This window comes from Ursus arctos, unplaced genomic scaffold (genome assembly GCF_023065955.2).
Source record: "Ursus arctos isolate Adak ecotype North America unplaced genomic scaffold, UrsArc2.0 scaffold_1, whole genome shotgun sequence".
In the NCBI taxonomy this organism is placed as follows: domain Eukaryota; kingdom Metazoa; phylum Chordata; class Mammalia; order Carnivora; family Ursidae; genus Ursus; species Ursus arctos.
Genome location: NW_026622763.1, coordinates 97,178,258 through 97,232,321, shown reverse-complemented (window position 1 = coordinate 97,232,321; position 54,064 = coordinate 97,178,258). Strand labels below are relative to the sequence as shown.

The following is a 54,064-nucleotide window of genomic DNA, read 5'->3' as shown; positions in this document are numbered from 1 at the left end:
GCCCACTGTCTCTTTACAACAGCTCACTTCCCCAGTCCACATTTTGTATTTAATAGTTTATGATACTCTCTAGTCATAGGAAAATTTGCTTCCACTTTTATGGGAGGGAAGAGGTTGAGTGTCATTCCTTTTTGAGCTGGAACCTCTTGATTCTGTAATTTCAAGGCATCACCTTTTGTTGTGTCTTTCAATTTTCCCCAGAGTGGTAAAATTGTCAAGATGGTAGAAAAATGTAATTGTTCCTTCATGAAAATACAAAAAAAGAACTGATATGAATATTTGCTTCTCTTTCCCTGTGAAATAAAGCAACAAAAATGTATTGGGCTTCTCTTCTAGTCCCGAATGGTCATTTGTGTCCAGGATAGTTGAAGTGTTAACCACTTGCCACAGTGCTTCTGCCCACAAGATGGAGAAAAGTCCTATCAATTTTGAAGGTGTAGCTTGAGTTATGGTTGTTGTACTGTTCTTGAAAGACCTGTATCTTTACCACACTTGTAAAAACGAAAGAAAATAAACAAACCTATAGACCCAACTTTTTGGAAAATGGGTTGGTGAAGTCATCGACATGTAACAGAGTTTGAAGGATTCTAGAAGAATCTGATTCCTGACTCCCTTCCCCAAACACTCTCCACCCCTCCCTATTGAGAGCCAAGTCTACATGCTGGGTTAATTGTCTATTTCCTCCACTTCAGTTACAATTTTTTTTAAGCGAGCAAGAGACAGAGAGAGAGACAGAGTGAGAGAGACTGGACAGAGGGGAAGAGGGAGAGGGAGAAAGTATTTTAAACAGTTTCCATGCCCAGCATGAAACCTGATGCGGAGCTCCATCTCATGACCCTGAGATCATGACCCGAACCAAAACCAAGAGTTGGTCACTTAACCATTGAGCCACCCAGGAGCCCCTGGAGTTACAGCTTTCTAATTTATAGTCTTAAATTCTATTAAAATGTAAGAGCATCATTTATTGTTGTTGTTTTGTAAGAAAACGATGCATTTACTTTGCAGAGGTAGCACTAGGGTTGCTGCAGAGCGTGAACATGATTAATGCCACCTTCAACTGTTGCTTGGCCCAGGTTTGCTTGCATAGGATGTAACTTCATTAACGTGGAATCCCATTCACCTTCCAAATGAAGAATCTGGAAGAAGGCTTTGATAAAGCAATAAGCGCTTTGGGGGTGAATTTAAGTACCCCAAGTGCAGGCAGTGTGCCAGTGAACGGGTGAGAGGGCACAGAAGGAGGAGAGAAACACTGACCACACACAAACCTGCCTGCTTTACAATTTTGCTCAAAACAGCTTTGAGAGAAGCCTCATTTATTTTCACCCAACTTGTTTACAGTTTTCAACCCACATTTTAACCTCACCTCAACCTTCAGACTGCAGCTAAGACACATGCTTTTATTTAAATAACACCTAGCATCCAATAACAAGCTGTTGGGTCCTGAGAAGCTAGGGTGACAAATGACAGTCCTGGATTGATACAGTTGTGAATTTCTTTGTTTCAAACCTCATCTTTCATTCAAACTCTGCTTACTGTCTCTTTTGCAGGTATGGCTTTTCCACAGCAGTATCGGAATATAAATTGTTAATGCTTCTATTAAAACAAGCTTCTGGATGAGGCTGAGCTGTTCTCAATTCTTACTCTAAAGAACGACTCTTTTTTCTTCACTTATACCTCATTAACAGTTGGATATTTTAAGCCTAAGTATATAACTTGTCTTTGTACCCACTGAGTAATATATCATATTATTATACATATATATGTAATACACACACATATATACATATACACATATATGTAATTCACATGTACACAAATGTGAAACAGTCTTCTGTTTTCCTTATTAGCTTTAATGACTGGTAACACATAATCTCTTATGAGTCTAAGATTACTAATATTGTTTCTCCTTTGACAGAGAAGTTACCTTGGATAACCTATCCCCACACAGAGTTTTATGGCCTGCTTTCCAAATTATACAAATTACTCAGAAGTGAAAACCACAATGGAAATATTACAGAATCACATTCCTGGCTCTGGAACACAATGCCTTGGTTGTTAGCCAATTTTCTTTTCTTCATCATTCAGAGTAGTTTATAAAAATGTTTTTCTATGCCAATATTGAGTACTGGCACTAATGTCTTTAAATTTATTGCTGGCAGCTACCAGGATAATTTGGAAGGAACATATCAGTTTAAACTGAATAGTACATCTCAACCCAGGAGTTCTCTCATTATCCTTAATAGATCATTAATTTGTATTGTGGAGACTCCATCTGAAATGTATGGACAAAGAGTAAAAGAACGAACCAAGACTTATAGGAACTTGCTGATAGAACAAGATGTTACTGCTAATTGAGGGCCTCACCAGGGTAAATTTTCTGTGTCTCAATAGTTTCATTACCAGTATCATGAAATAACCCTGTAAGAATTTGTGCAATGACCCGGGCATTGAAACAGTGCTAAAGAAACGAGACAATGCAAAGAACGTATATTCTGTGATCCACGTATATAGCAGCTATAATACAGTATTACGTTAAAAAGCATAAAACATGATTATGTAAAATTCATTCAAGAACACAAAAGGGTTTTAATATTAGGAAATCTGCGTATCTACTTATATAGCTCATCATATTAATAGGTTAAAGAAAGGCATGCAACTTACTCAATAGATATTAAAGACATCCGATGAAATTTCATGATGTTCTTGTTGAAAAAGCTTTTGAAATGGTCATGTATATTTTCTTCATACGATAAGAATAATATAACTAGACCAGTGACTCACATCACAGTGGGTGAATTCTCATTAAAATAAAGAACAAGACATAAATGCCACTATTATCATCACTTTCTAGCATTATCCTTTGAGAGCCTGCTTATCCATTAGAAGAAAACAACCAAAAAAAGAGTGTAATAATGAGAAAAAAAAGGCAAAATTGTCAGTATTTGATTTTTTGATTGTCTATCTATAGTCCAAGACAACTAGTTGGATGAAAGGAAGGGTGTTAGCTCAGAGCCATTTAAAAATTAATTTGCAAAACTCTTTTTATTCCATTTTTACAATAATCAGTTAAAATGTAATAGAAACAAAACCAAAGTGTCTAAGAATAGCAAGAAATATGTGATATCTTTATGAATAAAATTGTACAAAAATTTTTTGAATTGTACAAAAATGAGATGTGGACAGTTTTTTTCTGAGGATGTCAATTTTCTTTGAATTGACATATAAATTTAATTCAATTCTGATAAAAATCTTCTTTTTTTCAAGAACATGGTCAAATGATGCTAAGGTTGAGCTGGAAAAGTAAATATTATCAATTATAGGCAAACATCTTCTGAACAGATGAATGTTGAAGAGAATCTTAAAATGCATCAAAAAGCCATGGTCATCAGAAGATTCTGGCACTGAAATAAATATAAAGAAATAGGGGAATTTAATTCAATTGTGTACCACTATGATACTCCCTGAGTATATGTTAAGCAGAAGCATCATTTCCTAGGCATGATTGTTAATTGCTTCGTAGCCACTGTCCTGTAGCTACGTACATAACTGATATTCACTGGAAAATGTACCATTCTTGCTATGGTGTTCAACCAGCTATTTTTCCTGATATGGATGGACAGGTTACATAGATTCAAGCAAACACCACTTTTTAATGTCAAAGGTGTTAATTTTTTATTTCTATTTCCTGTAAAACCCATACATTTCATAACCAATTATATGTTCTATAATTTTAAAATCTTTTTAAAGTAATATGCATATTTAAGTAATACATGTTTAGAGACAAATTAGAAAATATACAACTTTACTCATCCTAGGATATTCTTCTTTATTCATCACTGACAATGTAAGGGCTAAGATTAGTATTTTATTCTTTAAATTTTGTATTTATTACTAGTGAGTTTGAAACATTGCCTTGTGTTTATGAACTATTTGTGTTTTCCTGTGTGGATTGTATGTCTATATTTTTAGACAATTTTTCTTTCCAATTTGAGGTTTTTTGTTTGTTTGTTTTTACAAACTGGTTTCTGAAAATATATCTACATAGTAAGGTTGCTAGACTTTTGTTTTTCAAACATATGGCAAACATTTTCCTATATTGTCCTTTGACTACTTATAATGCATTTCATCGCAGAGAAATTTTAATTTTTATGTAGCCAGATTTATTGATCTTTTCCTTGGGCCTGTCATACTTAATGGGAACTTCCTCATTCTTACATTCATTTATACTTCTCTTGTAAACAGGTGGTTTCATTTTCATATGTAAGTCTTTAATCCATTTAGATTCATTATAATGTTAATTACAAGAAGGAATATAATTTTATTAGTCTGTTTGCTTCTATTATGAAATGTGATCATTATTTGATATGAATCAATATAATTTGATATATATTAATATACACTGTAATACATATCTCAATAGTATATATTTAATATAATTTGATAGATTAATCAACATTAATTTTAAACATAATAATATACACACATGAGTTAAACTCTGAAATATCTTCCTTTCTTCCCTCTTCTTACTACAGTAGACAGAACTGTAACGCTGACGTTAGATGAGAGAAAGCCACATCTACGGAGGCCCAGAGGACCCACCTCAGGGGCACATAGACCTGCTGTATTTCAAACATAAGCAGTCAGCATTTTGAAAGGCGTATCAGAGTGGACCTAGAGGACTTTTATTCCATACACGCTCCAATTCCTCCTGCCCCCTGTATCCCTACTGCTATCATTGTTACCACCATTTGCAGCAAGGCCTCTCCATTATTCCAAGAAGAAATCTCAGGTAGCAATGATGAATGGGTATACACTAAACTGTCCTTCATTGTTATTTCAATATATGCAAAATGTCATTGGTATAATTTTTAGTTAAGGTACTACCTAAAGGACTTTATGTGAATATACACATATTTGCTTAGAGAAATTTTAATTGTCCAGTTTTTTTTTTTCAATACGATTTTATGTCCATTGGAACAGGTTCTTACACCAAAGAGAAACCTGAAAGGTACTACTTTACTCATGTGATCAAAGCCAATATTAACAGTAATGGGACAGATCTAAATTACTGATATGATCTAATGTGAAGAAGCCAGCATCATTTCTGTAATTTTACTGACAGAATGGATATCATGAATCTAATTATGAGACAACATCAAAAATGTCAAGGTTACAAAAGTCAGAGAAGACTGAGAAATAATTCCAAACTGAAGGAGATTGGAAAGATACGTCAATTAATTGGAATGTGTGATTCTGAGCTACGTGTTGTTGGTTTGTTGTTGTTGTTTGTTTTTCTATATGTTTTCTGTTTGTCTTTATTAGTTTAATTGGAAAACCTGAATGGGAGTCTGAAAAATTACATGGTAATGATATACGTGTTCTAATTTCCTGGTTTTTGGAGGTAGTGTTGTGGTTATGAGGAAGAATGTTCTTATTTGTAGAATATGGCAGTAAATATTTAGGGATGATTGGGTTGGATAACTTGGTGGCAACTTACTTTCAAAAAGTAAAAGTTAAGAAAAGTTATTTCTATGGTACCCACAGCTTTTCTGTGAGTGTGAGATTCTTTTAATTGTTTCAAAATAAAATAGAAAAAAGTCATTATGTATAATTTGATAGCAGGCAAACTATTAAGGTGTAGCTATGGATTTCCTACAGTGGTGCTAACATTCTACCATACTCTATTAGTGATCGATGGTCATTATTTAAGATATGCTTGCTACCATTGAAGTATGTACAGTCTACTTGAGTATATCATATAAGAAATATAATTATTTAAGGCTAATGAAGTTCTTAGTGCTCAATAGACATTTAAAGGTTGATTGATGTATGTAGAAATCAAAGAGAGTGCCGTTAGGGGATATTTTGCATGAAACATTCTTTAGGAGATAAGAAGAAACCTCTCTTGCTTGCATCACTGGATTATGGTTAAGCAAGGGGCAAAAAGTGACTGTGATGTTGGGTAGGCGAGAGTGGATGAGGCAGAGGATGGTCAGCCAAGCTACTGGTTGTGCAAATTGGCTCTGGATAGGAGCTTGTGTGTTTAGAGTCAGCAAAATCCAACACTCCACTTCCAAACTGAAATAAGGCACATGGCAGATGTTCATTATTCTTTCTCACATAGAGACTGTTTGGTAAAAGAGGGTTTTACACGTCAACAATTAAGTAATATATAAGGAAAAATTATAGAAAATTAATAAATAAATATATAAGAGAAATAGAACACGTTTTTTCTATTTACATTATTTTTGTAAAGAATAAGTGACTGCTCCCTGGCTTCCTGAAGGCTTTCCAGGATGATCAGCTCTATTATTCTTTCAAACCACATTAAGGTTATTTTCTTCATCCTTTGCCTCAACCACATCACCCTGCTTGAGCTTCCTTTCTGGGCATCACCAGTTACCCATTAGTGATATCCTATCTCCCAGAGGGAATAAAAGAAAAAAGGTATTAGAATATGAAAACAAATATACAAAGCGACTAATCTCAATGAAAATATATGTGTCATTAAAAAATGGGGGGGAAGATATTTCTAATCCACGATCTCTGCTCCAAATGTTGATCAATGGCTCCCTAGGGTTTTGCGGAGGCATCTTCAGCTCTCAGATATACCACCGTTTGAAAGAATATATATGTGTGTGCGTCGGTGGGTGCAAGTCCTGACAGAAGAAACAAAAGCTTTCACACTTCTAAGGGAGTTTCCGTTTTTCCTGTCTGTAGGGCATAAAGGGTTTTAGATGACTTTTGAGGCAGCATTGTGATGAACTATCATGCCCACCTCCTTCAAATCGTGTCTGTAACATAATAAGTAAGTGGTAGCATTGCTATTTTAGATTCATGAGGCTCTTGGGAGAATTTTTTTTTTTTTTTTTTTCAGAAAAGACTAAGATATTTCCAGAGTCTGTATCAGCTGACTGGTCCTGCAAGCTCTCTTGAATCAAGATGGTGCTATCCTTTGATGCGAACCTATTGAGGCCCAGTTAACACATCTTCCTGCCTGGTGTATTTGTACATCAGTTTGAATGTTCTACCCACAAGTAGCCCCTCTTCATTTCATTGCTTGCATCAGAAGGTCCCTAAAGCTTTCAATCACTTTGATCAACACACAATGGTTCCCAATACTTATGACATATTAGAATTATTTGGGAAATGAGAAAAAAAAAAAGGCCTATAGCTGATTCAAAAAGAAAAAAGGTGAATTAATTGCTTTAGAGAAAAATCCAGTTATTGTTACTTTGAAAATCTTCCCTGAGTTCTAAAATACAATCAGAGATGGACATTGGATGGATTAGCTGGTGAAGGCTTCCTAAAAAATGGACTTTTCTTCTCCATCTTGTTGTACTGCTCAGAGGACAACTGATGTGTTAAAATTTTTCTTTCACTGGATGGATGTGGTATCCTCAGATTGTGTGGAAATTCAAAAGTTGCTTTCATGGCAGGAGAAGGAAACTCAATATTGACAAATAAGGTAAGGAGTTACATGCAAAGTGCGCATGGGGATATTCCCTGGACTAGCTTTAAACAATGAGCTCAAATGTGAAGCTACTGAGCACAACATGATATTCATTCTGAATTAACTTATTCGTTAACCCAGTACCTAACATGAGCCTCGTCCTATACTGGACATAGAGGACTGAAAGCTGAAGCCCATTTAGTCTGCGTCTATGGAACACAAAGCATAGTAATGGAGTGCGAGGCAAACACGGGGTAAACATGTTGAAACTGAACATGGGACCATAGCGAAACGCAGTGTAGGAAAAGGAAATTGGTATTCAGTAACAAATAAGGAAGAGCATCATTCTTCCTGAAAAGTTAGATTCATGTATTTTTTTTTTTTTACAATGGTAACTCCCTACAGGTCTTACTTTTATTGCAATACTGCTAGTCTTTACTTACATATTTTTTCTTCTTTGTTTGCTTATTTTTGCTTGCGGAATAACAGAACACCATGATCTGGGAGTCTCACTGTATTTGAATGAAAATGTTTACTTACGAGAACTTAAAAAAATAAATGGGTCAGTTTCAGTTAATTCTCCAGAGGCTGCAGCAATAGTTAATTGTTTCCGTCCTGGGCCGATTATAGCCAGCCTTTCCCAAGACTAGGACTTGGAACGTTTCCTGAGGTGGTTGATAGGCCTAGCTCCAACAGAAGGTTCTAAGTCGAATGAATCTGGGGAATTACGGATTAAGCAAAATTACATACATTTACTTATCTCAGGATTACTTAGAACCTTTAATATACTAGTGTACAAGATGACTCAACAATAAGAGGGTATTTTGTTCAGGGTTTCTCAAACACAAAGAACTCTGAACTTTTTTTCTTTTTTTTCCTCTTTAGGATTGGCAGTAATACAGCCCCCTGGCTCTTCCAGTTACATCTTATAACAGTCTGTATTTCAAATGTCATCCCATCAGAGAGTTCTGCCAACTGCCTTATCTAAATGAACATCAGGCTTACACCAATTTCTACCCTCTCACCTTATTTTCACTTTGTTCTCCTTCCCTGTGTGTTTCTCACTCCCCCTTAGAATTTAAGGTGTCTGCTAGAGTAGAGCCCTGCTTCTCTTCAGTGCTTGCCACAATAAATACTCAAAATATATGTGTTGACTGAGTCTCCATCTTTAGTGTGTGGCTTTTGTTCTCATGGCCCCAGGATTGCTGCTGTATTTTCAGGCATCACGACCATGATCTAGACAGAATTACAGGCAAATGATAAAAGTCACGTGCCTGCTGGTGCTGTGCTTCCCGTCTGGAAGACCACAGTTTTCCAAGTGGGTCCATTCTGTAGACTTCTTATACCTCATTGCTATGACTATGAGCTTCAGGGGATTCTGCAAAGATGAGTATCTCAACCAGGCAAACAGCCATTCTGAACAAAGTCAGATTTCTGTTATTAAGGAAGGAATAAGGCTACATTGGTGTTATGTATGCCATTAACATGCATCTCCACCAGCCCCAGGAGGCTGTGATTGCCACATAGTCGGCTTCACTGGTGTTGCTTCTTTGGCTTCCATAGACATTTGAGTTTGCAGCCTTGAACTAGACATTTTTCTTTTTCTTTTTTTTCTTTTTTTTTTAAAGACTTTATTCATTCATTTGAGAGAGAAGGAAGGAGAATGCAAGTGCAGGGAGAAGCACAGGGAGAGGGAGAGAGAGAATCTCAAGCAGACTCCATGCTGAGCATGGAACCCAACCCAGGGCTCAATTCCATGACCCTGAGATCATGACCTGAGCAGAAATCAAGAGTCAGACCCTTAACCAGTTGAGCCACCCAAGTGCCCCTGAACTAGAAATTTCTTAAAGTCATTCCCAGTCTTTAAATTTTATGCTTTTATGACCTATGCATCTCCAGCAAATGGCTTTGATTTATCTGTACACAGAACTTTTTCACATATTGAATTTAAATTATTAACTTAATGATTATTTAAGGAAAAAAAAAACTTCCTTTTTTTTTCCTATTAAAAAAAAAAAAAACAAAAACCAAACCAAACCAAACCAAACAAACAAAAACCACTTGCAGGTAATGGTCAGCTTTGTTCTGAAGTCATTCTTGGTTGTGTTCACTGAAGTAAAACAAATGCTCTGTCACAAGTGACTGTCCCTCCCCTGGGAAGGTTTGTCATGCAACCATCACTAGTCCTAATCACAGTCAATGGAACAATGATGACGTTGTCACTAGAAGGTCAGGAGAGGAAGCTGAGAGGCTCTCAAGTCTAAGCCAGAGCAAAAGTGACAGAGGATACAGAAAAAAAAGAAAGAAAAGGAAGAAAGAAAAAAAATTCAGACCCACATAAAAGGGAACGAAGACACACGAAGAAAACACTTTGTGAAATGTGTTGAAAATTGGAACATTTGGTTTTATAAAATATCCTGTCACCTTCTAACAATTTTCCATTTTGCTGTTTGATAAGTGACAAGTTTCACATCGCACAGGTGGCCAATTCCACTAAAAATAGTTTCTTGAGCCTTATCAGTGTCATTTATCAGAAGCAGCAGAAAATGTTGCACTGCACTAGAGATCCTCATTCCCGTCCTCGCTACACTGCTGAATGGCTAGTGGATTTCAGGGTGGGCCAAGATGATCCGCTGATATTTACTGAGTGAGTACTAAATGGTAGGCAGTATAGTAGACAGGCTTACATTCACCATACTGTTTATTTCTTGTAAGAACCTTGCTCGTCGATTACAGAGGAGGAAATTGAAGCACACGGTATAACCTTAGGCAAATAACTTGAACTTGCTGATTTTCCATTTTGTCTAATCTTATTAGCATTGGACTGGTCAATACCCTTTTTCATTCGTTCAGTGACGGTGTTTAATAACGTCCATAAAATGGAGTTCCTCATTTGTACAGCAGGATAATAATACCTGCCTTATTGTTGCAGAAAGGAAGAGAGGGAGGGCACAGGGATAGAAAGAAAAACCACATATAAGCTCAGAATTAGATTACCTTTAGATATTTTCTTCTTCTTTTTTTTTTTAAGATTTATTTATTTGTTTTAGAGAGAATAGAGGGAAAGAGAGTCCTAAGCAGATTCTCTGCTGAGCATGGAGCCCTACAGGGGGCTTCATCTCAGGACCCTGAGGTCTCACGACTGTTAGATCACTACCTGAGCCGAAATCAAGAGTGTTACATCAACCTGCTGAGCCACCCAGGCATCCCCAAGAGCAGCACTGGAATTTAAAAAAAAAAAAAAAAAAAATCAAATTTAAAAATACAAAAATGAATAAATAAATAAAACAATCACTTCAAAATCCTGAAGGAGAATTGTTTTTTCCTTGAGTTCTATACCTAGACAAACTATTACAAAGGCATGAGGGCAGAATAGAGATATTTTCAGACATGGAAAATTCACCCAGTCCCACGTGACCCCTCATCTATCATTTCTCTGTCCTCCAAATATAGCTATGTGTACCCTTCTTCCCTTCATAATTATTGCAGCTGTGTTTCACATGCAGCATTCCTTTGTACAATTAAAAATGAATTACTAGAGAAAACAAAATATGGCCCAAGGTATTATTAGATTGAATTTATATAATATAAAAATATAACTGAAATTAAGTTATATTTTAATAAATTTGATGTGAAAAAACTAACATAAGGAAAAAAAGAATTACAAAATCTGTACATGTTTATCATAAAAAGGGAGTGTGTAGATGGTTAAATGGAATGTTTATTACGCTTGAAAATTTTAGTTGTCCACATATGTAATTTAACAGGTGCTATTAGTGACAGAGTGATTCTCTATTTTAGACAGATACATACATAGCTTAACACACCCAGTTTTTATGAATATGTAATGGTTTTAATGTCACAAATGTGCTTACTTTTTGCTTGTTAATTTATCCATTCTAGGCTGCATTGGTCACAATGGTACCTCAGGGTGTAACGTATATCTAAAACATTTCTATCTTTTGTTTCAGTAACTTTTGTAGGAGTAAAACTGATCTCCCAAAATATGTGACAGAAGGATTTCAAAGTAATTTCAACCTGCTCAGGACATTCAGCTATATCTTTTATTTAAAATGAAGGAAATGATAATATATTTTCAACATTTATCTTTAATTTTTCACCCATAAGCTAGTTCTAACAATCTGCCCTGTAAAGTTTTAATTAAGTTTAAATTATCTTTCAGTGGAATAAAAGGATTCTAGATCCATAAATATCCTATTGTCTGAGCCATATATGTGTGTGTGTGTGTGTGTGTGTGTGTGTATGCTAAAAATAAAAATGTTTTATTAAATTTAGGAGGTATTCAGTGATAACTTTCCCAAAGCGCAGTATGAAGATTATCCTCTACTTCACTAATAATCCTGTTAAATTACAAAATATGTCATACCAACCTGCCAAAATTCTTGAAGCTGATCTACCTTTAGAAAGTACGTTGCATTCCTTCTTTACCTGAGAGTATTAAGGTAATTACAAATACCGGTGATATCAAACAAACAAGCAAACCTGACTATCGAATTTATGTCTTCAGAATTTGGAATGTCAACTGTTTTTTGATTTTGCAGGAAAACCAAGAGTTCGATCAGTCTACACAAAACCACTCACCTGAAAACCGATGAACCTCAATATGCATAGAAGCTGCTCGTAGTCAGTTTTCATATTATCCCATAATTAGTGCAAAAAACTAAAATTGAATACATTAGCCTTTGCATAATTCATACCGTATGACCCAGCTCACTTTTTTTTTTTTTTTTCTTTTCAGGACAGCAATTTAGGAGCGGGCATAGAGCACAACCTCCAGATTGGACAGAGACAGGGAACTCAAGGAAGAAACTGCAAGGAAAAAAACCAAACAAACACATACACACAAAAACAGTTGAATTGCTAGGTCCCTGAAGTGCTTGACCACGTGACAAAGAGCATTCGAGAGTCTTTTTTAATTCACTTGGAGAGTTTGAAAGCATTAATGATAATGACAGGAAGTCACAAAAGCAAATAAAAAAGATACACTTATTAGCTGAGAAAAACAAAGTAAATCATGCTTAAATGATCATAATGGAAGTTTGATAAACTGCATTGAAGGATGTACAGAAAGGGGCGCAGGACGTGAAGGCATGTAAGGATGCTTCTCGTTTTCTAGTAGAAAGTTAAGAGGTGATGCCTACAAATTCTAAATCAGGAGGTAGCAGGAAAAGTTTATTATTTAGAACTGTGAAGGTTGGTATCCAAAAAAACTGCTAAAAGTCACTTGTCAGCAGTCACTTGTGGGGGGAGGGGCATGGGACGAAGAATGGAAGTGAAATAGGGGACTTCCGATTTCAGGATAAGGTTTGTGAAACACTTGGACTTGTAAAACTCTGCACGTGCATAAGGTAATTTAATAGAAGATGCTACTCTGATTCAGTATTTTTATTCTTCACTCTGTCAAAATTTTGATCTACTAAAATACCTGTTTCACACAGTGTTTTTTCTAAATATATCTATATGTCAGTCTTTATAAACTGTTAAAAACTTCTCAGTTGCCAGAACTAAACCTAATCTAATATAATTTTGAGCCATTCTTAAAACGTTTAAAATTTTACCTGAAAAATCAACTGAGTCTCATTCCATGGGTCTTTGTGTTTAAAGTTCAAGAATTTTGACCTTTTAAAAGTTCAATAGGGGTTATTGCTTTTTGTGCTTATGACTTTAAGTGGCTCAGAAGACTTCAAATTTTCTTTTTAGAAAGTCACCTCACCTCTGAGCAGAGAAACCCCTGCCCCTTAGAGGGAAAGCTTTTGTACAAATTTCAACCAAGAAGAAATGAGGTTAGAGTGGAAAGTATTTGGCAATGATAAATTTTAGCCCTTGCCAGAATTACAGTAATTGAGCTTCAAGTTGGTAAAATTTCATATTGCTATGCTTCATGAAAAATACAATGATGGTCTTTGGATGCGAAAGTTAAATTTTATATTAAAGCAGGTAAAAGCACAGATAAGCTTGTATTCATTCATCAGCTTGCTCACAAATTCTTTTTTTTAAAAAAAGATTTTATTTATTTATTTGACAGAGATAGAGACAGCCAGTGAGAGAGGGAACACAAGCAGGGGGGGTGGGAGAGGAAGCAGCAGACTCATAGCGGAGGAGCCCGATGTGGGGCTCGATCCCATAACGCCGGGATCACGCCCTGAGCCGAAGGCAGGCGCCCAACCGCTGTGCCACCCAGGCGCCCCTGCTCACAAATTCTGACTGCATCTTTGTTGAGATTACTTTTTCTATGTCTTTTTTTACTATGAAGACCATAAAAGCACAAGGCAAATAGCTTAAACCTGAAACAAATTCCATTCTGTTTAGTGATCTGAAACATTTCCCTGGGAAATTTTTACTTGGGCCACATGATCCTTGCTTGTTCTTTAGTTCTTCATAACTTGAAACCTTTCAGGGATTTCCATCCTCCTAAACGAAAAATTATTCTTTGGATGTAATTTAGAGCCTTTGAAATTCCCACTGGAAATTCTACTTGGGGGTGCCTAGGGGAAGAAAAAAAAAATGAGCAATTGCCTTGAGTTCTTTTGGAGCAGATGACACTTTGTATTTAAAATGAAGAAGGGATTGCTTTCTTGTGCAATACCTACGCTCCGCTCCACGTAAATCATCCCTTCTGACTGAAGATTCACTGTAGGGTTCACATTGACCTGGAAGCAATTCAATCTACAGGGATCAAGGTGAAGGAGAAAGAGAGATATGGCATAAAAGCCAATTCATTATACTAGTCATTCGTTCCCAAAATGAGCGTGCAGTTGCAATCAGGTTAATAGGAACATCAGGGTCACAAAAGGATAAGGAGGCCATGTGAAATTCCAAGGGACAGACTGACCTGCTCTGCTTGGGTCACATCATGGCAGATAGATTTTCATCTTATGCCATTTTGACTGCATATTGCGCCAATGAAGGCTTCTTTTCTACAGGCTACCTTCCCAAGGCCCCTCTGATCCTCTATTTCTAGAGAGTTCTTGAAGGCGCTGGGTTTAGGTCCACCAATGCCATTCCCACACTGTTATTGAGCAGCTAAAAGGGAGCATAGCAAAAGTGATTTTAAAGATCCATCAGATCCTACTTAATTTCCAGTCTCCGAATTACTCCAACCCATACAGTTTGATTTCATTCATTCCCACCCTGCACCCCCCATTGGAGGCTTAATTACCAGAACCAGTTCTGCCCTAAAGATGCAGCATCTGAACCACCTCGAAGTGTGTAAAGGACCACCATCCCTTCTCTCTGGGAATCTCTTCGGTGCAAATGAATTTCAGCCCAGACTCAAGATGATCCCCAGCTCTCCTTGATCTCAGAGTCTACATTTCTGTGACTTGTCCAACACACCAGGCGTGCTAGGTCCAAGAACTTGTCTGGATTTTATCCCTTAGAGACATTAAAAGAAACCTAAAACACAAAATGTTTCAAACTGCAGTCATGATCCTTTCCCCCTCCAAATAGATCTCTTTTTCTGTTCACTTCCATAATTGGTAACATTGTCTTCTGCCTTAATCAACTAAAGCAGAAACAATGGTCTTTTCCCAGAGTCCTATTTCTTCCATGCCTTATTCCCACATCCACTTAATCACCAGCTCTTGATAATTCTAACTCTATCCCATTTCTGCTATTAATTTACACTGTCATCTCCCTCCTATACTGTTTTAAAATCTTCCCTCCTGCTATGCTCACCTAGCCTCCAGCCTTTTTTACTGTTCATTCTGCCAATGTAAATTAAAAATAAGGTGACTGCAATCTTGCAATGGCTCCCTATTGCCTCAGGATAACATTCCTTTTCCTTAGTAAGGCCTGAAAGGCTCTTTTGATCTGACCTTTCTTTGTCCCACCTCTTAAGTTTTGCTCTGCCCAGATGTGCCATTCATTCTAATGCCTTGTAGATGCTTGGGTTTTCTAAGCAAACTTCTTGCGTTTTCTTGTTTTTTTGTTTTTTTAAAGATTTTATTTATTTATTTGAGAGAGAGAGAGACAGAGAAGAGAGAGAGAGAAGGCAGGAGCAGGGGAAGGGGCAGGAGGAGAGGAGGGGGAGGGAGAAGCAGACTCCCCCCTGAGCAGGGAACCCAACTCAGGGCTCATTCCCAAGACCCTGAGATCATGACCTGAGCCCAAACCAAGAGCTGGAGGCTTAACCAACAGCCACCCAGGTGCCCTCTTCTTGTGTTTTCTAATCAAACCAACTTGTCTCATACCTTTATGCTTAATGTTCTTTCTTGTAAAGCCCCTTCAAAGGCTATTTAAGCTTCACCTTCCTGTGGGTCTTCCCAACACACAGTGAGGCTCAAGATAGTCAAATCTTACTGCCCCACGAGGTCATTGTCTTCTGTCTTATTTACTCTCAGCCCACTGTATCCTGGCTTAGCCTGTCAGTATTCCTCTGAACGTGCTTTTGCTAAAACCTAAAATAACCTTCAATCTGCTGGGTCCAATGGACTTTTTTTGCAGTTTAGCATACTTGGCACAAATGTTGCATTGGATACTGTGGATTATGTTCTTGTTTTGGAGTTCTTCCTATACTCCCTTCCTTCCTTCCTTCCTTCCTTCCTTCCTTCCTTCCTTCCTTCCTTCCTTCCTTCCTTCCTCCCTTCCGTCTTTTTCCCCTGACTGGTCCTCTGTCTAATCTTCCTCTGTCTACTCTCTAATTATTGACATTCTTAGCCCACCAGCTTACTTACCACCTCAATTTTATCCACATTCATAAATCTTAACACTTATCTGACAGCCCATTAAACTTCTCCATCCAAAAGTTAGAGAAGAACCTGCCATCCGACACACTCAAAACTGAGCTATCTTTTCCTCTAATATCTGCTTTACTCCTCTACTCCTTTAGTAAGTGAAATCAAAGTCCGTCCAATCATTCAAAATAGAAATCTGAGGTTTTCCTTGATTTCTCATTTTTCCTAAATCCCTAAGCAATCACAAGGTCCTATAGAATTTTCCCCCCAAACATGTGTTGACTTATTGTACCCTCTCTGCCCTGTGTTACTTCTTGTTAGACTACTGGCACACTTGTAACTTCCCTGGGACCTGTATAAGCCCTCCTCCCCAGAACTGCCAGAGACATCTACCCTCAGCATATCACTTCCCACATTACTCCCTTACCCACACTTCCTCAACAGTTCCCTCTTACCTACAAGAGACTGCAGTCCATGCTTATTAACATCTCAGTATAATTTATCCCCATCTTCCTTTCCTACTCAGTCTCTTGCACCACCTACCTTGCACTTAATCAGCATCCACAGCGAGCCACCCTAAATTATCATGCCCAATATGGTGCTCTTTGTGTCTATGCTTTAGTTGACATGAATACCTCTCTCTGAAGACTCAGGAAGTCTCTTCTGTCTCCCACTCTTAATTCCACGCCTCTTGCATTCACCTACAGATTGGATTACTCTGCTCTCTTCCTTGCTTTCTCCCATAAACAATTCATTACTTCTACCCGTGTTCCAGACCCACCCCTCCTTTTCTCCTTTGCAATCTGGCCTCTGAAATTATCCCTTGCTTTTATTCATGGACACGATCTCCAGCTCCACTGCATATTTCCCTTCAGCCTTCACACGTGATTTCCTCTTCCAATGTTTTTAAAAGTCTTCCCTTGATTCTACCTGCTTCTCTTTTCTTTCGTTTATCATCACACGTATTGGAAGAGTGTGACTTCAATTCTTTTACCTTCTGCTTGCTCCTCAGCCCATTGTAATGTCATTTCAAACCACAACACAGAGTTGAAACTGCTTTCTCAACATCCCCAATCATCTACTGATTTTAAACTCAGAGATTGAATTTTTGTCCTTATCCTCTTAAATCCCCCTGAATTAATTGAGATGAATGCATGCTTCTCTTCTCTGATATTCTCTTTCCTGTGGTTAAACTACATCACATCATCCTACTTCTCCTCCTGTATCCACCAGGCCTCCTTCTCCTCCTCTTTCACTTGTTCGACTTTTTCTTGTTCCAGACACAGGAACCCCACTAAGAAAGTATCCTCTCTCCTTCTCGCCTTCTTTTCTTACCCTGGAGCTTCAGCCATCACTTCTTTTCAAATGAAACCCTAACACGTACTTGTTAACCTCTACTTATTTTCCTTATTTTGGATTTCAAATCTGTATTTTTAATCAGCTGTTGAGTATCTCTCAGAATCAGAAGGGATTAAAGGACCTAAATAAGTCTCACATTATTCTTCCCTCAATGATCTTCTCCTGTATCTTCCATATCAACTGTCTTAGAGCCTTACGTTCATCTTTTCTCCACCCTCCACATCCAGGGGATATTCTAGTGCTGTTGGTCCTATGTCCGCACTGCCTCTTACACCCGTTTTCTCCTTTTCATTCCTGTTGTGACATTGGTTCACAGTCTCTCTTTTAAGCTTTTTAAGATTTTATTTATTTATTTATATATTTGAGAGAGAGAGAGAGCACAAGCAGGGAAGGGGCAGAGGGAGAGGGAGAAGCAGACTCCCTGATGAGCAGGGAGCCTGACAGGACATGGGGTGGGGCTCGATCCCAGGATCCTGTGATCATGACCTGAGCTGAAGGCAGCCGCTTCACCAACTGAGGCAACCAGGCTTCTGAAGCATTATATTCTTGTAAGCTTTTTAAAATAGATGCCTCATTGGTATCTCTTTTTGCCAACCTATTCCATATGTTGCCATCATTACCCTTTCCAAAAGTCATGATCTGTTCACATCATTTCCTTGTTTACAGATATGCTTTCTTTTCTTATTGTTAATAAAATCAGATTAAAATATAAAAATTAAAAAAAATCGCTTTAGTTCAAGTTTAACATTGTCATCATCTGGATCAATCTCTTTTACCAGCTTTGATTTTTCCAATTATATCTCAAAGTTATTAGAACACTAATTGTTTCAGAACTTGAGCCTTACATATTGATGTTATTTCTCTATCTAGAAATAATAATTAGGCAGTTGCTCTATGCCAGATCCTATGATGTGTATGGAGAATACATAATAAATGAGACAAAAACTTCCCTTAGTATTTATTGAGATCAGTTCTAGAGCACAAAAAACAAAATAAATAGATAAAAAAGTCAGTAAATAAAGCATGCTGCATGTTATGCTAGAGGAAGTGGAAGATTTTAAATGTGCATAGTAAGTCACCTTACCTCATGGTTTTGGTGGTAGTGACGATGGAATGTTGGGGAGGATAGTTGGTTACAGAAGTAGATACTATTTAAATTGAGTCAATTAAAGAAGGGAAAATGGGTGAGTGGGCTGATTCTGAGCAAGAGAAAATAGCCACACATAATATAACAATTAAAAATGTTCAATATGGTGATTGCAGAGGACATGAAGAGGAGAATGCTAACTCTGGTGAAGCTTGTCAGGTAAGAAAACACTAGATAATGAAGGTACTATCAACCAACACAAGTACCTTGGAACTCGTACAACAAGCAATTGGAACTCCGTTTTAAGCACGGTGTGACAGAATCAAATTTGTATTGGGAAGAATCATTCTGGCTGCGGTGTAAAGGGTGAAATAGAGAGAAAAGACAAGAGGAAGTAGGAGTGCTCAGGAACTGTTGCAGAAATTCTTGGGAACAGCCCCATTGGCCTTAACAGATTCTTTGTTACATGAACACGGAGAGGTGGATTGGTATAGAAAACACAAGGAATAAAAATCAGGATTTGGTGATTGCTTTATTGTTGGGGATATACGATTAAGTAGAACAGAAGATAGTCAGTGGGCAGGGGATATAGAAGTCTGGAACTCAGGAAAGGGATCAATGCTTGAGATGTAGATTTGTAATTCATTAGCATACAGGGTTAGTTAAGCTATGGAAGTCAATGAGATTGACTTTTAAAAGTAGTTGAAAGAAGAGGGCAATGGTGGTTTTAGGAAAGTCAGAGAAGCTGTTTCAATAAAGAAGGAGTCCAATATAGTCAAATACAGTCAAGAGGAGGAATAAGGATCATTTTTTGGGGTTGGGGAGGGAGCATGTGGTGTCAAGGACATCATTAGTAGAAGCACTTTCAGTAGAGAGTTGAGATAGAGGCTACTTTGCTTTGTTCGTTAACATGCCTTCACGTTCCTCTCTTGGATGGGACAGTAGGCAACAGTCCTGGCTGTGTACTTTGTGTTGGTTGTGGGAAGGGGCAATATTACAGGCCAAGTCAATTTTTGACATTTTCATCTTTTGAAATCTCAAGGAGACTATGAATGATGGTGACGGCAAAGCCTCTTTTAAAGTGTGATTATCTTAGACTCTCTGCCATAGCTTGTTGTCCCAGATCCCACCCTCTTCTAAGGCTAGAACTACCTGCCATGTCCTCTTTGTTCAAATTCCATTCATTTTCAAGAAACAGATCAAATATTACTTTTCCCTAAAGACATCCTTGCTTCACAAGAGAATTATTGCTCTTTTTCTGTATTCTCAGAGGATTTTGTGTATAAATTCATTAAGCGTTTAAAACATTCTCCTTCGTTACATAGTTATATATGTAAGTCTGCTTTCCCCTCTTGGATACTGTCTTGTTTATCTTTGCATCCCAGATTTCACCTATTAAATTGAGATATTTAATCCTTGTTCATCAAGTTAAATTGAAATGTTTATATAGCATGGTTTGTCTAATTATAATAAATTCTTTTAAAAGTCCAGACTTAGGAGAAGTACATTTTCATAGAGAAAAAAATAAATAAGAGACAGTTGAAATCATTTTTGCTCCTTTCTCGTACTATGACGGCTACTACCTTCAAGTGTAGTTCTGAATTAGGTAGAGCTCTACTCTTTGTGTCCGAGAAAGGTTTAGCTAATGCTTTCCTGCATTCAGAAGGAAGATACTCAATAAGTAATATTTTGTGACTATAGTCTGTGAGCAGCATTCTGAAAAGTACACAGTAAGCTTGGATCTGTCTCTAAACTGAATTTTCTTTGCATAGGAAGCTTACATCATCTGACAAATACAAGACTTGCTCCTAGAAGTGATGGTCTAATTTATAATCTTCACCTTCAAGAACCTATTGGAGCTGAATTGTGCCCCTATGCAGAGAAATTCTAAGGTAGCTTAAATGAAGTTTATGCTTCCTGCCAATCTTCTGCCTTTAAACATTTTATTTTATTTACATGGTCGCAGACCTAGAGAAGTTATGTTTAGTACTTTAAGCTGATTATTGCCAATACAATGTTGGATCTGTGTCATGGTTTCTCGGTAGTAGGGCAACATTTGAAATCAAATGTCAAATGGATTCTCAGTGGGCACGAATATCATAAAATCTGAATATCAACTAAAAATTTATATAACTTTACAATGTAGTCAATAGGCTTAAAGAAGTTGTGAATTACTAGATTTTTTTTCATTTCTATCCAAAATATTGCCTTTCTGTGAGCAAATTGATACGTGGCAGAAGACTTGTTGAAAATAAGTAGTATTGGAAAGTGCTTAGAAGTCTTGAAATGTGCCCATACTTTAATTGCTATTTGACCCCATTCCTCTTCCCACCAGACAAAGCAGAGAGCAAATGATATGATGGATGTCAAATGCAGATTCATAACTCACCACAGTTAGGAACACTTATAATGGTGCATTTTCAAACTCAATGAAAACGCCGAAGCAGATCAACATCTCATTCAATAGAGTCAGTGCTGATATAATGGAGTGTTTTCTTCAGTATATTCAGTGAAGCAGAGCAAGGGCCAGGCTCCAATTATTTCTTACAGTGATGGAGGTGGGGTTTGTTCATAAAGGCAGATGGGGACATGAATCAAATGTGTGCCCTTTCCTACAGACAGAGAGAGAAGGAGAGAGAGAGAGAGAGGCTGTGTGGGTGTATTTGAGAGAGAAAGAGGGACACAGGGAGGGGATTCTAGAGAAAAAACTACATTTAGGTATTAAAAATGGCTGAGGTTTCCTCAAATGTTACACAAGAAAGAGAGTGTCAATGAAAAACCAAATACGTGTTCGTGTTAGGGTTTCGATAACGTATTTTAACAAATGAGTTCCCTGTCATGAATGCTTTAAGGAGAATATTAAGCAAAAATCTAATAAAGTGGAATCACTTCTTCAAACTAACAACAAAACTTTGCTTATATTTGTTTACCATGGAAACTGGCCATAGGTATTTTAGGCATTTTTAAAAACAGTTCATTGAAAGTTTTCCATGGATAAATTATTTTTTCCCCCTGTGTTTAAATTCACTGCCAAAATATTTGGGACTGGACACCTGGGGCATTTGCTTCCTTCTTGGGCCCAGGCGTCCTTCTCATTTCACATACTGTTGACCCAATCAATTCCATCTGTTATAGTCAGAACCCACATACAGCCAAATTCAAAGAGAACAAATTTGGCATTTGGTGTCCACTTCACTTCCTGCTTCATGCACCCACTGGGTGGGGCCCCTCTAAAGCTCCCAACTTTCAAGGAGGGAGGCATTCTTGATCTTCCTCTGCCCTCTTTCACTAAAGCCTCAAGTAGGTTTCAGTCAGTCAGGGCTCATTGGGAATTTTATCTTATTTTTCCAAAGTCTTTCCATTTTATCCAGACTCTGACTGGGGCCTGAATGGCTCTGCTTCCCATTATAGGCTTTCCAGGCATTGACTCTCATTCCTTGGGCATTCAGCGCCAATTTCTCTCTCCCCGCACCTCTCCCTCCCTCTCTCTCTCTCTTTCTATATATATATATTCTTCAAGCTTTTCTTGGAAAGACTCTCCCCTTCCATTCTATTTTTTCCCATTCAAACGTAGCTGCATTCTATGTGACAAAACAAACCATTAGATCCAACGTGAACCTAATTCCAAGGTCTTTTCTCCTGTTTTTTTTTTTTTTTTTTTAAATATGTGCACACAATTTTTATGGACTTCACCTCTGTTACTATTGGGCACGCAATTGTGCTGAAGCCACAGTTATTTTGCAAGTCAGCGAGGACTTCTCCAGCCCTGGGTTGGAGTTACATTGGTAACTTTGCTCTAAATTCCCTCTTTAATGAAAAAAAACATGGACGGAAGGCGCAGGAGCATAAATCTTGCAAGTTGCTTTTCCGAGACCCGCCAGAACTAGCCCTAAATGAAGACACTGTGCGCTCGCTGCTGGCGGCTGTATTCTTCGCATTTCGATTTCAACAAGTAGTCCCAGCCAGAGAAGCATTAGAAGGTAAAAGGGGATCAACCAGTTGTTAATCCAGTGGTGACTTCGGGTTTGGGTTTGTTTCTTCAAACGGCCAAGTGGTGCGTTGTTCTGTGATTGAGCGCCTTTGTCCTGACAGCGCTTTTCATTTTGTACCTTTCACCATTGTTTTTGGCCACAGATCAAGCCTCACATCTTCTGGTCATGGAATTCCTTTCTGCAGGCTCAGGCCGCCGCGTAACCTGAGACGCCTCAATTTCCCAGCAGACAGCACATTAAAGGGAGGTCTGCCGGCCAGCTGCAGAGACAGGTGTTGTTCTCGCTTCATTTCTACCCGCCCCATTTATTTGTCCTAAGAATTCCTCTCCCAGGGTTCACAAACGCTGAAGGAATCAGGCCGATTTTATAGGCGCTAGAGTGTGGGATTAAAATGCTTCACCTGCTTGGTAGCTTAGCTTGGTGACCAACGCTTCCAGATGTAGCGCGAACTTTCTGTTGTTCTTGCTTGGCCCTCGTTAATGAGCGAGAGGGGCTGCGGGGCCGCTCAGCGGTCCGCCGCACAATGTGTTTACCGACTCGGATTCCATCGCTGCTCTTTGGAGAGGGCTGACTCAGGCTGCTTTCTGAGAAACTGGAGAAGTCAAGAAAATGCTCTGATTATTGTCCTTTTCTCGTCCATATTGCAGAGCCCTGCAAACCTGAGCTGGTTTGGTCCTATCAGATTTAATGTTGGTGGGGCAAATCCAGATCGATTTTTCTAGCAATGTTATCTAAGTGAAAAGGGTCAACTACCATACTGTTTACCGCAGATCCTGCTGTTGATTCAAATGTATCTTTGGAGAGTGTTGTGATTTTCATTGGGCAATGAGCTTATAGGCTGAGTGAGGTGCCCACGTGTGGCCTGTCCGGCATGGATCACCATGTATTTCTCCTCCTGATCTGAGGTTTAGCTGTGAAAATCCCTCTTTGAGCAGCGTCAGCTTTTTTTCACAAGCCACACCCATGTTCCAGCCTCTGGGTCTCCTCTGGGCTTGGGTCACCTGGTTCTTCTCTTCTTTGCAGGATTTGAGGGGAAAAGGAATATTTTCTACAATTAAACTAAGGGCTGTTTAACACAAATTAGTATTTGGCATCATTAACAAAACATAACTACGTTCGTGACTTAGGTAACGAGGATAAGTAGATTCTATGCATCAGGGAGACCATGAGACGGACAATTTGACTGTGACTTACGATACTTCCTTCCTGACACTCAGAATTGTCTCTTTCAGGATATTTGGATGAGACATGGACCACATAGGAGAGAGTGTCCCGTCCCTGTCTTCTGAAACTCCTGGAAGCTGGTCCTTAAGGAAAGTGGCATGTTCTTCGTTTAAAAGCTGTCGGCCTCCTTGGACTCTGCCTTGCTTCCTTGGTGCAGGAAATCAGATCACCCAGGATGGTAGCAAGACTTCGGAAGTGGCCTTCCGCCACCCTGTCACTTGTGGCCTTTTGAAAACACTGTGTCGTTACTATGTTCAGAAACCCCATGCCGCCACAAAATGCCCTGCATTCCAACCACAAGCATTGCTAGGCACACTCCGGGCACACGGAGCCCTTGTGGGCCTTGGTGTCTTTGCTGGGACATTTCTTCTGTCCATGTCGCTTCCTCATGCCCTCTTTTCTCCCTTTTTAGCAGGTTAATTCCTACTTTCCCCGGAGCCCCACATCAAGCCTTCCGACCTTTCCTAAGCAGTGCTAGACACTTCCTTCTCTCTCCTCTCTTTCCCACAACTCCTTTTGTCGTGCATTACATGATTTTTGCTCTGATTGTTGTTGGCTTTGGGTCATTTTTTAATGTCTCCCTGGACCACGCATTCTTCGAGGATCAGGATGATGCTCTGTATTGCATCTTTGTGAGCTTAGGTCATTCTTCACACCCCGACCTAACTCCTGTGCGGCCGCTTGGGAGAGTCCCAGACACACAGTGGGTGCTCCGTTAGCATTGGTTACGTTTACGAATGAAGACACCAGTGTTAAAGCCGTACTTATAATTGAGCTTGAAAGGTTTGGGGGACCAAGGCAGTCTCTAAATCTGTGAAAGGGACAGTGAATGTGGGGCATGGAGAAGGGAGGCTCCTAACTCTAGCTGCCTGTTTTCTGGGACTTTGCACCAACTGATAAAAATAGACTAGGCTTACCCTTTACTCCTTTGTCTTCCTTTCCGTCTATTTATTGCTACTGTGTTCAGGAAGGCACCTGATAAGTGAAACGATGTAGGAAATTCATAGCATGGCATCCTACGTCCCCGAAAAACTGCTATCCATGGTCCATGTTATCTAGTAGTTCACATTTACAAGTAAAAGATTTACCTTTGCTTCAAAATAAAATGAGGATTAATATATTGTTACCGCAGAGATAAATATCAAGGTGCACGGTGTTTCTCATCTCGTGTAGAAAGTAGTTTTGATCCCATGGTGTTCTCGTACTGGTCTGTTTTATCTTTCTTCTCCCTTTGCTCATCTCACAGAGCTACAGGCAAACTGTTCTGGCAACTTCTGAAAATACTCAGAACAATCATAGAGAAAGGGGTGCTGTGAAATCCCAGTTTTACAGGAGAAGAAAGAGAGGCTCAGGGGTCAATAACTCACCCAAAGGGCACAGAGCTGGTCAGTGGCAGAGTCGGAATTCAAGCCCATTTGGACTGAGTCCAGAGCTGGTGCTGTCAACTGTCGCGATAAGCTATCTCTTGTTCAGAAGTGGACTCCACACTGTATGGAGGACAGATTGTTTTTAGGGAAGGAAACTGAGCAGATCACTTAAAGGATCCCTTACAAATGCTCCATAAAAGGGTAAAAAGGAGAGAAAATTAATAATTTCACTTGCAGTTTCAGACCCTGGTAAACTTGTTCATGTTCATGCAATTTGTACCTCAAACCAAGTAACTGAATATTTCCTGCAGTAAGTAACTAGTTCTGTCACTTGGAAAAAATCTCCGACTCCGCTTAACTCCTGCAGAGGGCCGTGGCATAGGGCCTAAATGCCCGGGAGTTTAAGTCAAGAAACATTTACATAGTAAAACTATTCTTTTGTTGTTTTACTCTTTCCTTCCTGCTTGGAAAACTTTTCAAGTGTAAAGCCATCTACAAATTGTAGTTTTTTCCCTAGAAAGCAGAGGTCACAGAGATAAACGTCAGCTGTCAGAAGAGCCGCAGATGAAGGTGATATTCTTTTCTAATGGTTTCTGAGAAGAGAGACCATCAGAGTGAAATCCAGTAATCCCGCATTTCTGATTACACGCCTACTGAGACGCTCAGACTTGAGCTCAGACCTTGGTAAAGGACTGAGCGCTGAAAGGTAGCTCTGTCTCCTGGGGGATCTGGAATGAGATCTGGTAGAAAGTTTCATTCAAGTTGAAGGAAAACATAAAAGAGAGTGTTCTATGGAACTCAGAAGTCTGGCAATGATGGATTTACTCCATGTGTGAAAGACTGGAGTAAGTGTTCTTCCCACGCTTGATTTATTAATTGGTTTATTAAGAAAGTCCTACAAGTTAATATTTCACTACCTTCTTGAATATAGTTATAAATTCCTAAGTAGAGAGTCCACAAAGCAAATATAAAAGGACACTCCAGTACCCATCAAATGATGTTTTCACATTTATCTATATATTTACCTATAATCTAATAATTTCCTAAGAAACAGTAGTGTCCCTAATTTGAGTACAATGGTGCATTTTAACTTAATTTTTAAATTTAGATAGTTCTAAAGATGATCCCGAGTTAGGTTATGGGGAAATTATTATACTCCTTCTTGGAATATGCCTGTCTAAATCTATGGCGTGAAATGCACCCATTTCTGAAAAGATTCCTTTAATAATATTCTCTCATTTTATGAGATTCCATTGCACCATAGCATGACTGAATAAATTATCCTTTGGACATAGCCTAATTTCCCATAGTCCTAATTCTGAAAGATTTTTCAGATTTTTTTTTTCAGTAGGAGAAATGTTGTAAGATTATCAAATTTATTATTTTACCGATGAACAAAATTATAACTGAACTGTCTTAAAAGTGCTTCTTTTCATTAAAAAAAAAAAAAAAAAGCTATAGCAAAGGAAGGACGTCTATTATATAACTCCCTGGAATGGATCGCTCTCCTGTTAACTCAAATTTTCAGGAAGCTTGAATTCCTCCAATTCCGTTTTAATGCTCCCCCCCCCCCCATTCTGTTTCTGTGGCAGTGAAGAACAGCTGGCCACCATCCTCTGTGATAATAACCTTCATATAGTGGAAACCCGAATGGTTTTGGACCTGGTACTCACAAAAACATCTCCTTGGATGATGTAGCTTATTTGGTATTTCCCCCTGTAAATAGCTAGATTCCTTCTAGCCAGCCCTTCCAGCGACTATCAAGTTTTGGCTCTGTTCAGTATAATGCAAGCATTTTCTGCCCCGTCTATTCAGGAATGTCTTCCGAGGAGATTTCACAATAAAATTTATTGTGTTTAATTTATGACATACAATGTAAGAAGAATGGAATGCTTTTCTGTTAGGATTTGCATTGATAATGAAAGGTTACCATAGTGCCGGTCCGCTTTTACCAAATTTGCCAAATTCTGAAGGGAATGCCAATTAGAAGGCAGTAATGTTTCTCACTGCAACAGATTGAGACCAATACCTGGTGGCGAGGACCCGTCGCTGTTGGCTGGACCCGACTTCTAATTGGGAAAGAAGGCAAATGCTAGATCAAGCAGTGTTTGTGAGGTGATATCAATCATTCCAAGTAATAGCCACACCCCAAGAAAGCCGAGGAAGTGATTCAATCTTTCTGAGGTCATCTTTTCTATTAGTATCAGAGTAGCCAAAAGTCTGAAAACGCTCATATTTTGCTCTCTTTAGGAAAAAACAACATTGATTTTAGAGGCTTTTGTTATGGAGGCCAGGGGGATTTTCCCACTGCAGCAAAGAGGAAGCTGGGTTTGGATCGGGAAGCCAGACATTTCTTGGCCTGAGTTTCTCACTTGAATGGGATTCTAGTTTGCCCCCTCCTCACCTCGCCAACCCCCAAGCAGCGAGAAGCCCCACCTCCTCCCTTGGACCATATGGGGAAGCTGGCTCAGTGGCTGTTATTCTACTGACTCCAAGTTCACGCAGCTGTTCATTCCCTGCTTAATGTACCGGTAATTACAGCAATGTGCTCTTCTCTTTTTCCAATCATGTAACTTTTTTCTAATGGAAAATGATTTGTTTTTAACAACTTCCATGCATTTTGTTCTTTAATAAGAAAGGGTGTCTCGTGGTACTGAGGGATTGAATTCTCTATAAAAAGCAAAATTCTCTATATCAGTTTCCAGCTCCATAGGAGGGATCCATGGGACTAGCCAAAATTGGGGGGGGGGGGACTTAAGTGGGTGTAACTAACTTGATATGAATAGGTCAGCTGGGAAACAAAGCAAGCTCATCGCCTTCTGCACATGGAGGTGGTGAAAGAACATTTTTTAAAAATATGAAGCTGGGAAAAATCAAAAGTACAAATTGAGCTCTTCTTTCATGATCCAAATTCAATGTGCTCTCAAAGGATTTTTAAAACAAATATCTGAAGAGCTTTTCACTTACCGGAGTTTTATCTTTTGGAGCACGTACATTTTCTGCTTTGATGGTTGGGTTTGGGTGGAGGACTCAAATGATAGCGAGGGATGCATCTTTCCCTTCAGCCATGCCGCGCTCTGGGGCACAGATCAAACGTGTGCTTGTTCACATTATCATTTCATTTGTGGATAAAATATATCACCCTTGGAATCCCCGCCCTCGTATCTCCCTAAATGGCATTGGGAGTCATTGCAAGGGGATCATTTCTAAAGTAAAACTTTTCCAACTCGTTAGGATATTTCCTTTCGGAGCTTTTATTTAAAATATATATATTATATATAACATATATATATAATATATTAGTTAAGCAAAATATATATATTATATATACATATAATTATATATACATATAATTAAACAACCGTTGTAGTAAAGAAAACCAAATCAAATCCCTGTGGGTAGATAGAACTGCTAGTTCTATACAACACGTAAAGCTAATTTGACCAGAAGGATGATAGCAAAATGAATGTTTCTTTTTATATGAAAATTCAAAATTCAAGGAAGTTGAGAGCATGATAGACTATGCGTGCAAATCGAATATGCCTCGTTTGACATTTTAGGGATTCATAGAATTTAAGATTTAGCTGAAGTTATAAAACAGATATTCAGAGCCCCAAATCCTTCGTTGCTAAAATGTATCCATATCTTCGAGGGGCATTAATTGTATTACTTGCGTGTTTCCTTTACGCTAATAATTGTGAGTAACAACATGATTTGTCGGAAACCACCTATTTCTTATCTAGCTCCCCGTCCAGAAATCTTTTGGTTTTTCTTAGAAGTCCCTTCAGAAATTTTATGACACCAAAGTGAGGAAATTTAAAATACTCATTGTGGAACTTGGAAGTAAATGACTTCTAAATTTATAATAATGTTGGCAAAACAGTTGCTTTCCTTAAGAACCACCAGAGGCCCAGCAGCCATGAGGAGACACTTTTGTTCCTCCGAAATCTTCAGGTAGAGGCTGCACGTGTGGCCGACCACAGCGAAGGGGGTCTGTGCTTCCTCCTCATGAATCCAGAGCATGAGTTCATTGATTTTACCCTCTAGGAAATCATTGTTTCCAGCCCTGTGAAAAGTAAAATTTCTGCTTAATGTATTTCAGCGAGCTTTGAGAATTAAGATCTGCAGAATTAGGGGCGCCTGGGTGGCTCAGTCGTTAAGCATCTGCCTTTGGCTCAGGGCGTGATCCCAGAGTCCTGGGATCGAGCCCCACATCAGGCTCCTCGGCTGGGAGCCTGCTTCTTCCTCTCCCACTCCCCCTGCTTGTGTTCCCTCTCTTGCTGGCTGTCTCTCTCTCTGTCAAATAAATAAATAAATAAAATCTTAAAAAAAAGTAAATAGTTTCATTCTGATTCTGAATCTTTTTTTTTTTTTTTAAAGATTTTATTTATTTATTTGACAGAGAGAGAGACAGCCAGCGAGAGAGGGAACACAAGCAGGGGGAGTGGGAGAGGAAGAAGCAGGCTCCCAGCCGAGGAGCCTGATGTGGGGCTCGATCCCATAACGCCGGGATCACGCCCTGAGCCGAAGGCAGACGCTTAACCGCTGTGCCACCCAGGCGCCCCTCTGATTCTGAATCTTAACCTTTAAAAAAAAAAAGATCTGCAGAATTAGTAGCAAGACTCTAATCCAGGTGTCTATCTTACCTCATATTTTATTTCTTCCGATGATTGCATCAGTTGCTTTGAGAAGATTTTATCTGTGAAGCTTTACGTTATTTTGATATCCATTAGATCATTAAAACTTTAAGAATGATCTGATGAATGTCAAAATAAGTAGTTGTATGATAAATAATTGTCCTCGTTCCTACTTATTCAGTCAGCAAAATTTTTTTTTAAATTTTTTCTAGCTTTATTGAGGAATAACTGACAAATCTGTATATATTTAAAGTGTACAATGTGATGATTTCATATATAGTCCATATTGTTTTCCATACTGGCTGCACCAATTTACATTCCCACAGACAGGCACAGGGTGCCCTTTTCTCCACATCCACGTCAGCCTTTGTTATGTCTTTTTGATGATAGACATCCTAATAGAGGTGACGTAATATCTCGTTGTGGCTTTTATTTGCATTTCCCTGATGGTAAGTGACGTCGAGCACCTTTTCATGTAATTGTTGGCCATTTGTATGTCTATGGAAAAATGTCTATTCAGGTCTTTTGCCCATTGGGGGGAAAAAAGATTTATTTATTTATTTGAGGGGGAGCAGAAAGGGAAAGAGTCTCAAACGGAATCCCTATTGAGCAGAGATCAGTGACCTGAGCCAACACCGAGTCAGATGCTTAACTGACTTGTCACCCAGGTGCCCCTCTTTTGCCCATTTTTAATCAGATTTATTTTGTTTTATTTTATTTTATTTGCTATTTAATTGTGTGAGTTCCTTATATATTTAGATATTAATCCCTTACCAGATATATTGTTTGCAAATATTGTTCCCGTTCCATTAGCTGCCTTTTCATTTTGTCGATTGTTTCCTTCTTTTGTTGAACATCTCATACGTACCAGTCATTTTTTAGGAACCAAGAATTCAGCAGTGAACAAAACAGACAAAATCTCTGCCTTAAGTAGGCTACAGTTTAGTAAGAGAGAACAGACAAATTATATCATTAAAAACAGCTTAAATAACAATAAGAGTCAAGGGGGAAAATACTGTAAAAAAAGACAAAAAGTGATGGGTTACAATTTTGCATGAGGTAGCAGAGAAGACTTCACTAACAGTGACTTGTAGGATGTATTTGAAGAAAGTGAGGTATATGCTATATGGATATCCGAAAGAACTGTCCAGGCAAAGGGGATAGTAAGTGCAAATGTCCTGTGGAATTATGGATTTAGTGTGTTCAAAGAGTAGCAAGGAGGCCAGTGCACCCGGAGTCAAAGTACAATGGGGCAGGTGTTTAGGAAATTAGATCAGAAAAGTAGGAGGGAGCCAAAGCCAGAGTTTATTATAAGGACTTTAGCTTTTACTTTGAGATATGGGAAGCCACTGGAGATTTTTAAACCAAAAGGTGACAGAGTCCAACATATCTTTTAACAAGATCATTCCCACTGTTATGTTAAAAGTTGATTCAAGGACAGCAATGAAGGGAGCAGAGACTAGTCAAGAAGCTGTTATTGTAAGCTGGGTAAGAGGCCAAGGTGGAAAAGCAGAGATAGTGGGTATTAAGGGAGTTCCCACTATGTACTAGGCACTCTTCTGGGACTTGTGGATATGGCAGGGGAAAACTGAGGCTCTACTTCCATGGGATTTACATTCTTCTGAGAGGAACCAGACGATCAACAAATTAACCAATGTATTTATATGAGGTGGTGGTAAATTCTATTGAGAGGAACTCTAGAACATGTTCCCCAGGAACAACCCAGCTTATGATGACAAATACCTACAAATAAATGAATGCCTGTGAAGAAGGGATTAGAAAAGCAAGTTGTGGCATATTCAATCGGGGAATATTATGCAGCAATGAAAATGAACACTATAACTCTGCAACATCACAGGTGGATCTTAGCAATGTCAATATCAGTGAAAATAAGCTTATAGATATTAAAAACATCTGCTGCATTTTTCATGAAGTCAAACACATACAACCAAAACATATACTTTTAAGGTGATACACATCGATGTGTTTAATATTATAAAATAACTTTTAAAGTTGTCAATACAAGATTTGGGATAGTAATTATCTTGGATGAGGAGAGAGCTTTCATGTTGGATGTTGGAGTCATAATTTTAATTATATTACTTTGAAGGAAAAAATGAAGGAAGAAAGGAAAGAAGGAAGAAACGAAAGAAGGGAAGGAGGAATCAATGTAGGGAGGGAGGTAAGGAGAGAGGGCTTCTTATGAGCAAATGCTGAGTGTATGTCATGAACTAAGGATTATGATTAATCTGATTTTATGCCCCTGAGGTAGAGGGTTGGGGAGAGTTATGGGGTTGTTGTTTGCAGTTTGCTTACTTGTTTTTTTGATAGCATTGTTAAGGAAGTCCTCTGTAAGGATATGACATTTGAGAAGAGACATGGATGGAGAGAGAAGTCAAAAGAACAGGGACAGTGCTACGGCTGGGGAGAAGTAAGAGAGAAGACCAGCAGCAGGAGGTGAGTCAGGGAGGCAGCAGGAGTAGGTCCCCTTGGGCATTATAGGCCATGAAAAACACTTTGAAGTTTACTCCAAGGGAAACTGGAAACCACTGAAAAGTTCTGAGCAGGAGTAACACTATCTGTTATATATTTTAAAAGGAGCATTCCTGTTACGGTGTGGGAATGGATATACCAGGATTTTTCCGGAATAATTGACATCTTGGGCTGGATAATTCTCTGCTGTGGAGGGTTTGCGTGCTAGGATGTTTAGAAGTATCCCTGGCCTCTCATAGAGTTATAACACCCCCCAACCCACTTCCCACTTGTAAGAACCAAAAGTGTCTGCAGACATTGTCAAGTGTCTCCTCAGGGCAAATTCATCCCTAGTCGTGAATCACTGGAGGGCACCGAAGTTAGAAAAAGATAGAAGCAGAGAGAAGAGGTAGGAGAGTGCATCCGGTGGAGACCATGGTTGTGACTAGGATAGCAAGTCCTGGCGTCCCTCCCCACTTTCCTTTCCTTTCCTTTTTTTTTTTTTTTAGACTTATTTTTTTACTTTTATTATAATTTTCATTTTTTAAATTTTATTCAGCTTTAGTGAGATATAAGTTACAAATAAAACTCTAAGACATGTTAGCCTTACGTCATGCTGATTTGACGTATGTAGACATTGTGTAAGGAGTCCTCCCATGCAGTTAATTAACACCTCCGTCACCTCACATATTTGCCTTTTGTGTGTGTGAGAAAATTGAAGTTCTACTCGCCTTATAAATTTCCGTAATACAGTACAGTGTTATCAGCGATAGTCACCATGATATGCGTTATGTCCTTAGACTTTACTCATCTTCTAGCACGGCCCCCTCTTTTCTAAACACACATTTTCACATTTTGGGTGTGTACCCATATGTCTGGAATTTCTGCAATTTGAGAGTACTTTGAAACCCCCAAAGATGTAATGTCCAAAACTCATTTGCAGGCAAAACAAATATTTTCCAGGTGTTCTAGAAACAGTATATTTGAGCATGAAATCGTCCATATGGCTGTTCTTTGAGGGCTGGCTCTTAATTATCTGTTTCTTCTTCCATTGGTTTTGTCAAGCCTGGTGACTCATTTCCTGACTCGCATTCAGGTGAGTTCTGAAGACCTGAAATGTGGACCTCCTCCCGGCCTTAGCTTTGGTCTATCTGAAAGTAATCCTACTGACAATATTTTTTAACACAGACCACCATTTAAAGAAGATATCGGAGGCATACTACTCATCCACAGAATGTGTACTTTTGAGGACAAGTTTCTTTCAGAAGACAGAGGAAGCCATGGCTGAGATCATCAGAGAATCAGCTTTGCACGCCAAACACGCTAGGGCAGGAGAGTTGGATGAGAACTGTGTTTTGTGCGGGATGCTGAGCAAAAAGACAAGGCCCTTGACATCAGTAGCACATTAAGGAATAGTGTACAGCATGCTACAGCAGAGCCTGAGAGCAGAGCTGACAACAGAAACCTCCAGTGCTTTCCCCTGAGGACTCTGTTCTGTTCTCACAAAGGCCGGGCATCTGAAAGGTAGAAATGTAAACACAAGGACACTGAGTGGCCTTTGGTCTGAGAATGAGCCGCACAAGCTTCTAAGTAAACAGTTTTTAGGATTCCGGAGTGGTATTGGGAAATGGTTTTATAGGAGAGACAATCATCCAAATGCAGAAAATGTAACTCCACTGAAGCAAATCCAACTTCCGTCTCTGACAGGGGAATGTAATGAAATCCTTCCGGCCAGAGGGTTAGCAGCCCCTGCTGCTGGGGGTCTCAGCTCACACTCATCACTGGTGGTTTACCGATGACGTTCTGTGCCAGGCTGATATGCTAAGGTAGCTCTGCCCTTGAACAGGAGGTCATGGTGCACACGAGGGAAAGAGCCTGGATGAGATTGTGTTTCCATTTGCAGAGCTGTTCATCCTTCGTATTCACAGCCAAAATCAGAAGCCCACACCACGTTTGGCTTTTCCTAAAGAAGGACTCTAATAGAACACCAAAAAGAGCTGTGCCAACTCACCTTTGTGAAGTAGGTGGAGGGGAATATGTCGTAACAGCATACCAACAAGGAGTAATTATACAAGTACTAAATGTTATTGCCACTAGCTAGAGTAGTTCTACGCAATGAACTGACTCAAGCACAGCTCATAATGTGATCAAAATGCAATTTTACCTTTATTCATCTATTTATTTATTCAGTGCTCACTCATATTTTAAAAATGTAATTACTGACAGTAATGCTGTCTTATCCTCAATGAAAACTCCAAGAGGTCCTTGACTATGCTACTCATTCTTGGACCTTTGGTCATTTTATATCACACAGTCTCAATTTAGAAAATGGAATGTCCTACACAAAAGACTAATCAAAACTGTAGCTCATTATCAACATCAAATATCTGATCTTCTTCCTTCCCAGCAGGGACCTGCTTCTGCTGGAAATCTACAAAGGGAAAAGGCCAGTGTAGGCAGGGCACGGCATGCATCTGATTTCGTCTCTATTTTTTATAACGCATCCTTACTCTTCCTCCAATAGCTCACCAGCCAGTGTCTGTCCCCCAAGTCACAGCAATGGGGAAGACAGAGGAAGTCTTGAGCTGGGCCTCTTCCTAGTATGCTTTAAGTTTCATGGGTTTAACAGATGATTAAGGTTGACTTCTTTTCCCTCAAGAGTCTTTTGCATGAGTGTGCAGAACATCCCACACCTATAATCCCCTTGACTTGGGCAGACGCATCTCTCATTATGATGGTAGACTGCAAAGCCTTGTGGCACTTAGGAACGTGGCATTCATTTCTCTCCCCACCCCCCCATAGGTATCCTCAGCCATCTATTGCCTTGTTAGAAGGACTTGACGTCTCCCCCTTGGTTCTCTATCCCATGTTGCATATGTAAGTGAGACACATGTGCACCCTGGCCCCAAAATTCTGGAGTATAAGCAGGTCCACCCCAGGGCAACTACTCCTGTTCTCCTGCCTCAGGCTGCTGTACCTTCCTCAGTCATGAGTTAAGCTGAGCCCACATTTCACACATTTCATAGCTGTCCAAGTCATTATGTGGTCATCCCTCAGTAGCCTTGGAACAAACAGAGTATTACCAGCCTCTTTCCCAAGACAGTTCTTCAGTGTGTTCTTTTTCTGTCCCCTCCCTAAAAACTTCTATATTCTTGAAGTTAATGAAGAGATACAAGAATCAAGGCATAGAGTCTTACCTATTTCCTTTATAAAATCTGTTTACGGTAAACTCTTTCACACATGCTACATTATCCAATGTTAATTTTCTTAGGATCTCATTCAAGTTAAGTCAGGAAAAGCCCCCATTGTAATCTTCTGTTGAATTTGTGAAAGAAATTGTGCATACATAAAATTGTAAAGAAAAGAAAATTGATTTTCTGTGTTCTTCCATCCTTGGCCTTCCCATATGCTCATGGGCCCATCCATCTGCCACTTTTATTAGTTCTTTTCACCAGAAAATATAGAACTCATGGTGCCTAACAGGAGACAATGCTACCACCATTACCACCACCGCCTCAAGCAGTAGAATTTCTAAACCTTTTATCTCCATTAAAATTCTTTATCACAAGACACTTACCCTAAAATCCCAGCACTGCACAGGTCAGAAGATAGTTCTTGACTGCATCTCTTGTGCCAAGAACTGTGTAGAGTTCTAACTGCAGAAGGTGACAAAGCCAGTTCCTTGGACCAGAAGAATTCAAGGTTTATTCTAGTTATTTTCATTAGAATATAAAGCAATGTATAGTTTTGCCAATATGTTTTGATTAAATGATAATTTTTGCAAGAGCTGGAGAGATATATAATATATATATTGTGATGTTGGTCATAACAACTAAGTCTAAGGATTGAGTGGGAATATGTGGAGTGGAAGAGGGTAGAATATGCTCCTTTTGGTCACAGGTAAGCCGATGTCACCAAAAGGATCCTTGTTTACTACAAACCATGAGAATTTTTAACTCCTTTGTAATTGTATTTTCTTTCATAAGATAACATCAGGGACATGAACATTTCTACTCAAACCCCCAAATGGTACTGAAAGAATGCCAAGTAATAGGGTTATAATGGAATATATTAAAAATCACTCTTTTAAAGAATTGGTATTCACATTTTAATCCCTTCAATATCACCTTAAATTCCAGTGCTAATAACTCAGAAAATTTAACAACCACTGGTCCAGTCATTATTAGAGAAAACATTATAAACTCATTTGGATTGACGTGTTAATTGTTGATTTTAAAGTTAATGGTTGACATTAGTTTTTCTTAACCTTCCAGGATAAGATTTGCATTTTACGCTAAAAAAAAAAAAAAGAAAGAAAGAAAGAAAGAAAGAAAGAAAGAAAGAAAGAAAAACCCTAAAATGTCCTTAAACCTGAAGGACTTGGTTAGATAAACAGTTAAGGAAGGATAGCAAAGCCAGCTCTAGAGATTTTTATGAGTACTAACCAACCCCCACCTCCGGCTCAACAAACACACCTAAGTCTTATGTCGGTACTCTCAGACCCTGACACTAAAGTATCCGTGCAAAAATGAAAACTAAGGTTATTTGAAGGACAGCTCTTGAATGTGCCATTTCTTTAAACAGGACCACTTCTTGGCCAATAGAGACTTTTTTCTGAACCATTCTTTTCTGAAAAGATATAGCATTGAGGATTTTTTTTTTTTAAGATTTTATTTATTTATTTTGAGGGGGAAGGCAGAGGGAAAGGGAGAGAGAGAATCTCTAGCAGACTCCACACTGAGCAGGGAATCTGACATGGGGCTCAATGCCACGACCCTGAGATCATGACCTGAGCCGAAACCAAGAGTCGGACACCCAAACGAGTGAGCCATCCAGGCGCCCCATGACATTGAATTTTTAAGATACAATTTTTTAAGCTTCAAGTCCATTTTCCATTTCGAGAAATGATCTCATTATGTGTTGCTGAACTGGGGACAAGATGTCAAGAACTGGAAAAAAAATTGATCAATAATGGCCAAGAATTGATAAAACACCATCTGGTCTGGTCCCTATGATGTGGCCCCTCCTTAGGGAAAGTCCCGAGATGAACTCTCCCCTCCTCACCCTGCTCTCCCACTACAAGCTGGTAAAATGTAGGCCGCCAAGAAAGGATCTGTCCTTCCATGTCCTGCTAAACCACGTTGGACACCTGTGGCAGAAGGACAAAGTACACCTTACATAACCTTATCAAGATATTCTTCCATAATTTGAACAAAGTGGAAAAAGTTAACAAAAGCCCTACAATCAAAACAATGACTATATATTAAGCTCTGCATTGCCCAATCTGTTTGTTCACCATTGTCAATCCTCATAAACCAGCCAGTGGTGGAAGCCAGCAACCCAGAATCAGGGGCTGATTGGAAAGGACTGTTCCCATTGCCCAATAATGCAGGGTCATAAAACAAACAACAGCCTGTCTTAATTTAAAATTCTGATATTTGGTTCAACATGGATTTTCAAAAATATTCCAAATAAAGTGTTATTTATCTTGATTGCTGAAGTTTTTGAAGACTCCTTGTTTTTCATTTGAAGTGGGTACATCATTCATCTCATCTTAATTCTGGATCCAGGTTTGTTGCCATCTGAATGTATCTAGATCTGTGGGGAAACAAAAAACAAAACTTGCCTACAGAACCAAAGGGTGTCCCTCAATGGATATCTCATGTTGGATCAATAGAGCATGATGCTTTGTCTTGGTAACTAGCAATACATACATCTTGTAATGAATGAAAACTTTGGATCCTTTTTAGACTCAGTGATCAGAAAATGTGCAAAAGGAACTGAAAGCAAGTGGCTAAATTGGCTGTAAAGACTTTAAAGGCAATTTAGCTTTTACACAGTATATATATATAAATATAAATATATATGTGTGTGTATAATATATATAATATAATATATGTAATTATATATACAATTTAAAATATAATATAATATTTAAATATAATATTATACGTGCATATTTTAATAGACTTTTGTGGCAGAGTAATTTTCAGAGACGAGTCAAGAATGAAGGCAGCTTCCCTAACTCTCACCCTAATTTAGGAATTTCTAACTTTCTTTTCTTAGTTTCTGGTGCCAAATTGCCTAATAAATATTTTATGTTGAGCATAGGCCAGAATTCTTATGTTTTGCAGACAATTATTTTCCAAACGAAAAAAAAAAAAATAGGAAACGAAAAATCTCTGTAAGAAATAGAACATTGAATTACTTGAAGCGCCCTCTCTGAATATTTGATGTAGAACAATGATCAGAATGGAGATGTGTCAATCGGGAATTCAGAATCCATGGATGTTACTAAGGAATATTTTGGAATAGGCATGGCTGTTTTCTAGAATGACAATACAGAAAAGTGAAGATGATACCACAAAAACTTCTTATGTTGTCATGCTTATCTTTATAATCTACTATTTATTTAGTAATTTAAGCTTTATTATAACTATCTCCATTTTCAATGAACTTATTTTTAATATAGTTATAATTGTCTCTTTAAATGCGTTTTTTAAAGTTTTGAATGTAGTTGATATTTTTATTTGTGGTAAAAAAAAAAAAACCCACATAACATAAAAGTTAGCCTCTTAACCATTTCTAGGTACACAGTTCAAAAGTGGTAAGTGCATTCATGTTGTTGTGTAACCAGTGTCAAGAACTTTTTGATCTTGCACAACTGACACGCTATACCCATAAAACAACAATTCTGCATTTCCTCTCCCTCTAGTACTTACCAACCACCATTCCAATTTTTGTTTTTCTGTTTTTGAAATAGGTAGATACTTCATATAAGTGGAATCATACAGTATTTACATTTTTGTGACTGGCTTATTTCACTTAACATTATGACCTCAGAGATGCTCCATGTTGTAGCATGTGTCATAATTTCCTTTCTCTTCAAGGCTAAATAATATTTCATTGGATATATGCACCACATTTCGTGTATCCATTCATCCACTGATGGACTATGTGTCGCTACAACCTCTTGGCTACCATGAATAGTGCTGCTATGAACATGGGTATGGAAGTTTGCAAGTACCTCTTCCAGATTCTATGTTAGATTCATATGAAGTGATTCACCCAGAAGTGAGATTTATCTCTTCTTTGGTGAAATATCTATTCAAATCCTTTGTCCATTTAAAAATCAAGTTCAGATGATTTTTATTATTGATCTTAAACGTACCTCTCAAGTCCTAGTTTCTAAGTTTTGATGAGCATAGTAGATTGTCTTTAGGCACAGCTCTCAGAGACGGAGTCTTGTTGATAGAAAAACAGATGAAATGAAACATGGCCAGATCCCAGAATTCAGACAGGAGCAGGGAAGATGGTCCAAAGAGAAATCTATTTTGATGTAGGAATCAAAAACTGGAAAGTCTTTGGTGTTAGAGGAAAGGGTAAGCAGCAAAGAATCAGAAGGTAGAGTTGCAGAAATATAAGAAGAAAATAAACCCCTGGATTATGTGAATTGATTTTTGTAGTGTTTTTGTTTGATTTTTTAAGTTATATATGATACTAGATGGCCAAAGCCTGGTGGGCAGCCTGTCTTTCCTCATCACAATTATAGCCTAAGACCCTGGCACAATAGCTATAGTAGATGCTTAATAAATGTTTGTTAAAGGGAAGAAGGAAGAGAGGAGGGAAGAAAAGAATAAGAGGGAGTGAGGGAGAAAGGGAGGAATGAGGAAAGAAGGCAAGAAGAAACACAAAACTGAAGAGTGATTTCCCTATTGAGATTGACAAGAACAGGGTTCAATTACTCACCTTGTTCATTAAAGTGGAGCTGAAGATTTTCACAAACAATATGGAAGAATGACCTTTCTTCTTGTAATCTATAAGTAGCAGGGATGGAATGGACATGTGAGGAAGAAGCTTGGGGATGAATCTTTAGAAAACTTAGGTCACTTTAAAGCAATTTCCATTCACATTTCTAAAAGAAGGAGATTGGTTGGAATCATTTATTCATGTGGACATTCATTTATAAAGTTGAAGGTACTCAGAGATCCCTTAATCCAGTGTCTTAATTGAAGATGCAGCTGTGCTGAGAGATTCTTCACGGGCACTTCCAACATACCTCTTTTAAATTCAAATTGTGGAATATCTCTCCATTAGAATAATCAGACCTAACGTTTATTTAATGTTGATCATATGGTGTAGACACCTGTTCTAATCTGTTTCTCTCTCTCTCTCTCTCTTTCTCTCTCTCTCTCACACACACACAATGACATTTAATACTCGCTAGAACCCAAGACACAGCCCAGTTGTACAGAGGAAGAAACTAAAGAATGAAAAGATTAAATAACCTGTTTGGTAGACACAGAATTCGAGTTCAGGCTGACTCACTCCAGAGGCTGTATCTACCCTGCTCCATTGCATTTGCTGCTTGTATTTTACCTATTTATATGCATGTTTGTTTCTGCTCCTAGAATGGTGGTTTTTAAAAGGGGGCTTGTTAGCTAGTCTGGAGACATTTTTTGGTTGCCATGATTTGAGGATGCTACTGTCAACTAGGGGGGAGAATTCAGAGATGCTGCCAAACATCCAAAAATGAACAAGGGAGGTCCTCGTCACAAGGAATTATTCAGCCGCAAGCATAATGCCAAGGTTGGAAGACCCTACTCTAGATTATGAGACACTAAAGGGCAAGAATTACGCCTTAATCAAATTTGTGTCATATCTGAAACAGAGTTGGATGAGAATAAAATGTTTATGGATGGAAAAAAAATAACTTACCAAATTTGTTAAAGGGAAGGGGTTGCACTTAATAATCAGTAAGGCATCACTCAGCTCTAACTGGTTAACTGATAGTTCCATCCTGGAAACATACATGTTTAGGTATATATATATATATGTATGGCCAAGGCACTGTCTTTTTCTGTCCCTTAACTGCATAATTCTATAGTACGAAATTCGCACTTGCTAGAAAAAAAATCCAGATATATAAAGGGGAGATTACAACACAAGTGTGTTTGGAAATTTTGAGAAAAAAGAGGTAAGTAACACACTAAACATGGTAGAGCTTTACAAATATGATGAACAGATGGAATTGTGATAATTGTGCCCTTTAAGAATTTACCAATTGCAAGAGGAATACACATTTATAAAATTCTACAAAGAATTCTACAGCTAACAATTTGGGCTATTATCACTACATATCATAAGAAGGAGATTAAATTTTTCCCTAATAACTCTCATGAAATTTGCTCTTGTAAAATCCTTTGTGCTTATAAGACAACAGACACAAACTATGAGTCCTTAGGATACCCCAATCTGAAGGTCAGGTTTCGTGATGTCTAACGGATCGACACAGAGCCCTCACTAGCTCAGACATAATAGCATCTTCCCTCTCCTTTGCTTTTACCGTCTACCGGGAAGGTGCCCTGCTTGGTCTCTCCGTGGGAATGCTAGAATAAAAGTGCTACACAAAGTGTAATCACTTCAAACAGATATCATCTCTTTCATGGACTTTCAGAAAACAGACCACCAAGATACACTTGTGAACTAGCTCCCTGAGGGACAGAAGTAGAAGACGTTCTGACAATGCTAGTAAGGTACCACTTGATTTCACAGGAGTCAGGACTCTTGAAGCCTTTTGTGTCTTCCCAGGATGCTTCTTGCAACTGAAGAGTCTGGTTCAGAACCTCTTTCTTTGTGAAATCTAACAACAGTGTTACCTCACAGATCCTTTCACCTGTTCCATCTTTATAGGATTTTGAATAGGATTTTTCCTCTTTTCCTGGAATCAGGATCTGGGGCTCAAATTTGGGGGCAAAGTGAGCCACAGAGAGTCAGAGACTGCAAAAACAAGAAACGCCCAACCTATTATAATCAGATCCTTACCCAACCTCAGTGAGTATAAGCAAAACACTAGCAGGGAGAAGTTTTTTCTGAAATAACATAACACCAACAACCACAAAAAAGTAATGAAACGTATTATCAGGAACTGAAGGGTTTGGGATTTTCATATACCAAGCTACGATAATAAAACAATATGTTATCCTTTGTCTCTGAAATTCTGAAAATGCCCAAGACAAAGCAGTCTCCACTGATCATGTGGACAGAACAACCCTTCTAAAGGACCCCATGGGCAATTATCAGACTCACCTGGACACCTTTTGCAATTAGCCCTAAACAGAACCATGAAAGCATCTCTGTAAGGATCTGCAGTTTCAGGGAAGAGTTTTACCTTCATATGTCACTGAAAACACAGATTCCAATCCCAAGCCCACATGGTTAGCTTTTCTTTCAAATTCCCCATTGTGACATTTTCACAGGAGCCTACCATTCTGAGAGTCCCCTTTATTATGCTTCATTGTATTCAGGTCTAACAACATGATTTCTTTTTATTTTTTTGAAATTTTCTTTTTTTTTTTCTTAAAGTATCACTTTTATGAGAACTGTTCATATTTCTAGTTAGAAAGGAGGACAAAAGCCCAGGTTGCAGGTATGTAGGGCCACAATATCTTTTATATGTGTCTGATGAAATTATTTTGATGATAATGTTTTCAACTAATTTGTAATGGTGCCTTTTGTATCAAGGATTTACAGGACTGGTTGCCTTTAAGTATAATCTGTCTCATAACCAGAATAAATCCCAAATAATTGTTCAGCTCACCATCTTCACAGCCCCAGCTCTGCAGCCCTGCCTTCACTCGCTAGGCCACTGCATAGTCTCCAACACTTTCTCTAGCCAATTCATTCTCCATGTGGCAGCCATGTTGTTCTGATCACTCACAGTTCTTGTTTGAAACCCTTCAGAAACCTTTACTTTTTTCCAAATTTAAAAATAAGACTTACAATGTGTTTCAAGACTGCCCCTTCTCCAGGCTTATTTCACACTCCACATACCCACACACTTGGCTCAGCCACACTGGTCATCTTTTGATTCTTCCAGTTCTCTAAAAGACTGCTGCACATACTCTGTTTTCTGTGTGGGGTACTCTTCTCTCTGCTTTTTGGCTTATTCACATTTATCTTTCATGTTGTAACTTCCATGCAACTTCTTCTAAAAGTTCTCCCTCGACCAACCCAACTAAACTGTCTATACTGTGTTAGCCTCTTCCAAAATGACCCGAATGTCCCTTTAATAGCCCTTCTAATTATACATTTTAAAAATTTAAAAACTTTTTTAAAAAAATTGTTAGATCTGAATTCTCCTGCTAGAAGTTATTATCCTGAGCACTTTCTCGATGCCTGGCCACTATAAACACACAATACATCTTTGTTAAGTATGTGGGAAAAATGGTCAAATGAACAATATGTGGCATAACTTGTTCTTATAGTACTGAAATGGAGTTAACACATTCTAGTGCCAGCAGTATAATAAAAGGTATAGTCTTTTAAATGATTTTCAATGACCAGGCATTCCAGTCTTTCACCTTAAGATATATATATAGATAGATAGATAGATAGATAGATAGATAGATAGATAGATATAGATATAGATATATGAATTACAAGCTATCAAAGCATTCATAAAATGATAATTCCAAACAATCAGTTGGGTAACTTGTCTGCACAAAACCTGACTCCCTTATATTTGAAACTGTGACTCTTTGGATGAAAAGCATTGGAATATACTGGAGGGAGTATCTGATATGCCAGTGGGGACATACAGGGTCTGAATGAAACTGGTTGGAAGCTGATGCTGGAGAAAGGTGTAGGCTGAGCGGCTCTGACTGGACACATATAGACACAGGAGGTGGATTTAGCCGGACTCGAGATGGAAGCCTAAGAATTCATCATAAATATTGTGGCAGAGAATGCCAATGTTGAGTAAACAAAGGCAAAAGCCTAGACAGCATTCAGCAGGTCTGCTGGAACAGCACTTATGAGGATAAAGTAAAAGGAACAGGAGCATTTAGCAGGAAGGTGGGTCCTCCGTTGCAATCTTGCAGTTAGCAGAACTAGCATCAGACTCTAAAAAGGGAACACTAAACTTTGGCCCATGAAATTTTTAAGCACTGGCTTCTCTCTGATATGATCAGAGGTTGGAACCAACCTCAGTGTCATGTGGCAGAACTTTGGTTCCAGCCTAATTCCACAGGCTCAGCCTGTGCGGTTGCAGCAATCCCAGCTCCTACCATGGTGTAATCAGTGGACTGGACACAAGCCTTGTGGATATAATTCACGTGAACTAGTGGATGCATAACCTAATTCACCACCTCAAAAACTCTTCCAAGGTCAAGTGTCTTTAACAATTCACCATGGATGGTAACCATGATTGCTTTGCAAGTGGCCAATCTGCAAAGAGTCAGTCTTGGACAAGTTACTCAACTCTTGGCCATCAATAGCCATGCATTTCCTCTTCTTTTTGGACACACAATTAGATGTTCTCATGAGGTCATTTGTGGCCATGTTACTGAGTTTTGGCCAGTAGAATATTGACAGAAGTGTCATACATCATTGCTAGGTCTGATTTCTACAAACTCTTGGCCATTCTTCCACCTTTTTTCATTGTCTGCTGATTGTATGGAATCTAGTGGAAAATGCTAAAGCCTTACAAGGTAAAGGAGCCATATAATTGAAGGATCCTGGTCTTGGAATGACTGTACAAAACTAAATTCCCTGCTAATACCCATTGGTATTGATATGGGTAAGTAACAAACCAGGGATTTATTAAACCATTGAGATTTAGGGAGTGGTATATCACAACATCTAATATTATATAACCTGACTAATAAATGTATAAAATAAGAACTAGGTAGACAGAAAGAAGTAGAGAGCTAGATAGTGAAACACATGAAAGATCAAAGCCCACTTTTTGCAGATGAACAGACTCTATGGGACAAAAAAATGTACTGTCAGTTGCCTCTTTTGCTCTCTGTTTCTTAAATTATAAAGTGAGGAATATATATCTTGACATTGAAAATCTGCTTCTGTATCCTGACTATTTAATGGAATTGCATGGTGAAACATTTCTCTCTTCTCTCCTCTCCCCAGTACCTCACTTAATATCTTACCCATTCCAAAGCAAGTAGACACTGATATTTCCAAATGCTCCTAAGTGAGTACATTCAACTATACTGCTGAAACTTCTCCTGCTAAGTGCTGAGGCTGCAGAACTCAATAAGATTTGTTCTTGCCTTTGAGGCATTAAGAAGGAAGTGTGAGATACAGATGTTTGAACAGCACTAACAGTATGTGCTGCAATTGAGAGGCATACATGGCAAAAAATAAGAAACTGATTAGTTTCTCTGAGGAAGTGACATAGGCTAGGGTCTAAGAAGTCTGCGAAGTGTAAGAGCCATTTTGTCAAAGTGAGGAAGAATGTGCATGTGTTCCTGGGGCCTGGAGGAGAATGACATGAAAGAGAGGAAATGTCATGACCAAAGGTGCCAAGATGGAAAACAAGATGGCCTTTGTGTAGGAAATGGAAAATGTTTTGTAAGTCCAGAGATTAAGGTGCAAATGGTGATAGAAAGCAGCAGGGAGGTTTGGGTCTCTTAGTTTATTGAGTTCCTTACTTCCTGTGAGTGTATCCTTCATCTTGTCTCAGCCAAGCATTTCCATGCTTATACCTCAAGCTTGTCATCACAAACAATGTGCCATTTCTGAACTCTCCTGCAAGCCATTCTCTATCTTATTACCACATTCTATCCTTCCAGTTCACCTACCTAAGTGCTCCGACCCCAGCAATTCTTCAACTTCACTATGACCTTAATTCTAGTGTTCCCTCTTTTTTTTTAATCAAACCCTTCTCTCATTTTTTCACTTTCTACTGACCCAGTTTAGATTTTATCACCTATTATTGGATGTAGTAGTAGGTCCTTCTATTTCTTTATATATTTATCCTTCCTAGGTGGTCATATTCATTCCTTTTGTTTTGAATGACATCTATCTACATATAATCCACAATATGAAGATATCTCTCCAACTTTCCAGAAGCTCTAACTTGTACGTTCACTTAATAGGTCCCAAATCTAGAAGTTTTGTTTGTTTCTTATTTTCTCCTCCCCCATACCCAGCCATTAAAAGAGTTACCTACTTCATCTTAAAAACAAATATGAGATCCAAACATCTCTCTACACCTCAATGACTACTACCATACTAACCTGTATAACTCATCTTCTTGTTACCCGTTAGCTTTTGAAAAGCCCTATGATCCACTTTCTACCTTCCTCTCTGACATTCTAGTCTTCAACTCAAACTCTGTACTCCAATTTTACTGCCTTTTCCTCTGTTATTCAAATCTGCTAAGTTTGTCTCTGTCTTAGGACTTTGCAATACTGCTCTCTCCACTAAGAATTTTCTTCTCAGGACTTTTTGCTCCCTTCATTTGCTCAGGCATCAAATTAAAAGTCACCTTCTCTTTGATGCCTTCCCTGACTTCTGATCCCATTACAGAGGAGCCATCTAGTTAATGCCAATTACATCATTCTATTTTAATTTTTCACATAGAATTTACCACTTTGTGTGTGTGTGTGTGTCTGTGTTTATTGTTTTCTCTCCCCTAAAATGTAAACTCCATTAGTACTAGAGGCTTTCCTATCTTTTTCTTTCAGTATCCCTGGTATCTAGAATATTGCCTGGTGATAATAAATATTTGTTGAACAAATATATGAAACTATGTCAGTGAACTTTGCGCCTACTCAGCTGACAGTGGAGATCTAACATCAGGCTGAGGAATCTGGACTTCATCCTGTAGGTGGTGGGGGTTCAAAAGAGTTGTAATCCAGAGAGTGACATGATAAGAGCTGCATTTTAAAAATGTACTCTGGGAGCCGAATGGAAGATAGATTGCAGAAAGCAGAGCTGAAGCCATGGTAATTAGTTAAGAGAGGATAATAATAGCCCAGACAAAAGATTAAACAACGAGAGTATCAGTGAGAAAGGAAGTGTAGAACGTAATGAGAGTGGCTGAGGAAGGAGAAACAATACGACTTGAAGGACTCACCGGATGTAGTGAATAATGGTAAGGAAAGAAGGCAAAATGAAGCCCTGGATTTTGCTTGCATAATTATGGATGTAGGTGTCCTGGATGGGAAATAGGTTTGAGAGAACAAAATAATGGACTCAACTCAACAGTGTGAGTTAAAAGTGCTGGTAGGACATGTAGTTTGAAGTGGCAAGAGGCAGTTAAATATGCTTCTCAGTTGAAATTGAGAGAATAGGTAAGAACTGAAGCTAAAAATTTGTGAGTCATCTGCACATAGGTGGTAATGAAGTACTGGGCAGGGATGAGGTCAGCCAGAAAGAGTCAAGGAGAAGAGCATGTCAGAATCGCCCAAGAGGCTTTTTCAAATTAGACACATTCTCCCTCCTTCAAGTTAGTTTTAGAAATGTAATGTTGCTGCTGCATATTGGGATCCTCAGTGTGCCAGTCTTGAAACATGCATGAGAACCACTGGATTGAGAATGATACGTGATGACAAAGCAAGAACCTTGGAAAAGAAAATAATTTTAAGAGTTGACCCACAAACAGGGACTTAGGAAGGAGATTGAGACATATCACAACAAAATGTAGGAGAATAAACACAAGCAAATTTTAAAAAGACAATGAAATGTCCCTGAAACTATGGGTCTGGAAGGGTTCACAAAACAAGAGTGGTCAACAGTGCAGATGCCAGTAAGTCAAGCAACACGAACACTTTGGAGTCACTACTGAAATTGACAATTGGGTCACTTAGGATCTTGGTGAGACTAACCAGATTTTATGGTGAATTTATCAGAGAGTAGAAAGTAAAGAACTAGAAAAAAATGGATTATACTTTGCAACTCTTTTAAGAAACTTGGGCTGTGAAAAATGTGGATGATAAGACAGAGAAGAGCCAAGCATGATAAAAAGTAGTTTTAATAACAAACTATCAGAAAGAAAATAAGAAAACAATCCCACTTACAATTTCATCAAAAGTAATAAAATACCTGGGAATAAATTTAAACAGGGAGGTGAAAGACCTCTACACTGAAAACTGTAAGACATTGACACGAGTAAATGGAGAAATGGTCTGTGCTCATGGTTGGAAGAATTGAAATTGTTGAAATGTTGACATTATCCAAGGCAATCTACACATTCAATGTAATCTTTATCAAAATTCTAATGGCATTTTTCACAGAAATAGAATAAACAATCCTAAAACTTGTACAGAACCATGGAAGACCTCAAATGGCCAAAGCAATCTTGAAAAAGATTAAAATTGGAGGTATCACATTCCTTGATTTCAAACTATATTACAAAGCCATAGTAATCAAAACACTATGGTATTGGCATAAAAACAGATACATGGACCATGTAATCATGGGTTTATTTCTGGGCTCTCTATTCTGTTCCATTGATCTATGTGTCTAATTTTATGCCAGTAATGTACTGTTTTGATTAGAGCTTTGTAGTGTATCTTGATATCTGGGATTGTGATACCTCCAGTTATTCTTCTTGTTCAAGATTATATTCTATATATATATATATATATATATATATATATATATATATATAATAGTATATATATATATATATAGTATGTATATATAGTAGGTTTTTCAATGACCTGAGCCAATAAATTATCTTTTTTTTCAGTTTGAGTTTATTTTCTTGCAATTGATGAAATGGTGAATAAATATTTTATGTCTCTCGTTTTGAAAATTATAAATATATATCATTATAGTGAAGTTCTGGAAATTCCAACAGTATGTATTTGGGAAATTCATTAGGAACTTTTTTATTAAGCCTTTTGGAGAAAGAAATAATAAAACTTCTCTGAGTTCACATTAAGTATATATTAAATGATGATATGTATCATATGGGACTTTGGTATGTATTCTGACCAAATTACCTATCCCAGGTATGTCAGTGCATGGAACTGATGATGCCACCTCAGGAGTTTGCTATACCATGCTCAAAGGTATATTTCATAGTTTTGCCTGTTCTGAAAAGAAACACGTGATTTGTCAAACAGAAACTAAATAAAAGAATTAGGAGGAATTACCATCTATTATGCCAAAGAGCTGTAAAAGTGATCATTGCTAGAGGAAAAGACAGGTGATATTTCAAGATTTGACCTATGGCAATCATGTTTAATTACAACTTAATGGCCCATCGTCCATTGGTGGAATTGTTCCAGAAACCAGGCATAATCTTGAACTTTTCTTATAAAGGACCAGATAATGAATATGTGAGCCTTTGTGGGCCATACGGCCTCTGTTGCCAGTGTACAACTGTGCCTCTGTGGCATGAATGCAGCCATAGACAATATAGAAATGGCAATATGTAAGTGATTAGCAAAGGCAATATGTAAATATAGACAGTATGAAAATGAATGAGCATTGCTGTGTTCCAAAAATTTTTTATTTATAGACACTGGAAATTTAATTTCATATATTTCTCACATTTCATGAAATTCTATTTTTTTTAACCACTTAAAAGCAGAAAATACTAGCTCACATCCGAAAACAGGTGGTGGGCCAGTTTGGCCGATAGGCTGTATTTTTTTGTTTTTAATTTCACTACAAGAGAACAAAAGAGAAGTACAAATTGATGGACTTTGTAAGTTAGAAGGAACAGTAGGTATTGTTGTTAGACATATAATAATAGAATCAACCTACAGGACAGATACCAAGAATTCTCTGTGGTTTTTCAATGTTTTAGAACTATGGCTCAGAAGAGAATTAACCCAAATATTGAAAGATGCGCTGAGAAATGGACGAAAATAGGGAAAATGTCAAGAGAATATGAGTTATTATTTTGGGTTGGTAAGCATTTGAGAAAGGCACAAAACCATGGACATTTTTCTTATGTGAGTTCAAAAATAAAATATTCTTTTGGTAGATATTTGATCAAATAGCAAGAGAACATTTTATTGGTGGCAACTACTTTTGTTATGATATTAAGAAAATACAGATTAGTGGTATGTTTTGAAAAGTATAATCTGCCTTAAATAAGGTCCTTGGGAACAGTTTTAACAGCAGAATTTCCCAAATGGTCTTTCCTCTCCCACTTTTCAGAGACAGAGAAGGGGCTGTATTACAAACTTTAACCTCTAAAGCAAAATCCAGTGTTAAACAAGGGTAGAGTTCAAATTTCAAAAGATGTCCTGGTTTAGGAAAAAAAAAAAGAACAAAATGAAACAAACGCCTTTTGAAACTGACAAACAGAAGCATCTCCTCTTGTTAAATTTAAATTTAGCAAGAGGAGATACTTGTTAAATTTACCTTTGGATTTAAAAACAGAAAATGCCAGGCAAAGCTCAAAGGAGCTTCCAGTCAAAGAAGTTATTGTCTCAGAAGCTGGGAAGCTCACATTCTCGAAATTCTTCTCTAGATACACAAGACCCTTGAGACATCATTTTGCTGCCTCCGAACTATCATGTTTTTGAAATAAAACCCATAGATATCTTTAAAGTGCACCCCTCGAATATTTATATATAAACAGATAATATTCCCAGATTTATGTGCTGTGCATACAGATATGACTGGGAATAGATTTTTATTCATATTTATATTTGAAATGAGAAGAAATGAACCTCCAGATTTTCCAAGGCCAGAAATAGCCCACAATCTCCAAAAAGAAATCAAGAACAATATGATTTATTGTTTACTTTAGGAAAAGATGGAAAAATTCTGTAGGTATTGAAAGGCAAGCACATAAAAAGAAAAACAGAGCGTTGTGTATGCAAAAAATGTTCAAGTGAAAAACAATTGCTTTACAGAATGACACTCACAATAAGGTATCTGTGGAATGTATTAAAACTCAATTTAATTATGTAGCTAATAGAGGTATAGTGCAGGGATATTTAACTTCCTGGTGGCCCTCAGTTCATTGATAAGCACAGATATAAAGATGTCAAATTATGTAAAAATAGAATATGGTAATGATCAGTCAAATAAATCGTACTGCAAAAGGCAATACAAATTTGGAGGAAAGAGTCAATGTGGGCTTGCAGTTAAGTAAGACATCGCTGAAGCAATGTACTTAGGCAGACCGGCTGGGTGGGTGGGGTACACGGTGCACTGCAAGGAAATGAAAAGCCTTTCCAGGCAAGAACAAACCTGGAAGACAGGACCTAAGGGAGGGGGTGTCTGTGACTAAAGAGAATGAGCTGGAGTGGAAGTTTTGTGGATCTGATGAAAGAGACAAAAATCAGTAGAAATGTTATGCTGAACCTACAGTCTCAAGGAGCACAACACCTCCACTTAGTCTTACGTCCTCAGGTCTAGAGGGGGGGATTTTTTTCTCCCCCGAGCTGTGTCTTGAGCTTTGAAATGATGAAGCTGATAAGAAATTCTATGGATTCTTAAGTCACCAAACAGAATCTCCATTTAGAAATTAGAATGTCCCCATGTGTTTGATATGCAAAACCTCAGACGTGATTTAAAGTTAACTTTTCTACCCTCCCCTTCCCCCACCCCTGCTGGGAACTGCTAGAGACAGGAAGGCAAGGGAGTGTGTGAGTAGGGGGCTGGTCTTCTTTACCTCTGTCTCTCCCTCCCCACCTTGCTAAGCGTGGGTTCCGATTCCAAGCCCTGCTCCGGCATCAAGGTGGGGTAGGAACCAGGTAGGGAATAAGAAGAGGCAGGTGTCCCCTGACTCCCGTGGCTGCAAGATGGGAGCTCTGTGCTCTCTGGGCCTGACAGGCGTTTCAAGCTGCCTCTTACCTTGTAAGCATCTAGCTGGATTATTTGGAGGCCCCCATGGGAGACATGTGACTCTGCTGCTTTGACACAGGCCACCACCTTCACCACGCTCACCTGGTGACCATCCACCCTCATCGACCCCGTCGCCTTGGGCTCATCACTCCAGTTGTTCATGGTGCGGGTCACTCATTTTTAGGGAGTCACCAGTAACTCAGAGCTTTAAAGGAAATAAAATCTCACCCTGAACCTCTCTCCCTGGCCCAACTTTCTACAGCCCAAACAGGGGCCTCAGGGCGTCTTAGGTCTACGTGAAGCCCCGACCCTTCACTAAGTTATCTATTTGGAACGTGTCCTAATATCTGATGTACTTATCTATTTATTGTTAAATATTTATTTATTTATTTATTTATTTATTTTAGAGAGAGAGCGTGAGCGTGGAGGGGAGGGGCAGAGGGAGAGGGAGCCTAAGCAGGCTCCCTGCTGAGCCCAGAGCCCGAGGCAGGCTCCATCCCAGTACCGTGAGATCCTGACCTGAGCCCAAACCAGGAGTCGGAGGCTTTACCGACTGAGCCGCCCAGGCGCCCCTCTGACATGTTTAAAAGCACCTCTTACTCTAAATGCCACTGTTTTTAGATTCTGGTGCTGCGTCTACACCTTTGACAGTGGGAAAAAAAAATTCTTGGAAGTAGCCTGGGGCTCCTCAGAGCGATCGGAACCCCCCTATCCCTGTGCACCGAGATCACGCGCACGCTTGCAAACCCTGGAGGAACGCTGTTAGGGGCTTTGCCTAATTGATTCAATCTTACATAGGACAAAATTCGTAAGGTTTTTTTTGTGCTATGGACTCTGTAGTTTTACCGAAGCATATAGAACCGCTTCTCAAAAAAAAAAAAGTTTTTGAATGCCTGAAATAAAATACAAAAGCATCCAAAAGAAATCAATTTTACTGAAATTCAGTTATCAAATTATTAAAAAGAGATATAATAAGGTATGCATTTATTTTTTACATAACAAGAACTAGTGGCGGTGCAAGAACATTATAGTTTTGAAATAGTGGTGGGTATAAACAGTATTTCATAATGATGAGGGAACAGAAGGCAAGCTGAGGACAAAGCAGAAGCTGACACCCCACAAACCCCTCCCCCTCGGAATATATGTGACATTCGTCAGGCAGTCCTGGCTGCTCAAAAGCTAAGGAAAGGAAAAACAAATAGTTAACTTATAGAGATCACAATCCTGCAAGACCTGAGCCTCCCTCAAGTCACAAATGTCTTAGGAATCTACAAGAACAAAGCATTTCTTTTTTTTTTTTAAGATTTTATTTATTTATTTGACAGAGAGAGAGCACAAGCAGAGGGAGCAGTAGGCAGAGGGAGAGGGAAAAGCAGGCTCCCTACTGAGCAGGGAGCCCAATGCAGGCTCCATCCCAGGACTCCGGGATCATGACCTAAGCCAAAGGCAGCCACTCAACAGACTGAGCCACCCAGGCGCCCCAGAACAAAGCATTTCTATCGATAACCAAGCTTCCAGAAGGAAACATAGATACAATTCACTGTCCTTATAACCCGCAGCCAGGGACAGATAGTTGAAGTGAGCAGAGAGTAATGTTCCTCCAGGAAGTTCCCAACTATCTTCATGTGAATGCCTTGCTAGAGGGAAAGACAACCTTAACCTCACAATGGCAAGGCCTCCAGTTTCCTGTGAGTCTTCCTTAACATGTGAAAGTACTTTCTCAACCTCCCTCTTTCCTTACCTCCCCCAGCCCCATAGTATATAATCAGCCACCCTCACAACCCCAGGATAGCAACTCTTTCCACCCACAGGTCCTGTCCCCGGAGCTTTTATAAACCACCATTTTGCACCAAAGACATCTCAAGAATTCTCTCTTGGTTGTCAGCTCCGGACCTCACTCCACCGAGCCTCACCTATATTCCAAAACCCCATCAAAAATATCTCTCCAGCTGAAATGTGATATTTGTGATATCTGCTGGTGACACAGTCAGAGGTATTGTGAATATGGCTGTGGTTTCTTTCATCAAATTCTAGTTAAGTCAGGTGCTAAATTTCAGTTAAAGTAAACAGAAAATAAAGGTTTCTGAATGCCATCCCCGCTCCAAAGCCATCTATTTGCATAGTCTCATGGCCCCTTCCAGCGAAACATGGCCAGTTGCTCTACTGAGGTGCTTTAGCCCAGAGTTCAATGAAAGATTTCCCTTTTCCTCGAAT

The 54,064-nt window shown here is 38.6% G+C and overlaps 2 long non-coding RNA genes across 2 annotated transcripts; both read left to right on the top strand.

Moving 5' to 3' along the window:
• The first annotated feature begins 22,361 nt into the window (after window positions 1-22,361).
• LOC113248589 (uncharacterized) lies at window positions 22,362-26,632 on the top strand. Its single transcript, XR_003313563.4, has 3 exons — window positions 22,362-22,575; window positions 22,730-22,858; window positions 23,820-26,632. It is a non-coding gene; the product is annotated as an uncharacterized LOC113248589 (long non-coding RNA).
• Window positions 26,633-26,642: 10 nt separating this feature from the next.
• On the top strand, window positions 26,643-35,656 carry LOC130542270 (uncharacterized). Its single transcript, XR_008956725.1, has 4 exons — window positions 26,643-27,709; window positions 32,147-32,272; window positions 33,353-33,383; window positions 33,476-35,656. It is a non-coding gene; the product is annotated as an uncharacterized LOC130542270 (long non-coding RNA).
• Window positions 35,657-54,064: the final 18,408 nt, after the last annotated feature.